Raw genomic sequence first — 72089 nt, 5'->3', positions numbered from 1 at the left:
ACAGCTGTTTTGGATATCAGACCAAGCAGCTGATGGACAAACAATTGTCAGCACAAAGGTCCAAGCAGCAACAGGACTTTGAAGTTCTATGACACTGTCATTACATACATTGACAAGTGGTTTGATTTCTCACCAGAAAATGTAATGGTGAAATTGAAACCGATCGGCCTCCTATGAGGAGCTTTCCTTCACTGACCTGGAGCAGGTGGTGGTTGCCCTCAAAATACACAGTCAGTATGGACCAACTCTATGAAGAGTTTTGTGCTAGCTGGGAGGAAATACAGAAAGCCAGACAGGGTACCACAAAATCCACCAGTGAGAAGTGGGTGGCAGTTTTACAAAACCTAAGGAAAGCCAACTTGATGCTCAGGATTGTCTCATTTGTTATCAGTGTGCCAGGCTCAAATGCCTTTGTAGAGGATTTTCTCTCTGATGACCATTAAATGGTCTGACTCAAGAAACAGATGTAGCACAGAGCTGATCAAAAATGAACTTCAAATATCTGTGAACCGTGACTTGTCATGTAAGGACTTATCTCTGGCTATGCAAAAGGACTGCTTGAATCCGTCAAGTGCAGCAAAAAAAATATCCATGGAAAAAGTAGACTTGGTGAGTGATTCATGCCCCTTTTCCACTTGAAACGTTTTTTTGTTGTTGCTGTAAAGGTCAATTGTGATCTTTGATCATTTATTTTGAGGTATATTCACATAAGGATACAGTTTTAGTAAAGCTATAGCCTAAATGGAATGTAAAAATCTTTTGCCTTTCCAATTGAATATGAAGACAATTCATTCACACAACAGCATAACCACACCGCCGTGGCACTGTGCACTGGTACGCCACCTTTTGTCCCTTATTTGGTAGTGAGAAAGTTGGCAACCCTATGGGCCAGCTGTGTGTGTGGTAGCATGGGCTATTTTAAATGGGCACGGCAATGAATACATTACTCTACATGGTGCAGCCGTTGCTCCTTATGTCCAGAATTTGTACTACTTAGAAATTCTTTATGAAATTTCATCCTACTTCAGGTTATTCAACAATAACCCCAGGCACACTGAATTACTTTGTGTAAAATTCTACTTTGAATTTGAGTCCGTTTTACTTATTTTTTTATTTGTACAGCATGTCTATTTCGTTTAGAGTACCTTATTTTAGTGTGTGTGTTACATTGGATCAGCACCACAAACCTGCTCCTGGAGAAAATAAACTGGGTTGAGTCAGCAGATGTCATGGCATGAGGAGCTTGTCGGCATTCCTTAAACATCACACATGGAAATGAGGGTTGAAAAGAGATGACCTACTTGAAATTTGACACAAATGCTACACTGGTGTTAGTGAAAACAGCACAGCTTCTCAGATACCTATTTGTACATACCATGAGCAGATATACCATAGACAATAGTTATACATCAGGAGTTGGGAAGTCAAGTAAAATGCAGACGATAAGCATCTGGTTGGCAGGGCTGAAATAAAGAGTAGCTTGTCCTCAGTGTTTCAGGATAAACCTTATTTAGCTGTGAGCCATGAGAAGTGATGAAATCCCCACCACAGGAAGTAGTACGTCTTTGTGGTGACTAGATGTTAATCTAACCTAGCCCAGATGCAGGGACAGTGCTCATTAATCAACATTATGACTAGAAGCCCCCCTATTGAGCTGACAAACCAACTTCTTGTAATAACTGTGAAACAACGTACAGTGGAAAATGAGGCACTACTGAGGGAAGAACAAAGAAACAATGTTTTAATACAAGCTGTTGAATCAGGTTAAAAAGCAAAGAGATCTGGATATATCACACATGACATTTAAATAAGGAAAACTAAAATATCTAATTGAAGACCATGTGTATATATATATATATATATATATATATATATATATATATATACTGTATATAAACATTCTTCCTGTAGTCTCACATGACTAAATCACAGTAACTGTCTTAATGCCTGTCAAACCCATTTAGAATGCTGTATAGCCTGCCTGTAAGTAACTAGATCAACAGTATTCAGAACAGATTAAATACAGGATTGTAGGCACTATCAGCTCTGAAATATAACACATTCCATTGGCGGTCATTGGTCAATAACTCATTGACCATGATAAATACTTTATATTTTATACTGCAATATTACATACACAACATATTGTGCATTTTAAGATAATATAAAATACATTGAATGATTCTTAATAATAAGCATTTCTATTAAGTGCACATGCTAACATGGCCCTCTGATAAGCTAGGTGACATTTTGTTCATATTGCTTAAACTTGAAATCCTCTACAAACCTTAAGGGTCAGGGGCTAGCTAGGGTGTAATGCCAAGTGATAGGAGTTGGAGGATTTGCAAGGGCGTGCCAGGCAGGAGAGGTGTTACTGTATTTATGTTGTAGCATTACACTACGAATTAGGCTGAGTGTCAGAGGAAACTGCCTAAGGAATATAGTGAAAAGGAATTCTGTCTATCTACACTGCACAAGGGAGTGGATGGAGATGTGAATTTCTGTGTGCGTGCGCTTCTGAGCCAAGACACTCATTAGCTTCCACAGCAAGATATCAATATGTGCTCATAAGGGAAAATGACAGCCACCTCATATTCCAAGCACATTAAAATGATTTTAAATACCTAAAAACATTAAATTGACAGTTATGATGTGTGTGTGAGCGTGGTGTAGTTGTAATAAGAGCTTCCACAAAAGAGTTAACTTATTCTTTGTGTAGGAGGTCCCTTTAGTGCTGTTCCCATAGACTTCCAGTCATTGTGATAACACTAGTTAGATTAGGCTTGCAAAAGTCCCCCATCACCTGCACCTACATGCTTGGTGACCCTCTGCTTTACAGCAGAAAGAGACTGCTATGGCACCTGGCATCAGCAGCACCATATTGTGTAGAGGACTGAGGGTCTTCCAAATACTGAAAGTGTTATTTTGTAGATGTATATACATATTTTTTCATGTTTTTCTGCATTTTTTGGGGGGGGTGTGTTAGAATACCATTTTGGTATAGTTATTCCATTCAAAATGTATAACTTCACCAATTTGGCCACTTGAGTACATTTGGGCTACTTGTGTGGGACACCTGGGTGACTTCATGATAAATGTCATGTAGCACACTCATTTTGGAAGTTATCATTCTGAAGCTTTGCACAAGTACTGTTGCCCTCTTATATTTTTCACTGAAATTGTCCCCATCATCCTATCTGAATGTTTGTTTTGTCTTGTTCATTTTAAAGATGATGATACAACAATAAAAATAAAAAAGTATGGTTTTTTCATTGTATTATCTAAACCAGATATACTGTGTTATATTCTCCTACATTCAATTGACATTTACACAAACTTCAGAGTGTATTCTTTCAAATGAAACCAAGAATATGCATATCCTTGGTTCTGATTTGGGTATGTCTTCAGGCGGAAATTGAAACAAGTAGGGGGTTAGCTGTGAGAGGTTTAAACCACTGTGCCACTTGTGAGGCCCCATCCACAACGTTTTAATGCTGATCAATTGCCTTGCACAAAGTATCAAAATAAAGAAAGGTTATTTCATGTTCATTGTGCCGTGTGCTTTTGGTTCGCCTAAATAAAAGGCTCCGTTTGCTACCAAATATCTGCTCTCCTGCGCCTGACTCCCTTACAGCCATTTACACATACCTGACAGAATACCACACCCATTATGGAGTCAGCAGGAGCAGGTTCTTATGATAGTGGAGTTGAGGAGCGTGTCCAGGAGCACACAGCGTTGAGAGGTCACACTGCTGGTCGGTGCCGTGTTGGTTCCTCTAGGATTCGAGGCAGCAGGCAGGGCACTCTGGCATCACCCCAGGTGTGAAGGCACCATTCTAACCCAGAGCCCTCTGTTGCACATGTTTTTGTTTGTTACTTTTCCTGAGTTTTCCCCACATTCCCAGCATAAGGCGCTCGTCGATTCAGGCGTGGCTGGGAGTTTCATTGACAGATCATTTGCCCATAGTTTAGGGATCCCCATCGTTCCCGTGGATGTGCCCTTCCCCGTTCACGCCTTAGATAGTCAACCATTTGAGTCAGGGTTGCATAGGGAGATCACTGCTCCTTTGGGCGTTCACGAGGAGAGAATTAGTCTGTTCCTCATTGACTCTCCTGCATTTCCTGTGGTGCTAAGCCTTCCCTGGTTAGCTCGTCATGACCCCACCATTTCATGACAACAGAGGGCTCTCATGGGGTGGTCGTGAGAATGCTCAGGTAGGCGTTTAGGGGTTTCCGTTGATGCTGCTACGGTGGAAAGTCCAGACCAGGTGTCCACCATTCGCATTTCCCCCGAATAGGCTCTCGCCTTCTCCAAAAAGAAGGTGAATCAATTACCACCCCGTCGACGGGGGATTGTGTGATAAATCTCCTGGTAGACGCTGCACTTCCCATGAGTCACGTGTATCCCCTGTCACAGGTGGAGACGGCGGCTATGGAAACATATGTCTCCGAATCCCTGCGTCACGGGTACAATCGGTCCTCCACTTCACCCGCCTCCTCGAGTTTCTTTTTTGTGAAGGAGGGAGGTCTGCACCCGTGTATTGACTACCGAGGCCTAAATCAAACCACGGTGAGATACAGTTACCCGCTACCTCTTATCGCCACTGCGATTGAGTCAATGCACTTCTTCACCAAACTAGATCTCAGGAGCGCTTACAACCTGGTGCGTATCAGGGAGGGAGACGAGTGGAAGACGGCGTTCGGTACGACCTCAGGGCATTATGAGTACCTCGTCATGCCGTACGGGTTGAATGCTCCATCAGTCTTGCAAACCTTTGTAGACGAGATTTTCAGGGACCTGCACAGGCAGGGTGTAGTGGTGTATGTTGATGACATTCTGATATACTCCGCTACATGCGCATGAGCATGTGTCCCTGGTGCGCAGGGTGCTTGGTCGACTGTTGGAGCATGACCTGTACATCAAGGCTGAGAAATGCCTGTTCTTCCGAATGTGCGTCTCCTTCCTAGGGTACCGCATTTCCACCTCGGGGGTGGAGATGGAGAGTGACCGCATTTCAGCCGTGCGTAATTGGCCGACTCCCACCACGGTAAAGGAGGTGTAGCGGTTCTAGGGTTTGCCAATTACTACTGGGGTTTTGGTCAGGTATCGGCTCCCATTACCTCACTGCTGAAGGGAGGACCGTTACGTTTGCAGTGGTCGGCCGAGGCGGACAGGGCTTTTCGGTCACCTGAGAGCTCTGTTTACCTCCGCTCTTGGGCTGGCCCATCCGGATCCCTCTTTGGCCATGAGGTCGTACAGTGAACTACCGTCGCCGATAGAGATGGTCGCTTTACGTGTTATTTCTTACATTGGTACCCCAGGTCATCTTAGGTTTCATTACATACAGTCGAGAAGAACTACTGAATATAAGAGCAGCGTCAACTCACCGTCAGTATGACCAAGAATAGGACTTTCGCGAAGCGGATCCTGTGTTCTGCCTTTCACCCAGGACAACGGAATGGATCCCAGCCGGCGACCTAAAAAAACGACTTTGTAAAAGAGGGAAACGAAGCAGTCTTCTGGTCAGACTCCGGAGACGGGCACATCGCGCACCACTCCCTAGCATACTTCTCGCCAATGTCCAGTCTCTTGACAACAAGGTTGATGAAATCCGAGCAAGGGTAGCATTCCAGAGGGACATCAGAGACTGTAACGTTCTTTGCTTCACCGAAACATGGCTCACTCGAGAGACGCTATCGGAGTCGGTGCAGCCAGCTGGTTTCTCCACGCATCGCGCCCACAGAAACAAACATCTTTCTGGTAAGAAGAGGGGCGGGGGAGTATGGTTTATGGTTAACGAGACATGGTGTGGTCACAACAACATACAGGAACAAAAGTCCTTCTGTTCACCTGATTTAGAATTCCTCACAATCAAATGTCGACCGCATTATCTACAAAGGGAATTCTCTTCGATTATAATCACAGCCGTATATATTCCCCACTAAGCAGACACATCGATGGCTCTGAACAAACTTTATTTGACTCTTTGCAAACTGGAATCCACATATCCTGAGGCTGCATTCATTGTAGCTGGGGATTTTAACAGGGCTAATCTGAAAACAAGACTCCCTAAATTGTATCAGCATATCGATTGCGCAACCAGAGCTGGTAAAACCTTGGATCATTGCTATTCTAACTTCTGCAACGCATATAAGGCCCTCCCCCGCCCTCCTTTCGGAAAAGCTGACCACGACTCCATTTTGTTGCTCCCTGCCTACAGACAGAAGCTGAAACAAGAAGCTCCCGCACTGAGGTCTGTTCAACGCTGGTCCGACCAATCTGATTCCACGCTCCAAGACTGCTTCCATCACGTGGACTGGGATATGTTTCGTATTGCGTCAAACAACAACATTGACGAACACACTGATTCGGTGAGCGAACGTGCGTTGAAATGTCGTTCCCATAGCAAAGATTAAAACATTCCCAAACCAGAAACCATGGATTGATGGCAGCATTCGCGTGAAACTGAAAGCGCGAACCACTGCTTTTAATCAGGGCAAGGTGACCGGAAACATGACCGAACACAAACAGTGTAGCTATTCCCTCCGCAAGGCAATCAAACAAGCTAAGCGTCAGTCTAGAGACAAAGTAGAATCGCAATTCAACGGCTCAGACACAAGAGGTATGTGGCAGGGTCTACAGTCAATCACGGATTACAAAAAGAAAACCAGCCCAGTCACGGACCAGGATGTCTTGCTCCCAGGCAGACTAAATAACTGTTTTGCCCGCTTTGAGGACAATACAGTGCCACTGACACGGCCCGCAACCAAAACATGCAGACTCTCCTTCACTGCAGCCGAGGTGAGGAAAACATTTAAACGTGTTAACCCTCGCAAGGTTGCAGGCCCAGACGGCATCCCCAGCCGCGCCCTCAGAGCATGCGCAGACCAGCTGGCTGGTGTGTTTACGGACATATTCAATCAATCCTTATCCCAGTCTGCTGTTCCCACATGCTTCAAGAGGGCCACCATTGTTCCTGTTCCCAAGAAAGCTAAGGTGACTGAGCTAAACGACTACCGTCCCGTAGCACTCACTTCCGTCATCATGAAGTGCTTTGAGAGACTAGTCAAGGACCATATCACCTCCACCGTACCTGACACTCTAGACCCACTCCAATTTGCTTACCACCCAAATGTGTCCACAGACAATGCAATCTCAACCACACTGCACACTGCCCTAACCCATCTGGACAAGAGGAATACCTATGTGAGAATGCTGTTCATCGACTACAGCTCGGAATTTAACACCAAAGTGCCCTCCAAACTCGTCATCAAGCTCGAGACCCTGGGTCTCGACCCCGCCCTGTGTAACTGGGTACTGGACTTCCTGACGGGCCGCCCCCAGGTGGTGAGGGTAGGTAACAACATCTCCACCCCGCTGATCCTCAACACTGGGGCACCACAAGGGTGCGTTCTGAGCCCTCTCTTGTACTCCCTGTTCACCCACGACTGCGTGGCCAAGCACACCTCCAACTCAATCATCAAGTTTGCGGACGACACAACTGTGGTAGGCTTGATTACCAACAACGACGAGACGGCCTACAGGGAGGAGGTGAGGGCCCTCGGAGTGTGGTGTCAGGAAAATAACCTCACACTCAACGTCAACAAAACTAAGGAGATGATTGTGGACTTCAGGAACCAGCAGAGGGAACACCCCCCTATCCACATCGATGGGACAGTAGTGGAGAGGGTAATAAGTTTTAAGTTCCTCGGCGTACACATCACAGACAAACTGAATTGGTCCACCCACACAGACAGCATTGTGAAGAAGGCGCAGCAGCGCCTCTTCAACCTCAGGAGGCTGAAGAAATTTGGCTTGTCACCAAAAGCACTCACAAACTTCTACAGATGTACAATCGAGAGCATCCTGTCGGGCTGTATCACCGCCTGGTACGGCAATTGCTCCGCCCACAACCGTAAGGCTCTCCAGAGGGTAGTGAGGTCTGCACAAACCATCACCGGGGGCAAAATACCTGCCCTCCAGGATACCTACACCACCCGATGTCACAGGAAGGCCATAAAGATCATCAAGGAAAACAACCACCCGAGCCACTGCCTGTTCACCCCGCTATCATCCAGAAGGCGAGGTCAGTACAGGTGCATCAAAGCTGGGGCTGAGAGACTGAAACACAGCTTCTATCTCAAGGCCATCGGACTGTTAAACAGCCACCACTAACATTGAGTGGCTGCTGCCAACACACTGACTCATCTCCAGCCACTTTAATAATGGGAATTTATGTAAAATATATCACTAGCCACTTTAAACTATGCCACTTTGTTTACATACATACATCTCATATGTATATACTGTACTCGATACCATCTACTGCATCTTGCCTATGCCGCTCTGTACCATCACTCATTCATATATCTTTATGTACATATTCTTTATCCCTTTACACTTGTGTGTATAAGGTAGTAGTTTTGGAATTGTTAGTTAGATTACTCGTTGGTTATTACTGCATTGTCGGAACTAGAAGCACAAGCATTTCGCTACACTCGCATTAACATCTGCTAACCATGTGTATGTGACAAATAAATTTGATTTGATTTTGATTTGGCGTTCATAATGTAGGTGGATGCGTCCGAGGCTGGGATAGGAGCCGTTCTCTCTCAGCGCTCGCGTACGCCACCGAAGCTCCGCCCCTGTGCCATTTTCTCGAGGAAGCTCTAGCCGTCTGCGCGAACCTATGACGTGGGGGACCAGGAGCTGCCTGTCGTCAAGGCTCTGAAGGCGTGGAGACATTGGCTTGAGGGTTAAACACCCTTTTCTCATCCGGACTGACCACCGCAATCTGGAGTACATCCGGGCGGCGTGGAGACTGAACCCTCGCCAGGCAATTTGGGCCATGTTTTTCACCCGTTTTGTTTTCACACTTTCTTACAGACCAGGTTCCCAGAACATGAAGGCATGTCTGTACATTCCGTCTGCTGTCCGTGATCGGCTGATCTATTGGGCCCACACGTCCCCTTCTTCTGGTCATCCAGGCATCGATTGGACAGTGCGCTGTCTGAGTGGGAAGTACTGGTGGCCAACTTTAGCCATGGACGTGAGGGTTTATGTTTCCTCTTGCTCGGTGTGCGCTCAGTGTAAGGCTCCTAGGCACATGCCCAGAGGTAAGCTACACCCTTACCTGTTCCACAACGGCCATAGTCGCACTTGTCGATCAATTTCCTGACCGGTCTCCTCCATCACAGGAAAACATCATGATCCTGGTTGTTGTGGATCGTTTCTCTAAATCCTGTCGTCTCCTTCCTCTGCCCGGTCTCCCTACGGCCATACAGACTGTGGAGGCCTTGTTTATGCACGTCTTCCGGCACTGCGGGGTGCCTGAGGATATCGTGTTTGATCGGGGTCCCTAGTTCACTTCGAGGGTCTGGAGGGTGTTCATGGAACGTCTGGTGGTCCCAATCAGCCTTACCTCTGGTTTTCACCCCGAGAGTAACCGGCACGTGGAGAGAGTTAACCAGGATGTGGGTAGGTTTCTGAGGTCTTATTGCCAGGACCAGCCGGGGGAGTGAGCAGCGTTTGTGCCCTGGGTAGAGATGGCCCAGAACTCGCTCCGCCACTCCTCCACTAACCTCTCCCCCTTCCAGTGTTTACTGGGGTATCAGCGGGTTCTGGCTCCTTGGCATCAGTCAGACCTAGGCTCCTGCGGAGGAGACATGGGACGCCGCTCATGTTCACCTTAAGCGCGCCGTGCTGTGCCAGAAAGCCAGTGCATACAGTCACCGCAGTGAGGCCGGGTCTGGCTCTCGACCCGAAACCTGCCCCTCTGCCTGCCCTGTCGGAAGCTGGGTCCACGGTTTGTGGGGCATTTAAAGTCCTGAGGAGACTGAACGAGGTGAGATATAGGTTACAGATTACCCCCAATTACCGTATTAACCCCTTGTTCCATGTGTCTCTCCTCATGCCGGAGTTGGCTGGCCCGCTCCAGGAGTCTGAGGTGCGGGAGGTTCCTCCTCCCCTCTGGACATTGAGGGTGCCCCGGCGTACTCTGTTCGATCCATACTGGATTCGAGGCGTCAGGCAAGGGGCCTTCAGTACCTCGAGGACTGGGAGGGGTACGGTCCGGAGGAGAGATGCTGGGTTCCGGTGGAGGACCTGTTGGACCCTTCAATGCTGCGGGAGTTCCACTGTCTCCATCCGGATCGCCCTGCACCTCTCCCTCTGGGTCATCCTCGAGGCTGGTGTCGGCGCACTGCTGGAGCCACGCGTCAAGGGTGGAGTACTGTCACGACTTCCATTGAAGTCAGTTCCTCTCCTTGTTCGAGCAGGGCGGTCGGCGTCACCGGTCTTCTAGCCATCGTCGATCCACTTTTCATTTTCCATTTGTTTTGTCTTGTTTTCCTACACACATGGTTCTCATTTTCCTCATTAAGTGTTGTGTTTTTAACCCTCTGTTCCCCCCATGTCTTTGTGTGGAATTGTTTGTTGTAAGTGCTTGTGCACATGTTTACTGATGCGCGCCGGGTTTTGTAGATTATTTCTTTATGCCGTTGGTTTTGAAATTAAACTGCTCCGGCTAATACCTAGTTCTGCTCACCTGCGTCTGCCTTCACTGCCACCAGCCGATATGACGGCTTGCTAGACAAAGGAAAGGGGTTGTGACTGAGAAAAAGTGGGAAAGACAAAATGGATTCACTACACACAGTTGATAATTGTATAATGCTTTGCACATCCTTAATCCTTTGCACATGAATGGCCGCTCTTTCGAGAATAATTGCAATGTATACATAAGTGCCCGCATGTCGTTGTTGTCTTCTCTGTTGGAATCGCCTGTCCGTCTGCTGGAGATTCAGTTCATCAGAGAGTCTCTGGTTAACTTCCCCAGAAGTCACAATGTCCTTTGTGGTTGTAGCTTTCTCCGCACCTCTGGATAGTGTCGGTTGTAATGGATGCGTCAGGCCTGAAGATGGTCGTTGCATAGAATAGATGTTTCCGCGGTTGTTGGTATTCTAGTACTAGATTACGTCATTTCTAGCAGACTAGTAATTATACGTCTCAGATTTGATCTTATTCTGTAGTGATCGACAGTCTCAGAGTTGAACCATTTCCAGCCGTGTAGCCAAAACTACAGCTGTATGGTCTCCGTGGCCTATAGAATTGTAGCCATTCCAACGTGGGGACTCTGTACCGGCGTTCTCTGACTTAATGTATATTTTGTAGGAAGTGAGTTTTATACTCTGTGGACGAAAGGGTGGTTCTATGATGCCTAATGTGATGTCTGGGCTCACGGGGGTGTGGCCACTGACTATGTCATCTTTATATGAAAATTCATACTCTCATTTAGAATGTTAACATCACATTACATCTTTAATCACACTCATTTCACAATATTTAGACATCAACCTGACAGCTGGGAAATGTACACTTTAAGAGATGCAGTTGTGTTTTTCCTGTCCTTCATGAGATCACCAAATGAAACACATTCATCATGACTGTCTATTAAGTGTCCACGGACCATTCCCACATTCTCAAAAGTAGATACATTGTTTAATTATTCAAATGTTTGATGTCCAAGGGTCTCTGTGTTCCACAGTTTACATTCTAATCTCGAACACAACAGAGAATAGGGACAGTGTATTTTATGACCGACCATAAAACGTTTGACTTCCCGCTCTCCTCCTCTATGAGAGAGAGAGCATGGTGTAGTGCGGACCCCCCTGTAATCTGAGAGTTATGACACCACCTGACACCACTGACTGACCACTATACCAGCTGCACTGCGATGGCAATAACAATCTGAAGTAATTTAGACCTTCCATTGTCCATTTCTATCTGTTACCATAACAGTAATTAAGACATTGAAATTGTATTCCCCAATAAAATAAACTAAGTAACAATATCAAATAGTTGTTAATGTTGTGTCTGTCAATATTCTGTTTTTCAGTTTTTAACTTATAACTGCTGTGTTTACCACAAGTAAGAGCACATAATTTTTGGGGGATTGTTTTATTATATCACTGTGTTGGTGTCTCAGTGGTAAAACAGTACTGCTTGTCATTTAGTGCTCCAGGTCTAAACCTCTTTCATCTGGTTGTTAATGTCATTGGGTATTGATTAACAGAAACGGTATCAATAATTAACTGAAGACAATAAAAATCCCCACATCCTCTGTCACGATGCGAACCCTTCAGCCTCATTTACATTCCTTAAAGGATGCTGGGCTGGAAAAGATCCAATGATTTCACTGTGGTTTTCTGTGGAAAAACAGCACTTGATAAAGTAGCAGCAGCTTTTTCCACCTTGTTTAAACCTCAGCGTATATCAGTTTATTGTACGATTAATGCTAGTTTCTGCTGGTTGAAACCAGTGGTTGAATGTCTCTGGTGATTATGTGTTTTGCAAGGTGCTATTTACCTTTGACTCTCCCTTTTCTTTCACTCCTATCTTTTGAACCTGCTCTGGCACAATTTAGTGCTAATACAATGTGGGTCTGTATTGATCTTTGTTTTTACCGCTCTCTTCTCTTCCCCTGTGTCAAAAGGCCTGTGTATTCATAGATGTTTTGTTTCTTACAAATGGAGATCAATGGAGTATTCCTTTTCCCTCCCACTCATTCTTCATTCCCCTGTTCCATGCTCCTCTGCCCTCCCCTTAATTTCCCCCCTCCATCTCTTCTTTTTTCCTAGCCCCCTCTACTTCAACCTCCCTGAGTTCCTGCACTTTTCTCCCTCCCTCCCTCCCTCCCTCCCTCCCTCCCTCCCTCCCCACCCACCCATCCCTCCTACTCGGTTCTACCCTGTCTTCCTCTACCTGGTGTGGTAGGAGGTGACTCTGGGGTCTGGTTAATGATCCAACACTGGAGCTACTGAGCAGACAGACAGATAAGGAGAGACAGGGGGAGGGGAAGAAGGGGAGAGAGAGAGAAGTAAGAGCAAGAGGCATGGGGGGAGCCAGGTGAGATCAGAGAGAGGAGAGTGAGGGAGATAAAAGATAAAGGATTAGGTGATAGTAGTCAGCGTGTTAGTGCCTGTACAGGTGAGTGGACACTGACTAGGATTTCCCTTCAAGCTACAGGTGGAGAAAGCCTGATACAGGACCAACACAACACTTATCCTTAGCTGGATTTACAGAGTGCTGGAGGAAGGTCTTGAACCTCATGTGAAGATCCATGTGGTCACCCTAGCAGCTACACAGACTCTCCGTCCTACCCCTCCTCTCTTCACAGACTGCAGGTGAGTCTAACTTTAGTCTTTTCCCCTGTAGCATCAATGTATTTGTGCCAAAATGAGACCTGTTGGAGCAACATCAGAACCCAGTTGCAACTAAATGCATCTAGTTTTAATGAGCTCAGGGTGTGACTGTAGTGACTGGCTTGGGGGCCAGTATACTTTTTAAACATGACTGACATACACTTCACACCAATGAATTCATATTTTCCATTTAGAATTAAATAGTTTTGTCTATAACTACAGAGTGGAAAATGTAGTCTCTTTATCTACTTTATTATGGTTAGTTGTTTGCTGGGTGACTTTACAATCACTGTAATACCATGTCTAATCTCTGCCCTGTCCAATGTTCAGGGTGAAGTAAAGGTAATTGGGGTCACGTGAAGAGTGGGGCGCTAGGCAGTGCGAGATGGCATCGGAGGAGATGGCTGCCGTTTCACGGGCTCTGAACCAATTGTGCTATTGTGTGTGCTTTGTCGCATTATTTGTAACTTATTTTGTACATAATGTTTCTGCTACCGTCTCCTTTGACCGAAAAGAGCTCCTGGATATCAGTACAGCGATTACTCACCTCGTACTGGACAAAGATTTTTTTCTTTAACGAGTCGGACGGAAAGGATTTACTCAGACACCCGACAAGGCCCAAATCACCTTAATTCGCAAGAGACCGATATATTGGGGATGTAAGTCGGGGTGCCTTGTAAGGATCCGACAGCGAGTGAGTAATCCGCCTCCACCATCAGTCCTATTTGCCAATGTGCAACCATTGTATAATAAGTGGATGAGCTCCGATCAAGACTATCCTACCAACGGGACATTAAAAAAACTGTAATATCTTATGTTTCACTGAGTCGTGGCTGAACAATGACATGGATAACATACAGCTGGCTGGGTTTTCGGTGCATCAGGCAAGATAGAACAGCTGCCTCTAGGAAGACAAGGGGTGGAGGTCTGTCTATTTGTCAATAACAGCTGGTGCACGAAATCTAATATTAATTAAGGAAGTCTCAAGGTTTTGTTCGCCTGACGTAGAGAATCTTTTAATCCGTTTTAACTCAAGTCTACCAGCATATTACGTGCGCAACCAGAGGAAAAATAACTCTAGACCACAATAACTTCACACAAGATCTCCCTCGCCCTCCATGTGGCAAATCTGACAATAACTTTATCCTCCTGATTCCTGCTTACAATCAAAAACTAAATCAAATTGTATTTGTCACACGCGCTGTATACAACAGGTGCAGACCTTACAGTGAAATGCTTACTTACAAGCCCTTAACCAACAATGCAGCTAAGAAAATATCAAAAAAATGAAGAGATAAGAATAATACATTATTAAAGAGATGCACTAAATAACAACAGCAGTGCTATATACAGGGGGTACTGGTACAGAGTCAATGTGCGGGGGCACCGGTGTTGAGGTAATATGTACATGTAGGGAGAGTTATTAAAGTGACTATCCATAGATAACAGCAGAGAGTAGCACCAGTGTTCCAGAGGGGGCGGGGGGCTGTCTCATCGTTGTCAGTGATCAGGCCTACCACTGTTGTGTCATCAGCAAACATAATGATGGTGTTGGAGTTCTGCCTTGCCATGCAGTCATAAGTGAACAGGGAGTACATGAGGGGACTGAGCATGCACCCCTGAGGGGCTCCCGTGTTGAGGGTCAGCGTGGCAGATGTGTTGTTACCTACTCTTACCACCTGGGGGCGGCCCGTCAGGAAGTCCAGGATCCAGTTGCAGAGGGAGGTGTTTCGTCCCAGGGTCCTTTGCTTAGTGATGAGCTGTATGGGCACTATGGTGTTGAAAGATGAGCTATAGTCAATGAATAGCATTCTCACATAAGTGTTCCTTTCGTCCAGGTGTGAAAAGGCAGTGTAGAGTGCAATAGAGATTGCATAATCAGTGGATCTGTTGGTGCAGTATGCAAATTGGAGTGGGTCTAGGGTTTCTTTGATAATGGTGTTTGATGTGAACCATGTAGAGGAAAAATAAATGCACACCTATTTACGCGAGGTGCTTGCTAGCGGAGCGGAAAACTTGAAAAAAAAGGAGAGTCGTTTGATCTGTTGGGACGGTATGTGGGTCTAGGGTGTCCAGGAGGATGCTGTTGATGTGAGCCATGACAAGCCTTTCAAAGCATTTCATTGCTACAGACATGAGTGCTATGGGTCGGTAGTCATTTAAGCATGTTACCTTAGTGTTCTTGAGCACAGGGACTATGGTGGTCTGCTTGAAACATGTTGGTATTACAGACTCAGACAGGGAGAGGTTGGAAATGTCAGTAAAGACACTTGCCAGTTGGTCAGTACATGCTTGGAGTGCACGTCCTGGTAGTCCGTCTGGCTGCAGAGAGCGAGATCACACAGTCGTCCTAAACAGCTGATGCTCTCATGCATGTTTCAGTGTTACTTGCCTCGAAGCAAGCATAGAAGTAATTTAGCTCATCTGGTAGGCTTGTGTCACTGGGCAGCTTACGGCTGTGCTTCCCTTAGTAGTCTGTTATAGTTTGCAACCCCTGCCATATCCGACTAGCATCGGAGCCGATGTAGTAAGATTCGATCTTAGTCCTGTATTGGCACTTTACCTGTGCATCCCGCATAGCGGGATTTCTTATAAGCTTCCGGGTCAGATTCCCGCTCCTTGAAAACCGCAGCTCTACCCTTTAGCTCAGTGTGAATGTTGCCAATAATCCATGGGTTCTGGTTGGGGTATGTACGTACAGTCACTGTGGGGACGACATCCTCAATGCACTTGTTGATAAAGCCAGTGACAGATGTTGTGTACTCGTCAATGCCATCAGAAGATTCCCGGAACATTTTCCGGTCTGTGCTAGCAAAATAGACCTGTAGCTTAGCATCTGTGTCAACTGACCACTTCCGTATTGAGCAAGTCACTGGTTACTTCCAGCTTGATGGTGGCGCTGGAGGGGAAGGCTGCCGTCTTTTCGGCTCTTAACCAACCATGCTGCGGGACTCTGCATGCTTATAAGAAATCCCACTATGCCCTTCACTATGCCCTCCGACTGCCCTTAAACAGGCAAAGCGCCAATACAGGACTAAGATTGAATCGTACAACACTGGCTCTGACGCTCATTGGATGTGGTAGGGCTTGCAAACTATTATGGACTACAACGGGTAGCACAGCTGTAAGCTGCCCAGTGACACGAGCCTACCAGGCAAGCACAATTACTTCTATGCTCGCTTCGAGTCAAGCAACACTGAAGCCTGCATGAGAACATCAGCTGTTTAGGATGACTGTGTGATCTCGCTCTCCATAGCCGATGGGAGTAAGAGCTTTAAACAGGTCAACATACACAAGGCCGCAGGGCCAGACGGATTAATGGGACATGTACTCTGAGCATGCGCTGACCAACTGGCAACTGTCTTCGCTGACATTTTCAACCTCTCCCTGAACGAGTCTGTAAAACCAACATGTTTCAAGCAGACCACCATAGTCCCTCTGCTCAAGAACACTAAGGTAACCTGCCTTAATGACTACCAACCCGTAGCACTCACGTCTATAGCAATGAAATGCTTTGAAAGGCTGGTCATGGCTCAGCGTTCAGCACCATAGTGCCCTCAAAGCTCATCACTAAGCTAAGGACCCTGGGACTAAACACCACCCTCTGATACTGGATCAGGGTGGTGTGCTTAGACCCCCTATACTCTCTGTTCACCCATGAATGCATGGCCAAGCACGACTTCAACACCATCGTTATTAAGTTTGACAACAATGAGACAGCCTATAGAGAGGAGGTCAGAGACCTGGCCGTGTGGTGCCAGGACAACAACCTCTCCTTCAACGTGATCAAGACCAACAAGATGATTGTGGACTACAGGAAAAGGATGCCCGAGCAGGCCCCCATTCTCACGGCGGGGCTGTAGTGGAGCAGGTTGAGCGCTTCAAGTTCCTTGGTGTCCACATCACCAAAAAACTATCATGGTCCAAACATACCAAGACAGTCGTGAAGAGGGCATGACAACGCCTAATACCCATCAGGAGACTGAAAAGATTTAGCAAGGGTCCTCAGATCCTCAATAGGTTCTACAGCTGCACCATTGACAGGTTACAACTGCTCGGCCTCCGACCGCAAAGCACTACAGAGGGTAGTCCATACAACCCAGTACATTACTGGGGCCAAGCTTCCTGCCATCCAAGACCTCTACACCAGGCGGTGTCAGAGGAAAGCCCGTAAAATTGTCAGAGACTCCAGTTACCCAAGTCATAGACTGTTTTCTGCGCTACCACACATTAAGTGGTACCGGAGCGCCAAGTCTTGGACCAAAAGGCTCCTCAACAGCTGCTACTCCCAAACTATAAGACTCCTGAACAGCTAATCAAATGGCTCCCCGGACTATTTTACGCTGCTGCTCGTCACTGTTTATTATCTATGCATAGTCACTTTACCTCTACCTACATGTACATATTACCTCAATTACCTCGACTAAACTGTGCCCCCGCTCATTGACTCTGTACTGGTACCCCCTGTATATAGCCTCGCTGCTGTTATTTTATTGTTTCTCTTTAATTAGTTGTTATTTTTTTATTTTCATCTTTATATTTAACTTTAAGTAAATACTTTCTTCACAATTATTTTTCTAAAACTGTATTGTTGGTTAAGGGCTTGTAAGTAAGTATTTCACTATAAGGTCTAGACCAGCGGAGATGGGTGAATTGAAACATTGAGGAGGATGGGAGATAACAAAGTGTGTTTCAAAAATCGTCAAAGACCAAGTATTTTAACCTAAAGCATTTAATAAAGACATTTATAGTACAATATTATGGGGAATAGGAATGAAAGGGCTACTTACACAGTGTTGGACAGAGATCACAGCAGGGATTTAATGTGGGTATGATGCATGAGTTGAGGTGTTCAGAGGCTTGACCAGTACAGGACAGGATTTGACTGGGAAAACAAAAAACAATAACACACTACAGAGTTAGACAAAAGAGCTAAGAATGAGTTAGTCCAAGCAAGGAGTAAAATCATTGATGTTTAATAATGTGATTGTTTTTGTGGATGTGATTGACTCTACATACAATAATGAGCTAAAATTGATAAGACTACTCAAAATGCTTGGAGAGGAAACATTCACTGTGCCAGTGGATGAGCTGGCACGTGAGACATGGCTTAAATTTAGGTAATGAGAGAGTTGACAATGGTAGTGGAGTGGAGTGGAGTTATCATCGCCTCTTAATCAAGGAACAGGAAGGTGACTTGGCTGTTAATGAAATAGCAGATACATTCCATTATAGCTATGCCATCATAGGTTTGGACAACAAATTTCTCTATGAAGTCAAACACAGCCTGAGCATCTCACCCACTTCAAAGTAGGCCAAGAAACGTTCCTGAATAAAGCCCTGATTAGCCACATACCTGACGATAACAGACAACTGCAAGCAGACTGGTGGCACCATAGGTCCCAGAGTGGTGGGGCAATTTTTACCCCCTAGGTCCTGGAGTTGTTCCTTATAAGTTAACCTAACTAGGAAAACTTTGAACCCTGACAGTGATTAATCAGTTGTAAAAATGTTTCATGTGGGCTGTGATGGGACCAGTTTTTCCAAATCAGGTCACATGGTTTTAAAAAACTCCTGACCCTGGGGGGATGAAACCCCTGTCAAACTGCAGCTTCCTTATATTTGTTCATATAAATTATATTTAGACCGGATTAGGAGGGGGATTTCCTCTACCCAGACACATAGACAACAGAACTCACAGGGCTGAGCTTGCTTAATGCATGTTTGCATCATGCAGGCCTATGCAACTGTTGGCCTTATAAAACATTTACTCACATCTGTCATCACGATTATGTTGACTGATTAATTTTGGATTGAAAACCTATAGGCAGCCTAGCCAGCCCAATTTTGAATATAAACTACATTTGATCACATTCACATTTTCCCCTGACACAGAAATGGACTATAAATACTTAACGTTACCAATTAGTTTACCCTGACCTGATGGAACATTATGTAGCTGCTCTTATTAGTAGCCTACAGTTGATCAGACTGAAAAATAGTCTAAATGTCATCCCGTACAGCATGTCAGATTTCTGATGTTTAGGTGTAGAGTTTTTGCTTGGGTCTGTCCGGAGTGATTATGTGTTATCTTAGCTAAATAAATACTGGAGGAAAGTGGAAAGCCTACTTAAGCAAACGTGAAAAAATGCGCTGCGTCAACCTCTCTCTTTAATCCACATTTTCATGCATGATGCGATGGACGCTATCAAATCATTCGGAAAAGACAGTCACAAGTTCAATATGTGGGCATTCATACGCTCCCTGCTTTTGTTTTGCCATTTAGCTGAACAAACGATGTTCTTCAGGTCACTGTACACACACCTTTCGACCAAGGCTCAGATTTTCCAAAAAGCAGACAAGGCCAGCAATACAGGTGGCTTGATGAAAGGCTCCCTGTTAACCAGCTTTACTATTGATACCAGTTGATATTGAACACCCTCATCTTTTCATCCTTCTTCATGAAACTGATCTCAGGCAGAGGTCGACCCTCCAGTGTTGCCAACTCATTTTCAGGGTAAGTTGTCATTGCATGATATTGTAAATCTGTGTCATTACGTAGAATACACAATAATGTTACTCAAATTGACTGGCCATCTCAGCAAAAAATATGATTTGACATTTGTTCAGGTACAGACTCCCACTGTTTTCTGTACTTCTGGCTGTACAATTTTGATTGAGACATATTGATTGATGTTGTAAGTTCTGTTCAAGATCAAACATTCGCGACCAACTATATTTATTGGGTTTGGCTCGTCGAACCAACAATGATTTGCAATTTGCAGAAATTGCTTGCTGCCTGCCGCTGCCTATGCACGAGCTGAGCGCCTGCTGCTGATGTCACTCACAATGCACTTTTGCAGCCAGGCACGTGTGTTGTGACTGAGTGCGTGACAGATAGAATATTTTTTGTATAATTTAGAGGGAAAATACGTGCATTTTATCGTTTGAGTCACGTTTCAAAAGTTACTAAAAGTTCAAAACACATTTTTAAAAGTACTTAAATTTGTTGCTAGGTGCTGTTAGAAAAAGAAGTTGCCAGGGTAGTCTGAAAAGTTGCTAAATCTAGCAACAAAATTGCTAAGTTGGCATCACTGCGACCCTCACTTTTAATTCGGCCCTTTTCTGTGTAACCCAGAGAATGAAAGTGGTTCTTCAAGCTGTCCTCTGGCTACACCATGATGCTACCCCACACAGTGCTGTTGAAGTTACTGTAGACTTTCAATGCAAAACTGTGTATTTTACTCAATTATTTGGTGACATATAAATATATTTAGTATAGTTGTATCTAAAAATTATAACTTTTTTAATCTTTCTAATGTTTATATTTTTATGAAATTTCACTGAGGAGAATGGTCCTCCCCTTCTTCCTCTGGATTCTCCACTGGTCTACATCTGTTGTATTCGGCGCATGTGACAGATACAACTAGATTTGATTTGATGGGGATGTGTGTGCTAGGCTAACCCTGTGATTTGTTGGATGCTAAATGTATGCTCTGTCAACAGAGACCAAAGCAGTTTTTTTATTGACTACTAAATTAGCCCTCGCAATCAGTGCAATTGTGAACTGATCAGTGTATTTGGGTAGGATTTTTTGTTCACAGCTGTGTGTGTGTCCCTGCTAGCGTGTGCATGCATACTCATACACATGAATGGCCCAGGGAGATGTACTGTATATGCACAAACACATTCAAGAAAACAAAAAATTAGTGCTCCCATGAGAGGGTGGGTTTGTGTTTAAGACATGCTCCAGACAATTATTCCTGCACACACCAAAAGGTAGCTTTGATTTCGGAAACAATTGTCTGATTTATGAGACTGCCAACAGGTACACAAATATTAGAGTCACAAGTGTTTAAGTGAATATAAACACAACATGACCATATAATTAGGACAGGACTTTACCTTAGTGATAACAGTTTCTATATGCGTTGTCTTCCCAGGGTGTGATGGTATTTACAGTACCTACTGTTGGTAGCCCATCAGTTGTGTGCATTATTCATGATGACAGTGTAGAGACCTCTCGCTGAATGCTAGCTGTGTTCCAGTTTAATGACAGATGAGGCAGTGGTGTGTGTGCGCGCGAGTGCGTGCGCATGTGTGGGTGGGTGCATGTTTTATGCAACTTGTATGAGTACATGTGTGCATAAGCACTTACATTTTGTGTGTAAGCCTATATGTTCATTTGTTTTCCCATCCTGTGACTCCTCACACATCCTCTACCCCTCCCCTCAGCCATGGAGTGCCAGGTGGAGGAGCTGAGGCAGCAGCTGGAGAAACAGACCCTAGTCAACCAGGAGCTGCAGAACCACAACAAGGACCTGGGTACAACCACAATCACGACCCTGACCATGATTATGATCACAACCAAGACTACAGCCATAAAATAAACCATGATCTAAACCACAACTATCACAACCAATGGTCTCCTTTCACCTCTAGAAAGAAGACTGCAGGAGACGGAGAAGTTGCTGCAGGAGCTTCAGAGTCATTACCATGACCTGGGTAAAGGGCTAAATGTGACTATGGCAACCACCTGTGTGACGAACGGCAGCCATTTGTGTCAGATCACTAACCAAAGTGCAGCATGTATTTTAACCCCATGTCCTGTGTGTGGTGTGTATCTATTCCAGACTTCCCTGATCAGAGGATCAGTAATGAAGGGGGACTTGTGGTCAGGAAGAGCAGAGTGGCTGTCATGGCCCCTGAGCCAATCCCAGAGGATCAGCAGGAGATCATAAAGACTAAAGTTAAGAAGACCGTCAGGTGATTGGCTAGCGCTATGCATGCAGCATCATGATATGTACAGTATCATGTGTTATGTGACGTCAGTAGAGTATGCTGGTGTGAATATATACAGAATGTATCTTTCCACAGTGAGACGAGTCTGATCATCAAGGCCATCCAGAAGAATGACTTCCTGAGTCGCCTTGACGATGAGCAGATCACCATGATGGTGGAGCTCCTGGTGGCGATCGACTTCAAACCAGGAAATGATGTAATCAAGGAGGGCACTGAGGGAGACAGCATGTACATCGTAGCAGGTATGTGTGAATTTCTCAACCATATACGGAGAAACACAATTAACATTTCACAAATAAGGGTTGCAATGTCTGCTTACTTTTTACAATAAAATGATAACCCTCACCTTTCAATGTCCCCCCTCTATCGCTCCCTTTAGCGGGTGAGCTCCTTGTCAGTCAAGCAGATTGTAACCTTCGAACCCTGACCTGTGGGGATGTTTTTGGAGAGTTGGCTATTCTGTATAACTGCAAACGCACAGCCACAGTCAAAGGTGAGATGCTATTATAAAATGTGGATATTGAGAAGTACACAATATGGTAACTAACTGTGTACCTTCCTACATTCTGTATTATGCATATAATGTATCGAATATTGCTTGTTGTTATGAATGAATTGTCCCCCTCACTCCCATCGTCGTAGCCAAGACAGTGGTGCGTCTGTGGTTTATGGAGAGACAGATGTATAGAACCATCATGACCAACAAGTCCAAGAAGAAACGTGAACAGCTAATGGGCTTCCTAAAAACGTGAGTTTACACACTTAACCTTACAACTTGCACTCTCTTGGTCACACGCACATGCACCCACCCGCACACTCTGCTAATTCTGCTCTGATATGCTTACGTATCAGGTCTCGGACTCTGAAGGCCCTAAATGACAGTCAGCTCTCTAAGATAATTGACTCCATGGAGGAGGTTTGTACTCAGCCATTTGACACACCTCCCCATACTAGATACATTTTCCAGAGCATTAACATCCAAATCCATATGAAATCTGTTCCTTCTTGTAGGTGAAGTACCAGAACAATGATGTCATTGTGCGTGAGGGGGCGGAGGGCAACACGTTCTACATCATTCTCAAAGGAGAGGTACGGGGGACATGTTTGGCGGTTACAGTGATCCAAAACTAGGAAAGTTATGACACACAAATGGGCTGCTACACAGTCACTATGGGAGCTCTTTCTAGAGCACCCAGTTAAATTGTGCTGAAGAATTTATTTTAAATCTCTTAATAGTTAAACTAGTGGGAAAAATCAGAATTTTCTTCATTTACTGTCATCCTAAATTAAGATATTATATTAATTTATATTTATATTACATTACAAAAGCTGACCCCATCGAATTGGTGGGGGAATTACACATCCTTTTTACCTCAGATTGGGGATGTGAAAAAAGTACAGTTTTATTTTATTTCACTTTATTTAACCAGGTAGGCTAGTTGAGAACAAGTTCTCATTTGCAACTGCGACCTGGCCAAGATTAAGCAAAGCAGTTCGACACATACTGTACAACAACCAGAGTTACACATGGAATAAACAAATGTACAATCAATAATACAGTAGGAAAGTCTATATACAGGGAGTGCAAATGAGGCAGGCTAAGGGAAGTAAGGCAATAAATAGGCCATGGTGGCGAAGTAACTACAATATAGAAATTAAACTCTAGAATGGTAGAATGTGCAGAAGATGAATGTGCAAGTAGAGATACTGGGATGCAAAGGAGCTAAATAAATACAGTATGGACATGAGGTAGTTGGATGGGCTATTTACAGATAGGCTATGTAGTAAACATAATAACAAAAGATAAATTGTTTCAAACATCTTCAATTTTGTGCTGTTGATTTTGCCATAAGCGCTGGGGTCGCAGGGACTGACATGCTGACCATAATGCTTGCATTGCGTTGCCAGGCACTAAAATAGAGTGTCTGCATTACCAGGCGCTAAAATAGAAGTTGCTTCTATTTGTGGCTCAGACGTGCTGCAATTCCTGCCTCTCCCATCTCCTCATTGATTATTCTCAGGTGGGTGATTGAAAGACGAACTGAGGTCAGTCATCGTCATGGTAACTATGAAAGTTAAATGCCATTCGCCATATAAAGTCCAAAGAAGAAAATGTCTGGAAGCAGGAGAGATGACTAGAAACGATTCGGTTGACTGTTTTATGTGTGGATTAATTGTCGGAGTAGATGACCTTGTGCATTTCAGGTAAAATAACAATTCAATGTTCATATCTCAAAACAAATTAGCTAGCAAGAGCAAGCTAGCTAAATATGACACATTAGCTAGCAACTGCAAGCTAGCTAGCTAAATTGCCATAAATGTTTAATGCTTTTCAACCTTTTTTGCATTTTTCCTATTTTGTTGCCTTACAACCTGGAATTAAAATATATTTTGGGGGGGTTTGTATCCTTTGATTTACAAAACATGCCTACCACTTTGAAGATGCAAAATATGTTTTATTGTGAAACAAACATGAAATAAGACAAAAAAAACACAAAACTTGAGCGTGCATAACACTCCTAAAGCCAATACTTTATATAGCCATATTTTGCAGCAACTACAGCTGCAAGTATCTTGGGGTATGTCTCTATAAGCTTGGCACATCTAGCCACTGGGATTTTTGCCCATTTTTCAAGGCAAAACTGCTCTCACTCCTTCAAGTTGGATGGGTTCCGCTGGTGTACAGCAATCTTTAAGTCAAACCACAGATTCTCAATTGGATTGATGTCTGGGCTTTGACTAGGCCATTCCAAGACATTTAAACCATTCAAGTGTTGCTTTTAGCAGTATGCTGCTGGAAGGTGAACCTCCGTCCCAGTCTCAAATCTCTGGAAGATTGAAACAGGTTTCCCTTGAATTTCCTTGTATTTAACGCCATCCGTCATTGCTTAAATTCTGACCAGTTTCCCAGTCCCTGCCGATGAAAAACATCCCCACAGTGAAGCATGGTGGTGGCAGCATCATGCTGTGGTGGTGTTATCGGGGTGATGCGAGGTGTTAGGGTTTGCGCCAGATAGAGGGTTTTCCTAGATGGCCAAAAAGTTAAATTTTAGTCTCATCTGACCAGAGTACTTTCTTCCATATGTTTGGAGAGTCTCCCACATGCCTTTTGGCGAACAACAAACGGGTTTGCTTATTTATTTCTTTAAGCAATGGCTTTTTTTACGGCCACTTCCGTTAAGTCCAGCTCTGTGAGTGTACGGCTTAAAGTGGTCCTATGGACAGATACTCCGATCTCCGCTGTGGAGCTTACAGCTCCTTCAGGGTTACCTTTGGTCTCTTTGTTGCCTCTCAGATTAATGCCCTCCTTGCCTGGTCTGTGAGTTTTGGTGGGTGGCCCTCTATTGGCAGGTTTGTTGTGGTGCCATATTCTTTACAATTTTTAATCATGGATTTAATGGTGCTCCGCGGATGTTCAAAGTTTCAGATTTTTTTTTATAGCCCAAACCTGATCTGTACTTCTCCACAACTTTGTTCCTGACCTGTTTGGAGAGCTCCTTGGTCTTCATGGTGCCGCTTGCTTGATGGTGCCGCTTGCTTTGTGGTGTTGCAGACTCGGGGGCCTTTCAGAACAGGTGTGTGTATATTTTTGTTTTAGAATTTTTTGAAACATGTTTTTTTTCCATTTCACTTCACCAATTTGGACTTTTGTCAATTACATGAAATTCAAATTACAGGTTGTAATGCATTAAAATAGGAAAAACTCCAAGGGGATGAATACTTTTGCAAGGCATTATAGATATTCCATGAAAAATCTGCCGTTTCCAGCTACAATTTACAAAATTAAGAATGTCTACACTGTATTTTTGATCAATTTGATGTTATTTTAATAAATACAAAATTCGCTTTTCTTTCAAAAACAAGGATATTTCTAAGTGACCCCAAACCTTTGAACGATAGTGTTTATCTGACTAAACTATGAAAAACAAGAATTGTAGTTTGAATTCCGTAAAGTGAGTGTGGAAGAGGTGCATTTTTTTGCAAGCATAAAATGCTGACACTACACATCAAAGTATATCTGGCCAAATTATGAAAGGCTAACATTGAATTTGTTTGTTTGTTGTTGTCTATCAACAATGACAAGCCACAACGTTCTGACAACTTAGATGGAAATTTACAGAGGATAATAGAGGATGATATTGCCACATCTTCAATTTAAGTCTACTAGAAAGTGTGTACACTCAGGCCTGTAGGGAAGCAAAAGCCACTCCGCTACCTCTCCCTAGGAATAGTAAAGCCCCCTTTACTGGCTCAAATAGCCGACCAATCAGCCTGTTAACAATCCTTAGTAAAGTTTTTTTTTAAATTGTGTCTGACCAGATACAATGCTATTTTACAGTAAAAAAATTGACAACAGACTTATGATGCTTATAGGGAAGGACATTCAACAAACACAGCACTTACACAAATGACTGATGGTTGACTCAGAGATATTGATGATAAAATTCATGTGGGGGCTGTTTCGTTAGACTTCAATGTGGCTTTTGACATTATCGATCATAGTCTGCTGCTGGAAAAATGTATGTTATGGCTTACACAATACAAATGTATTAATCAATACAAATGTATTATAATTATCCACTTAAATGTTTTCCTCAACAACAACAAAAATTGATGCGAACTGGGCTCGAACCTGAGATTAAAAAACACTATAAATTATAAGTCAATCGCTTTAGCAGTATGTTGCACCTAGAAGTGATAATGATAGCTATAGCCTACATAACTGTTGTTTGAAAAATCCATAAGGCTCTTTGTTTTTTCAAACAATGTACAACAAACTTTCTTGTAAGGATCTCATTTATATTTTTTCAAAAAGAGCACACGGGGGTTTTTGAAACAGATACACAAACATGTGGATTTTGTCATATATGCAAACATTTTTAAATGTTGCCTAATGTGAGTAGTAGCTATTTGTATAGTCAAGGATTCACCAGTGCAATATTTCACGTCACATTTTGTTACAGAACAAGTAAACCTTGAGTTTGTAAATTTAAAATATCTCTCTGGTGGCTAAGGTTGACCTATTTCTTGAAAATCTAAGATCTTTGATGGGCTGGAAGCAGAAGTTGTGCCAGGATGTAATCACTGCCACCTGGTGAGGTTAGCATAGCGCTAACTTGTACCGTATCATGTTATCTGATGGGAACAGCTTCAATTTAGCGTTTGGTCACATGCAAGTACATCAACTATATTAATTGGGGGTACACATTTCCAGCGTGAGAAGCTGTTTAACTTTAACTGTGTGCTTACACCCTTTGTTTGATGATCATAGTGAACAACGACTTACTACACTAGTGGAGGATTGGAGTCTACACTACTCCTACCTGTGCTTACCAACCCATGTGTTTACTAATGACAAAAATGTGTGTGTGTGTGTGTATGTGTGCGTGCTAATAATGCCTGTCTATGTATGTGTGTGGATGTGTGTACGTGCATGTGGGCACGTCTGTGTGTCTGCCCTCAGGTCAAGGTGACTAAGAAGTTGAATGGGCAGGAGAAACAGATTCGCAAGATGGGCAAAGGGGAGCATTTCGGGGAATTGGCCCTGATACGGTAACCATGGATACATTAGTAGCTAAGGCTATAAATAGACTTCATGTTGTTCATTAAAATGACCCCGGTGTGCAGTAGCTATTAGTTAATGTGGCTTCTCATAAGTGTGGATTTGTATGTAACCCGCAGTGAAATCCTGAGGACTGCAACATGTACTGCTGTTGGCCCTGTGACCTGCTTCTCCATCGATAAGGAGTGAGTCTGAACAAGTAACATTACATTTCTTAATCGATTGGTTGAATGACTAATGGTCTGTTACGTTACACTTCCAGGGTGTTTGAGGAGACGATCCCCATTGAACACCTGGAGCTCCATGATGAGTGAGTACAAAGACACACTTGCCCCTTTTAGCAGTGCCCTTCTCCTCCTAGTTCTATGTTCACCACTTTAGTCTAGTCAAGCTGTGTAACTGTTGTCTGTGTCCCAGCATCAGCTCTAAGGTTTTGGAGGAGCCAGATGCTCCAGAGAAGACCAGTCCTAGTTCCTATCTGAGACTGAAGGACCTGATCCCCGTACTGTACCAGGAGGGGCGTTACCAGGGAGAACCTGTCACTCTCGGAGTGGGAGGGTTTGGTCGCGTTGAACTGGTATGTGTGTGAGTTTGGTGTAGTTGTGTTTGGCAAGTTAGAGGCTGAAACCAACTGATTAAGTGTTTAATATTTATTAGGATCCCCAATTTGCTGCTACCGATGCAGTGGCTACTCTTCCTGGGGTCCAAACAGGAAACAACACAACATTAAATACATAATATATATAAATACATAGCACTACATTTACATTTCAATGTAGCCATTCATCAGACACTCCCATCCAGAGCGACCCACATCTAGTTAATTAATCTTAAGATAGTCTATACATAATACAATACAACATGCATACAAATGTCTGTGTCTCTTCACAGTCCTGTTCTTCTATCTGGTTTTATTGCTAGCATGAGTTACCTGGGGTGGCAGAGTTACATTTAGTCATGGCTCTATTTAATAGTGTGTGTTTCCCAGTCTCTATTCTCGACCTGGGGACTGTGAATAGACCTCTGGTTGCATGTCTTGTGTGATATTGATGAGTGTCCGAGCTGTGTGCCAACTCCTTGAACAGATAGTTCAGTATTTTCAACACATGTATAAGCGGTCATACAGTACAATACGTTTTGTAGGTGATTCTTATGTTGATGATGTAAAGAATATTTGGTGGTCTGCACCCATTAAGAAAATGACTGTAAAAACGGGTAAATCCACATGGATTGATGAGGGGGGAAAATGTTTTATGGTTGAGGGGGATGAGGCAAAAGGTATGGCAATTATATCTGGCAGCACAACCGATTAGCAAACGTACTGCAAATTGAGAAATCATGTGAATAAAAATAAGAAGAAACTATAATATTAAAGCAAAGATAAATTATATAAAGAATGATAGTAAAAAGCTTTGGAGCACCTTAAATAAAATGTTGGTCAAAATGGCAAACTCAGTTCCATCATTCATGGAATCAGATGGCTTGTTCATCACAAAACCCACTACCTAAGAATAGTAAAGCCCCCTTTACTGGACTGCAGGACCTGTCTGGTTGACTGAGATATCAAGAAATCCGAGCAACGCCTGATCACGGACAGACCTCTTCCCATTTTAGTGACATTGAGTTTATATGTTTTGACCATGATAGCTTGCTATCTAGGGTGACACCCAGCAGATTAGTTTCTTCAACTTGCTCAATAGCCACATTATTCAATAATAGATTGAGATGAGATGTAGGGTTATTTCTCCAAAATATTATGCTTTTAGGTTTGGAGATATTCAAAGTTCCTTCAGAAAGTTTTCACACCTTTTTTTCAAAATTTTGTAGCCTGAACTTAAAATGGATAAAATTGCGATTTTTGTCACTGGCCTACACACAATATCCCATAATGTCCAAGTGGAATTATGTTTTCTTAATTTTTACTAAGTAATAAAACATGAAAAGCTGAAATGTCTTGAGTCAATAAGTATTCATCCTCTTTCTTATGGCAAGCCTAACTAAGTTAATTACACTTGAATCGTGTATAAATTGTTCCGTATACGTCAGGAAGCAGGTGCAGAAAGTGAGTTCACTAATGATAAATGCAGATAAACAAAACATGACAAGCGTAGAGACCGTGAATCAAAACAAACCAATACTGCCTGAAGACTGAAGCTACTGAGGGCTAAATAAAGGAGAGGTAAATCAAGGTGAGGATGAAGTCCAGGTGTGTGTAATGATGGGGAGCAGGTGTGCGTAGTAATGGTTGCCAGGGCTGGTGGTTAGTAGATTGACGATGACGTGCGCTGGAGAAGGGGAGTGGGAGTAGGCGTGACATCAATACCCCCAGTCAATACAAAGATACAGGAGTCCTTGCTAACTCAATTGCTAGAGAAGAAGGAAAACGCTCAGGGATTTCACCATGAGGCCAGTGCTGACTTTAAAACAGTTACAGAGTTGAATGGCTATTACTCCACAATATTAACCTAATTGACAGAGTGAAAAGAAGAAAGCCTGTACAGAATAAAAATGTTCAAAGAAATGCATCCTGTTTGCAACAAGGCACTAAAGCAAAAGAAAATGTGGCAAAGCAATTCACTTTTTCTACCGAATACAAAGTCTTACATTTAGGGCAAATCCAATACAACACATTACTGAGTACCACTCTCCATTTTACAAGCATAGTGATGGCTGCATCATGTTATGGGTATGCTAGTTATCGTTAAGGACTCAGGAGTTTTTGACAATAAAAAAATAAACAGAATGGAGCTAAGCACAGGCAAAATCCACCAGACACTGGGAGATTAATTAAACTTTCAGCAAGACAATAACCTAAAACACAAGGCTAAATCCATACTGGAATTGCTCAGTTACAGTTCTGACTTAAATCTGCTTGAAATGTATGGCAAGATTTGGAAATGGTTGTCTAGCAATGATCAGCAACCAATTTGACAAAGCTTGAATAATTTGGAAAATAATAATGGGCAAAGATTGTACAATACAGGTGTGCAAATCTCTTTGACCCAGAAAGACACACAGCTGCTGTTGCTACCAAATGTGATTCTAACATGTACTCACTCAGGGTTGTGAATACTTACAGTACCAGTCAAAAGTTTGGACACACCTACTCATTCCAGGGTTTTTCTTTATTTTTACTATTCTCTACATTGTAGCATAACTCTTAAAGAGGCTGCGAATTTTTGCAGCTTTTTGTTAAAAATCGCGCAAAATTTCAACGTCCTGCTACTCATGCCAGGAATATAGTATATGCATATTAGTATGTGTGGATAGAAAACACTCTGAAGTTTATAAAACTGGTTAAATTATGTCTGTGACTATAACAGAACGTGTTTAGCAGGCAAAATCCCAAGGAAAACTGTTCACAAAAAAAAAACCAAAATATCCCTCCGCCAGTATTGTCTATGGCAAGGGAAAATAGATAGGGCCCAGTTTACAATGCCTACAGCTTTGCGATGTCGCCAGTACTGTCAATTGATTTTAAATTAATCCTTGGTGAAATGAGGAATAGGCACTTCCTGTCTTCGGGTACACCGGAGGAAGTTATGAAAGAGAGAATGTGGACCATGATTTCAAAACGTGCTGCTATTGAATACAGATCGCCCCGTGATAAATTTGATCGATTATTAACGTTTACTAATACCTAAAGTTGGATTACAAAAGTAGTTTGAAGTGTTTTGTCAAAGTTTATAGGCAACTTTTTTAATTTAAAAAAATGACGTTGCGTTTTGGAACGGTGCTTTTTCATGGATCAGACGGGCTTCATAAATGGACATTTTGGGTGTACATGGACGGATTTAATAAGAAAAAAGACCCAATTGTGATGTTTATGGGACATATAGAGTGCCAACAAAGAAGCTCGTCTAAGGTAATGAATATTTTATTTCTGCGTTTTGTGTAGCGCCGGCTACGCTAATTATTTTGTTTACGTCCCCTTTGGGTATTTCGGGGGTTGCATGCTATCAGATAATAGCTTCTCATGCTTTCGCCGAAAAGCATTTTAAAAATCTGACATGTTGGCTAGATTCACAACGAGTGTAGCTTTAATTGAGTATCCTGCATGTGTGTTTTAATGAAAGTTTGAGTTGTATCGAGTACCGCTGATGTTGATCCCTGTACAGGGACAGCAGCCGTAAAAGGATTTATAATTATATAATAGTGAAGACATCAAAACTATGAAATAGCACATATGGAATAATGTAGTAACCAAAAACATGTTAAACAAATTCTTTAACCAGATTCTTCAAAGTAGCCACCCTTTGCCTTGATGACAGCTTTGCACACTCTGGCATTCTCTGAACCAGCTTCATGAGGAATGCTTTTCCAAAAGTCTTGAAGGAGTTCCCACATATACTGAGCACTTGTTGGCTGAGTTTTCTTCACTCTGCGGTCCAAATCATCGCAAACCATCTCAATTGGGTTGAGGTTAGGGCTGTTGCGGTGACCATATTACCGCCACACCGACGGTCACGAGTCATGAAGGCAGTCAAATTCCACATGACGGTTTAGTCATGGTAATTAGGCTTCTCCAGCAGTGATTCTTCTGCCGGTCATTAGTAGCGTACCAAACCTACTAACTGCCTGGTATTCAGCCCTCTATTGTCCCTCTAATTACTCTGACATCAATGCAAATGCATTCGAAAATCCAATCACTCCATGAGAGCCCATGTTGCACAATATTTCTATAGGCTATGCAGAGTGATGTCCGCTAATAAAAATAGGAGGATCCCATCAGCTCTCTATAGGCTATGCCTACCATATTTATTTCTCAACTTTCCTCATTTTAAGCACATAGCCTACCTAGCTGTCATGAAAATAAACCACAGGGAAAAGCGTCCTCCTGTCGCTATTTAATTTCATAGATGACATGAATTCTTTCCCGCTGACCCTGTTTCGATACAGGTGCATGATAATGGTCCATTCTAAATCAAAACAAATGTCACCATATTATTAAGTATATGTAAAGACAAGATTAAGTCAAGAATAGTCTGATGGGTGACAATATTAACCTATCACTTGTGAATTATATATTATCACTTTAGAATGATGCCCAGCATAAGAAACAATGCCTTTTCAATCATAGTCACACACCTCATGTAGCCTAGCCCATAGGCCTATATGTTTTAATAAGGTTTTTATCACAACAAAGTGTCCAAATAACTTAAAATTAAGCACATTAATCTGCTTTACAAGGGGTGTAGAGTCTAACTGGCATGTATTCGTAGCGTGTGAGTTTCAAGTATGGAGAAGATAAATGTTTTAATTTTATTTCTCGCACTGAATAGTATAGGTTTGCACTATTGGGGATTGTAGATTGACATAGGATAGTGCTTTTTCTGTTCGTTAGGCATACTCTTCTTGTTGGCTGACAAAGTAAATGTGAAAGTTTCTTCCAATATCTTCAATATGCACCTCGGAAATGGATAAGTACGCATGCAGGTGCATCCCCGATGTGTCTGTCTTAACTTGTAGCCTGTGAGAAAGACCCGTGACAGAGAGCCATGTGAGTGAGAGACGCTTCATATTGCGACGCACACTCAGGGAGAAGGGCACCACGCAGCACTCCGGGCTGTAAAAGGCATGGATTTTTTTAGGGTGCATTACTGCCACAAAGGGTATGCCGCTGTGAAATTTGAGGCATTATCTATTGCTATCTAGAGACTATTGGAGTGTGTAAAGCCTGCGCAAATAAAACAAACCCGAGCTCATGCCTTTTCAAGCGACTTTTTTCAAATCATCATTAGTCTGATGCAGGACAAAGTATTTGTCACACCCTTGATCTGTTTCACTTGTATTCGTACTTGTCTCCATCCCCCACCAGGTGTCTCCAATCTCCCCTCATTGTCCCCTGTGTATTTATACCTGCATTTTCTGTTTGTCTGTTGCCAGTTCATCTTGTCCCATCAAGTCCCACCAGCATGTTCCTGTGTTTCTTGTGCTCTAGTTTTAGTTTTTCCTAGTCTTCCCAGGTCTGACCTTTCTGCCTATCCTGACCCTGATTCTGCCTGCCGTCCTGTACCTGCCTGAATCTGATTTGGATTACGACTCTTTGCCTGCCTTGACTTACCTTTTGCCTGTCCCTTGTACTATAATAAACTCTGAGACTCGTCCTATCCGCCTCCTGTGTCTGCAGCTGTGTCTTTGCCTGAGCTGTGATAGTACGAACTGGCCATGACTGACCCAGCAGACTCGGACCAGCTCTGCAATGCTGTCTCCTCCCAAGGAGCCACCATTGGAAGACATGAGGAGTTACTGCAAAGCCTTATGGAGGGCAGAATGACATGACCATGCATGCAATACATTCCTGGAGCAATTCCGTGGATTCCTTACTAGGCAGCAAGCCACAACCGTAATCCCCCAGACTCTCAGCAACCCTGCCACCAGCAACGCTTCTTCCAAGCCTACCTTGGTGTCCCGAGAACCTCACTTACCACCTCTGGATTGCTACGCTGAAGATACTGGATCCTGCCAGGCTTTTCTCTTCCAGTGTCCCTCATCTTCGAGCTGCAGCCTTTTTCGTTCCCCTCGAACCGCTCAGAAATAGCGTACCTCATAACGTTGATGTCCGGGATGGCACTCGCCTGGGCTACGGCAGTTTGGGAGCAACAGTCCACTGTTTGCCTCAGTCTGGAGGAGTTTGTGGCGGAGGTACGAAAAGTGTTAGATTCTCCATTGTCCAGGAGAGAGGCTGCTCGTACACTGCTCCAACTACATCAAGACTCACACATAGTATGGCAGACTACGCGGTGGATGATCGCACGTTGGCGGCTGGAAGACAGGCTTTAACATGGCTGGCGGGCACTATGAGTACTTGGTTATGCCTTTCAGGACTGACCAACACTCCCGCTATGTTCCAGGCCCTGGTCAACGATATGCTTCGGGACATGCTGAAGCGTTTTTTGTTTGTCTACCTCGACGATATCCTTGTCTTTTCCCATTAAGCTCAAAAGCACGTCCGACAGATCCTTCAGCGACTCCTGGAGAAGCAGCTCTTCATTAAAGCGGAGAAGGGTGAATTCCATCGCTTCATCAACTCCTTCCTAGGATACGTCATCACTGTAGGACATACAGTGCCTTGCGAAAGTATTCGGCCCCCTTGAACTTTGCGACCTTTTGCCACATTTCAGGCTTCAAACATAAAGATATAAAACTGTATTTTTTTGTGAAGAATCAACAAGTGGGACACAATCATGAAGTGGAACGACATTTATTGGATATTTCAAACTTTTTTAACAAATCAAAAACTGAAAAATTGGGCGTGCAAAATTATTCAGCCCCCTTAAGTTAATACTTTGTAGCGCCACCTTTTGCTGCGATTACAGCTGTAAGTCGCTTGGGGTATGTCTCTATCAGTTTTGCACATCGAGAGACTGAAATGTTTTCCCATTCCTCCTTGCAAAACAGCTCGAGCTCAGTGAGGTTGGAGGGAGAGCATTTGTGAACAGCAGTTTTCAGTTCTTTCCACAGATTCTCGATTGGATTCAGGTCTGGACTTTGACTTGGCCATTCTAACACCTGGATATGTTTATTTTTGAACCATTCCATTGTAGATTTTGCTTTATGTTTTGGATCATTGTCTTGTTGGAAGACAAATCTCCGTCCCAGTCTCAGGTCTTTTGCAGACTCCATCAGGTTTTCTTCCAGAATGGTCCTGTATTTGGCTCCATCCATCTTCCCATCAATTTTAACCATCTTCCCTGTCCCTGCTGAAGAAAAGCAGGCCCAAACCATGATGCTGCCACCACCATGTTTGACAGTGGGGATGGTGTGTTCAGCTGTGTTGCTTTTACGCCAAACATAACGCTTTGCATTGTTGCCAAAAAGTTCAATTTTGGTTTCATCTGACCAGAGCACCTTCTTCCACATGTTTGGTGTGTCTCCCAGGTGGCTTGTGGCAAACTTTAAACAACACTTTTTATGGATATCTTTAAGAAATGGCTTTCTTCTTGCCACTCTTCCATAAAGGCCAGATTTGTGCAATATACGACTGATTGTTGTCCTATGGACAGAGTCTCCCACCTCAGCTGTAGATCTCTGCAGTTCATCCAGAGTGATCATGGGCCTCTTGGCTGCATCTCTGATCAGTCTTCTCCTTGTATGAGCTGAAAGTTTAGAGGGACGGCCAGGTCTTGGTAGATTTGCAGTGGTCTGATACTCCTTCCATTTCAATATTATCGCTTCCACAGTGCTCCTTGGGATGTTTAAAGCTTGGGAAATCTTTTTGTATCCAAATCCGGTTTTAAACTTCTTCACAACAGTATCTCGGACCTGCCTGGTGTGTTCCTTGTTCTTCATGATGCTCTCTGCGCTTTTAACGGACCTCTGAGACTATCACAGTGCAGGTGCATTTATACGGAGACTTGATTACACACAGGTGGATTGTATCTATCATCATTAGTCATTTAGGTCAACATTGGATCATTCAAAGATCCTCACTGAACTTCTGGAGAGAGTTTGCTGCACTGAAAGTAAAGGGGCTGAATAATTTTGCACGCCCAATTTTTCAGTTTTTGATTTGTTAAAAAAGTTTGAAATATCCAATAAATGTCGTTCCACTTCCTGATTGTGTCCCACTTGTTCTTGATTCTTCACAAAAAAATACAGTTTTATATCTTTATGTTTGAAGCCTGAAATGTGGCAAAAGGTCGCAAAGTTCAAGGGGGCCGAATACTTTCGCAAGGCACTCTATACAGATGGATCCAGACAAGGTGATAGCTGTGGTCGATTTAGACTCAACCCACATCCAGAATGCAACTGAAACGTTTCCTTGGATTTGCTCACTTCTACTGCTACTTCATCTGGGGTTACAGCACCCTAGCTTTCCCCCTCTTAGCACTCACTTCTCCCAAGTCTCCGTCCATGTGGTCTCAAGCAGCTGACCAGGCGTTCTCTGACCTCAAACATCAATTCACTGCAGCCCCCATCTTAATTCATCCAGACCCCTCCCGTCAGTTTGTGGTGGAGGTCGAAGCCTGGGATGTTGAAGTGGGGGCTGTCCTGTGCCAGTGTTCTATCCAGGATCAAAAGCTGCACCCCAGCACTTTTCTCTCAAATAGTCTTACCCCTGCTGAAAGGAACTATGATGTGGGGAATAGAGAACTGCTCGCTGTCAAGGTGACGTTGGAGGAGTGGAGGCACTGGTTGGAGGGGGAGGAACACCCATTCTTACTGTGGACTGACCATAACAACCTGGAATATCTCCGCACCGCCATTCTACTTAACCCTAGGCAGGCTCGTTGGGCCCTGTTATTTACCCGTTTATATTTCACTTTCTTCTACCACCCGGGGTCCAAGAATGTGAAACCTGACGCACTTTCACGTTTGTTTAGCCCTGCTACTACTCCGTCTGACTCCGAGACCATCCTCCTTACCTCCTGTCTAGCGGCTGCACTCGTCTGTGGTATAGAGAGCCTGGTCCATACTGTGCAGCCGGACGCCCGTAACACACTTCCCGGCTCGGCCACTGGTCTCTTGCTCTTCGAATGATCCCCTGCTCTTCCCTGAGCAAGAAGAAGTTAGCATACCCTCTACCGAGATGTTCGTCCACCGCTGTCGCCGTACCTGGAAGAGAGCCCGGGCCGCTCTTCTGAAAACCACATTCAGGTATCAGCCACAGGCTGATCGCCACCGGATCCCTGCTCCCCGCTATTGGCACGAGCAGAGTGTATGGCTTTCCACTCGGGACCTGCCCCTCCGGGTGGAGTCCTGTAAACTTCCCCCCGTTTCATCGGTCCTTTCCCCATCTCAAAAATCCTTAGCCCCTCTGCTGTTCGTCTTCTGTTGCCCCACACCGTCTGTATACATCCCACTTTTCATGTGTCTAGGATTAACTTGTTATTAGCAGATGGGACGGTAACTTCTTTATATCCATAAAAACTCATTTTAGCTGACAAGCTTTAGTCAATAATCCACCCAGTTTCCCTCCTTCAAAATGCATACAAAATGAATCCCAAACGTTACTAATAAACTTTTCCAAACAAGTCAAACAACGTTTATAATCAAACCTTAGGTACCCTAAAACTAAAATAAACGAAAACATTTAAGAAGGAGAATCATTATTGTCTTTACCGGCGAAGAATTCCAACGAACGGGCTCTCTTCCACGTGCTTGAAAACACTACAGCCGAAATGGGAGCCACCTAGAAAAACTACAATGTATGGCTCATTTTTCCAAAAATAAGCCCGAAACTCTTTCTAAAGACTTCTAGTGGAAGCCCTAAGAACTGCAATATGGGAGGTCTTGGCCTTATAATAAAAGTGATAGCCATTAAAAATAGTGGTAGACTGGGGATGGTTTGTCCTCGGGGTTTCGCCTGCCATATCAGTTCTGTCATACTCACAGACGTAATTTGGACAGTTGTAGAAACATTATAATGTTTTCTATCCAGATCTACCAATTATATGCATATCCCAGCTTCTGGGCCTGAGTAACAGGCAGTTTACTTTGGGAACCCTTTTCCCCCGAACGTCAAAATACTGCCCCCTACCCAAGAGAGGTTAAACATCTGTCTCACAGCCCTTTGTCTCCTGTTTCCAGGCCCACCACTCTCCCTCCTCTCTAGTATTTGTTTTAACTAGTCTTCCCAGTTCTGACCTTTCTGCCTGTCCTGACCCTGATCCTGCCTGCTGTCCTGTACCTGCCTGACTGATTTGTTTTTTTGATTCTTTGCCTGCCTTGACTTACCTTTTGCCTGCCCCTTGTACTATAATAAACTAAAGAAAAACTAACAGATCTGTGAGAGCCGGAATTCTTACTGGTTGGTAGGTGATCAAATACTTATGTCATGCAATAAAATGCTAATTAATTTCTTAAAAATCATACTGATTTTCTGGATTTTTGTTTTAGATTCCGTCTCTCACAGTTGAAGTGTACCTATGATAAAAATTACAGACCTCTACATGCTTTCTAAGTAGGAAAACCTGCAAAATCGGCAGTGTATCAAATACTTGTTCTCCCCACGGTATGTATTCTTCAGCTTTGTTCAATTGTATTCTAACAATAAAATAATATACAATAATGCCATGGAATTATAAGCAAATCTTGTCTGCTAAATGAACTAGTGTCATTTGGCATAGCCACATCAGCACTTAACAAAGACAACTCAGAGTATGCTATTAATTTCTTCTGAAATGTATTTTAGACCGCTTCTTCAGACCTGTCTAAAATAAATAGTGGATTTATTGTGAAGGTGTAGACTACAGTGGCTTGCGAAAGTATCCCCCCCTTTGCATTTTTCCTATTTTGTTGCCTTACAACCTGGAATTGAATTTTTTTTGGGGGGGGTTGTATAATTTGATTTACACAACAAAACATAATTTGATTTACCTAGGCCATTGCAAGACATTTAAATGTTTCCCCTTAAACCACTCGGGTGTTGCTTTAGCAGTATGCTTAGGGTCATTGTCCTGCTCGAAGTTGAACCTCCGTCCCAGTCTCAATTCTCTGGAAGATTGAAACAGATTTCCCTTCAAGAATTTCCCTGTTTTTAGCGCAGTCCATCATTCCTTCAATTCTGATCAGTGCCCAAGTCCCTGCCGATTAAAAACATTCTCACAGTGAAGCATAGTGATGGCAGCATGATGCTGTGGGGATGTTTTGGGGATGGTATTCTCGGGGTGACGCGAGGTGTTGGGTTTGCACCATACATGGCGTTTTCCTTGATGGTCAAAAAGCACAATTTTAGTCTCATCTGACCAGAGTACCTTCTTCCATTAATTTGGGGAGTCTGCCATATGCCTTTTGGTGAACACCAAACATGTTTGCTTATTTTTTTTCTTTAAGAATTTTTTTATGGCCACTCTTCCATAAAGCCCAGTTCTGTGGAGTGTATGGCTTAAAGTAGTCCCATGGACAGATACTCCAATCTCCGCTGTGGAGTTTTGCAGCTCCTTCAGGGTTATCTCTGGTCTCTTTGTTGCCTCAGATTAATGCCCTCCTTGCCTGGTCTGTGAGTTTTGGTGGGCGGCCCTCTCTTGGCAGGTTTGTTGTGTTGTATTTTTTGCTTCCTTGTATTTTGTATGTAACTAGGCCTATGTTTTTTTTTTTTTTTAAACTTTTCTTAGGTCGTTGCAGAAAATTGTGAATTAATTGCCCCCCATCTATCTTCAGAGTTCGTACTGTTAGGTGACCTAAACTGGGATATGCTTAACACCCCGACCATCCTACAATCTAAGATAGATGCCCTCAATCTCACAAATTATCAAGGAATCTACCAGGTACAACCCCAAATCCGGAAACACGGGCACGCTCATAGATATCATCCTGACCAACCTGCCCTCTAAATACACCTCTGCTGTCTTCAACCAGGATCTCAGTGATCACTGCCTCATTGACTGCGTCCATAATGGGTCCGCGGTCAAACAACTAACCCTCATCACTGTCAAACACTCCCTAAAACACTTCAGCGAGCAGGACTTTATAATCTACCTGGCCACTGTATCCTGGAAGGATACTGACCTCATTCCGTCAGTAGTGGATGCCTGGTTAGTCTTTAAAAGTGCTTTCCTCACCATCTCAAATAAGCATGCCACATTCAAAAAATGTAGAACTAAGAACAGATATAGCCAAGATATAGCAGATATAGTCCTTGACTGCTCTTGACCAGCACAAAACATCCTGTGGCCTATTGCATTAGCAACGAATAGCCCCTGCGATATGCAACCTTTCAGGGAAGTTAGGAACCAATAGACACAGTAAGTTAGAAAAGCAGAGGCTAGCTCTTTCAAACAGAAATTTGTGTCCTGTGGCACAAATTCAAAATGTTTTGGGACACTGTAAAGTCCATGGGGAATAAGAGTACCTCCTCACAGCTGCCGACTGCACTGAGGCTAGGAAACACTGTCACCACCGATAAATCCACGATAGACGATAATTTCAACAGGCATTTTTCTATGACTGGCCATGCTTTCCACCTGGCTACCCTTATCCCGGCCAACAACTCTGCACCCCCCGCAGCACCGCTTCTCCTTCACCCAAATCCAGATAGCTGATGTTCTGAAAGAGTTGCAAAATCTGGACCCCCACAAATCAGCTGGGCTAGACAATCTGGACCATCTCTTTCTAAACTTATCTGCCACAATTGTTGCAACCCCTATTAGTAGCCTGTTCAACCTCTTTCGTGTCGTCTGAGATCCCTAAAGATTGGAAAGCTGCCACGGCCATCCCCTTCTTCAAAGAGGGAGACACACTAGACCCAAACTGTTATAGAACTATATCCACCTGCCCTGCCTTTTGAGCACTAAGTTAACAAACAGATCACAGACCATTTCTGCTTTGGTTTCTGAGCTGGTCATGGGTGCACCTAAGCCACGCTCAAGGTCCTAAACGATATCATAACAATGGACAATAAAAGACAGTACTGTGCAGCCGTCTTCATCGACCTGGCCAAGGCTTTCAACTCTGTCAATCCCCGCATTCTTATCGTAGACTCAACACCCTTGGTTTCTCAAATAACTGCCTCACCTGGTTCACCAACTGCATCTCAGATAGGGTTCAGTGAGTCAATGGGGGTGCCACAGGGTTCAATTCTCGGGCCAACTCTTTTCTCTGTATATATCAATGATGTCGCTCTTGCGGCTGGTGATTCTCTGAAACCATTCTGTACACTTCCGGCCCTTCTTTGGACTGTGTTAACACTGGAGTGATAGATGTGCAGGTAGAGATACTGGGGTGCAAAAGAGCAAAAATAAATAACAATATGGGGATGTGGTAGTTCGGTGGGCAATTTACAGATGGGCTCTGTACAGGTGCAGTGATCAGTAAGCTGCTCTGACAGCTGATGCTTAAAGTTAGTGAGGGAGATATAAATCTCCAGCTTCAGTAACTTTTGCAATTCGTTCCAGTCATTGGCAGCAGAAAACTGGAAGGAAAGGCAGCCAAAGCAGGAGTCAGCTTTGGGGATGACCAGTGAAATATACCTGTTGGAGTGCACGCTACGGCTGGGTGTTGCTATGGTGACCAGTGAGCTGAGATAAGGCGGGGCTTTACCTAGCAAAGTGTAACAGTGTCTAGGTTTGTTGTCTGAGTCAGGCGCAGGACACAGGTTTGAGGAAAAACACAAAAGTCTTTACTTAAAATATTAATACAAAAACGGAATATCTCCAACAAGGAAACATCACGTCATGACAAAACCCTCCAACACACGGTAACACAAAACATTCATGGACAAAACAGGAAGGTAGACGAGAGGTTAAATAAGGAACATAATAAGGGAATAGAAATCAGGTGTGCGTAATCAAGACAAAAGGAAACATGGATCGGTGATGACTAGAAAGCCGGTGACGTTGACCGCCGAACGCCGCCCGAACAAGGAGAGGAGCCGACCTCAGCCGAAGTCGTGACACAAAGACTTATAGATGACCTGGAGTCAGTGGGTTTGGCGACGAATATGAAGTGAGGGCCAGTCAACAAGAGCATAAAGGTCGCAGTGGTGGGTAGTATATGGGGCTTTGGTGACAAAACGGATGGTACTGTGATAGACTGCATGCAATTTACTGAGTAGAGTGTTGGAGGCTATTTTGTAAATGACATTGCCGAAATCGAGGATCGGTAGGATGGTCAGTTTTACGAGGGTATTTTGGCAGCATGAGTGAAGGATGCTTTGTTGCGAAATAGGAATCTGATTCTAGATTTAAATTTTGGATTGGAGATGCTTAATGTGAGTCTGGAAGGAGCGTTTACAGTCTAACCAGACACCTAGGTATTTGTAGTTGTCCACATATTCTAAGTCAGAACCGTCCAGAGTAGTGATCCTAGTCGGGCTGGCGGGTGCGGGCAGCGATCGGTTGCAGAGCATGCATTTAGTTTTACTAGCATTTAAGAGCAGTTGGAGGCCACGGAAGAAGTGTTGTATGGCATTGAAGCTCGTCTGGAGGTTTGTTAATGCTAAATTGTAATTATTTCACCACTATGGCCTATTTATTGCCTTATCTCCCTAATCTTACTACATTTGCACACATCGTATATAGATTATTCTATTGTGTTATTGACTGTACGTTTGTTTATCCCATGTGTAACTCTGTTTTGTTGTTTTTGTCGCGCTGCTTTGCTTTATCTTGGCCTGGTCGCAGTTGTAAATGAGAACCTGTTCCCTACTGACACCTGGTTAAAAAAGGTGAAATAAAAATATTTTAAAAAATAGAATGTATTCTCAGTCAACTTACATGATTAAATAAAAATTAAATATACTATATATTGGAATCGCCGATGTTGATTTTGGGAGGCCGCCAATACAGAAAAGGGAACAACCACTTTTTCTGTTAGTTAACTTCAATGAATCACGATCCACCATAGCATGTCAACAATGACAACGGTTGGCTACTGTTTAAGTGATAGTTTGACGGTCAAATCTGTGTATTGGTGTGTGGCCAGCAACTTTTATAGAGAGACCGCAACTAATTATTCATGCCATTTGAGAAAGAAATGTATAGCGTTCTAAGTCCTGCGACCCCAGCGCTTATGACAAAATTAACAGTACAAAACCGAAGGTATTGATCTGTTTTAAGCAATTGATCTTGTCATCATGTTTACTATAAACTTTTCACATTCTCAATCTCAGTTAAAAAGGATGTGTAATTCCCCCCAATTCGATGGGGTCAGCTTTTACAATGTAGTAGCACATACTGTCCACATCATGGAAAGTAGCATAATATAAATTAATTAGACATAGAAAATGTATATAATATCTTAATTTAGGATGACCGTAAATGTAGTAAACTCAGATTTCTCCAATAATAACATATATTTCTTACTAGTTTAACCATTAAGAAATGTAAAATAAATTCTTAAGCACAATTTAACTGGGTGCTCTAGAAAGAGCTCCCATTGTGACTTTGTAGCAGCCATTTGTTTGTCGCAACTTTCCTAGTTTTGGATCACTGTAACCACCAAACATGTCCCCTGTACCTCTCCTTTGAGAATGAAAAAAAATATGTTTCAAGGGATATGTATACTTTCAGAAGGCACTGTAGCACCAGGTTATTGCTATTGCTAGTTACTCATTCTAATACCGACTGAACCTCCATGTTAACCCTCCTGCTGTGTTCCGGTCGTACCGATTTACAAGTTTTTTCTCTGAAATATGTATTTCATTTAATCTGATTGTCATAAGGTTCCATGACTTTGTCCATACAGGGCATTTGAACATACAAAATACATTTTGATGATTTTCATTACATTTTGGGTGTTTTATTTAACTTTTGTACACCTGTGGTGTTCCTGGTCAAAAATGACTGGTCATTAGAAATTAATGGGTGAGGCGACAATTAGCGTTTAAAATTGAGTTCAGGCACATTCATCAGATGGACACACTTCCTCCCCCAGACCCCCACATGCATGTGTGTTTGAGCACACACACACACACACACACACACACACACCTACCTCACTCCCCTTCTTGGCTTCCATAGCAACCTTTCCCCAATAGAATCTTTCCCCCACCGGAACCACACCTGTTGGCATACTTACAAACAATCACATCATTGTTTCAATAATACATGGAACTTTTCTCGCAGTTCTGGTATGTAAAAGCTTTTTTGAGGCCTTGCTCACAATTCATCCTCTGGCAGCACAATAACCAAACGATATACTGTATGTGAGGCTCTTGATCATGACACTGGTGAGGAGGAGAGAGGCCAGGAAACTGACAGTGAAGATTCATTAGAGTAGGAAGTGTCAGAAGTTGAAGACAACACAGAATATGATCTAGACAAAGAGACAACCGATGTGGAACAATCCATTGATGAGGAAGAGGGCCCTGCTGAGTTTGTTGCTACATTCCGGTCAAAGAATGGGAATTTGTCCTGGTCTTCATCCCCACCTGAGAGGAGAGGTCGGCTGTCGGCTGAAAATGCTATAAGGATGACCCCAGAGCCAAGGAGATATGCCATATCCTGGGTTGATGACATACAGTTGAAGTTGGAAGTTTGGAAGAACTGTTTGGCCATAATGACCATTGTTATATTTGGAGGAAAAAGGGGGAGGCTTGCAAGCCATAAAACTCCATCCCAACAGTGAAGAACGGGGGTGGCAGCGTCATGTTGTTGGGGGTGCTTTGCTGCAGGAGGGACTGGTGCACTTCACAAGATAGATGGCATCATGAGGAAGAAAAATTGTGGATATTGTTACGTTCGTCGATGGAAGAATCGGACCAAGGTGCAGCGAGGTAGGCGTACATTTTAAATTATTAAAGAACACTGAAAAAACACCAAAACTAAACTTAACGTCTAGTAGGGATAAACAGCACAGTATCAAAAACAGGATGCCACAAACTACAGGTGGAAAAAGGCTGCCTAAGTATGATCCCCAATCAGAACCATACCCGGCCAACAAAGAAATAGAAAACATTGATTGCTCACCCTAGTCACACCCTGACCTAACCAAATAGAGAATTAACTTCTTGATGCACCCATCCCGTTAGCGGGATCATTTGTCAACATCCGCTGAATTGCAGAGCGCCAAATTCAAATTAAATTACTAAAAATATTTAATTTCATGAAATCATAAGTGCAATATAGCAAAACACAGCTTAGCTTGTTGTTAACCACCTGGCGTGTCAGATTTTAAAAAAAAATTCGTCGAAAGTCTACCGAGCGTTTATGTAAGGACATCTCTCTCAGCAGACAAAACATTACAAACAGCTAGCAGCCAAGTAGATTGGTCACAAAAGTCAGAAAAGCAATAAAATTAATTGCTTACTTTTTATGATCTTCGGATGTTTGCACTCACGAGACTCCCAGTTACACACTAAATGTTCCTTTTGTTTGATAAAGATCATTTTTATATCCAAAAACCTCAATTTGGTTGGCGCGTTATGTTCAGAAATCAACAGGCTCGAGCGATCACGACCGGTGCAGACGAAAATTCCAAATTGTATCCCGTAAAGTTCGTAGAAACATGTCAAATGTTTTTTATAATCAACCCTCAGGTTGTTTTAACAATAAATAATTGATAATATTTCAACTGGACTGTGCCTTCTTCAATAGGAGAGAGAGAGAAAATGTCTGCTCCAAGCTGTTGCGCATGCAAAACACTGCTGGCATCCAGCCATCCAATGAAGCGATGTGATCTTTCTCGCTCATTTTTCAAAATAAAAGCCTGAAAATATGTCTAAAGACTTTTCACACCATGTGTAAGCCATAGGAAAATGAATCTGGTTGATATCCCTTTAAATGGAGGGAAGGCATGCAATGGAACAGGGAGCTTTCAAAATAAGAGGCACTTCCTAGTTGGATTTTCCTCAGGTTTTTGCCTGCAATTCCAGTTATGTTATACTCACAGACAATATTTTGAGAGTTTTGGAAACTTTAGAGTGTTTTCTATCCTAATCTGACAATTACAGTGGGGCAAAAAAGTATTTAGTCAGCCACCAATTGTGCAAGTTCTCCCGCTTAAAAAGATGAGAGAGGCCTGTAATTTTCATCATAGGTACACTTCAACTATGACAGACAAAATGAGGGATAAAAATCCAGAAAATCAAATTGTAGGATTTTTAATGAATTTATTTGCAAATTATGGTGGAAAATAAGTATTTGGACAATAACAAAAGTTTATCTCAATACTTGCACTGAAGTCTAATAAAACAGATCACACAATCTTCGTATTATCAACTGATGAAAGCTTACTGTTCCCTTTAACGTGCTAGAAAGCTAAATTCAATGTTAAATGGCTCTTTTTAGATCAAAAGTTTAACTGTTGTTTGTTGTTGTTTTCCACAGGTGACCACTCTGCATCATGGAAAGTACTTTGCCATGAAGCGGGTCAGTAAGAAACACATTGTTGCCAAGCGACAGGAGGAGCATGTCCTGTTTGAGAAGAGGATCCTCAAAGCCATCAAGAGTGACTTCATTGTCAGGTGATTGTGGGGTGCTAGGTGACCGCTGACCTCTAACCTTTAATTGACATCCAAGCATCATTATTTAAGCTCACACTTAAATCCTCTTTCTTCCCTTGTCAATCGATGGCTTTCATTTGTCACTTAAAGTACCATGAAATATAAAGAAAAATCAGCAGACACTGCTGTAGCCCTCAAAGTTCCAGGAGGACAGAGGATACTGTACCAACTTTAACCCTGTTTTCTCTCTCTTGATGTTCAGGCTCCATTCTGCCTTCAAAGACACTCGCTACATCTACATGATTATGGAGTTCTGTGTAGGAGGGGAAATCTGGACCAAGCTGAAAGAAGTGTGAGGAAACAGTGCTGACTAAGGGCGTTTTCACACACAGTTTTGAGCTATAGAATCAGAGTTTGACTATTTTGTTACATTGTATTTTTTTTTCCATTTGATTCCATTGGTTTCACATTGCCAAATGTCAAATGAACAAAAATGTCTAAACAAAACCACATGTCCATGCAAGTAATTTGCTATTTAACAAACATTCTCACATTTCTCCATTTATGATTATAATGAAGCGTCACTTGTGTGTCCCAATCTTCATATTACTTTCGCTTTGGTTTTCCAACAAGTTGCGGGAGCATCAGATACACTCATAAATGCGTTGCTACTCACAGAATGTTTCAGAGATCTGAAGTTATGATGCTGTGTGCATTTCATAAGATGCTGGGAGTTCAACAACCAATAATAATGTGCGACTCTGGTTCTTTTCCTGTGTTTGGTCTGAACCACACCACGGTACGAATTAAATCGGACCAAGACCACCGTTTTTGAATGAACCATGATGCACTGTTTAGTGCGCTCCCAAGTGCCGAACTAAGGGGGTAAATGCACCAGTTTGGAAAAAAGCAACCTAACCATTTTGGAGTGAAATCCCCCTAAGTCTTCTCATTCAGATAAACACAACTGAGGTTGTGGATTCTTCAAGACATTTAATTAAGATCAAAATTGTATTGTCTGCATTGTCTCTGTTTTTTACAGTGGGCGATTTGATGAGCCCATTGCTGTATTCTGCGCTGCCTGTGTAGTGGAGGCCTACGCCTACCTCCATAAAAAGGGCATCATGTACAGAGACCTCAAGCCTGAGAATCTGATGCTGGATGCCAAGGGCTACGTTAAACTGGTAGGTGCTACATTACGCTTTCCCTCTTTCACTGCTTCAACCTCGTGTACGTTTTATCTCGTCACATGTTTCTGTGTATGTGCCTTCTAATCTCGGCATCCAGAAGTAAATCTTGCTTGCATGTGAACTGTCCAGCTATGAACGTTAATGTATATCACAAGAGACTATGTACTTGCGACGCCAAATAGTTAATGCATTCATAACTCTTGTTTGGATATGTGTGGGGGTTTGAATGTGTGTGTTTTTACACCTAGGTGGACTTTGGCTTTGCTAAGGAGTTAGTGCACGGTAATAAGACCTACTCATTCTGTGGTACTCCGGAATACATGGCCCCAGAAATCATCCAGAACCAGGGACATGACTTTGCTGCTGACTTCTGGTCCCTGGGCATCCTAGTCTATGAGCTGCTGGTGGGGAGGTACTGTACACATCCACACAGAAAGATTTAAAGCAGCTAGATATTTCAGTTAACAATTCTTAATTTTTGTAAAGTATTATCTAAAATACTGTTTTACCCTCAGACTGTTTTACCTTTCAGCCCTCCATTCTCCAGTTCCGAGCCCGCGAAGATCTACCCTAAAATTTTGGACGGGGTGCTCAAGTTCCCACCTTACATGGGCGAGGGGGCCAAGTCCCTCATCAGTAAACTGTGCAGGTGAGAGATGGGCCACCCTATGTTCTGGGGTGTTAGGTGCTGTTCTAACTATGTCTCAGTTAAGTGTAAGTGTTTTGATTGGTTATTGATGTTGTGTTATGGCCCATAGGCCTCGACCGGGTCAGAGGCTGGGAAACACCAAAAATGGGATTAAAGATGTACGCCACCACAGGTAACAATGATGACCCAACCGTCCAGTGTGTATGACCCATTATTTGGTCTCTCTCTCTCTGAGGACTCTCACCCGCTCCCCATTTCCTGTGTTCCACTCTAGGTGGTTCAGCAGTATGAACTGGCACAAGCTGCGTGTGGGCCAGGTGGAGGCTCCTACAATCAGACTCATACGCAAGGTCAGTCTAGCCACAGCAGGTAACTTTAAAAGGTGTCCTTCATAGGATTTATAAATGGGTATGAATACTTTATCATTTTTAGGGACATTAGTTTGTACACTCTATGGTCTATAACGGCTATTGCCAAACTGGGGTATGTGTACCCCCAGGTATAAGCACAATCCGCCGCGGTATGCCAAATAAAAATGTGGTTGATATTTTCAAAAAGTCAATTCAGATTTGTTTCTCGCCTGAGTAGCCTCGTTTCACTGCCAAAAAAAATTACAATTAAACCACCTAGGTCAAATATGTAGCCTAGTCAAGTAATTAACATCCAATCACATTGCGGCAGGGTAGCCTAGTGGTTAGATCGTTGGACTAGTAACCGAAAGGTTGCAAGTTCAAATCCCCAAGCTGACAAGGTAAAAATCTGTTGTTCAGCCCCTGTTAACCCAAGGCTGTCATTGAAAATAAGAATTGCTTGCCTAGTTAAATAAAGGTTAAAACATTAACTGTTACTCTCTCGTGGGAATTCCAATAACGGTCTGTATGTAGCCAAACGTAGATGCTGCTCATTCTGGGTAAATGGTCCAAAAAAGTAAGGCCTGCCTATATAGAGAAAGATACCAACTCTACTGGTAGTACTAGTACTACACCATCATCAATGGAGGCTCCGTGCCATGGATCCTCACTGGAGGCTCCAGGCCATGGATCATCACTGGAGGCTTTGTACTATGCATGGATCATTACTGGAGGCTTCGGGCCATGGATCATCACTGGAGGCTTCGTGCCATGGATCATCACTGGAGTGAGGAGACATATAGGCTGCCACAGGGCTTACCAGGCTGGGGAGACATACTGGAGGCAGGATATCCTGGGCCGTAGAGACGCACTGGCGGCCAGATGTGCTGTGCCGCACCATCCGTCCAGGCTGGATGCCCACTCTAGCCTTGCCGATGCGGCGAGCTGGAATGTAGCGTAGTACCACACTCCCTACGGTAAGCACGAGGAGTTAGCTCAGGTCTCCAACCTGACTTAGCCAATCTCCTTGTGTGCCTCCCCAATTTTTTTGGGGGGGGCTGCCTCTCGTGCCTGCTCCGCTGTGCCAACTCCTCGTATTGTCGCCGCTCTGCTTTCGCCGCCTTGGACACCGATACTCTCCAGCCTATGCCCAGGGTCCCTTACCTTCCAAGATCTCCTCCCATGTCCATTCCTACAGGAAATGCTGCTCCTCGTAGCCACGCCGCATGGTGGGTAGTTCTGTCACGAACGTCGTCAGGGAAATGACCGGACCAAGGTGCAGTGCTGTGAGCGTACATTTATTTTGATTTTGAATGTCGCCAACAAAAACAAGAAAGAACAAAAACTAACGTGAAGCTTACTAGGACTATACAGGCCACTAACAAAGTCAACTACCCACTATTAAGGTGGAAAACAGGCTGCCTAAGTATGATTCCCAATCAGAGACAACGATAGACAGCTGTCCCTTATTGAGAACCATACCCGGCCAAAACATAGAAACAGAAAACATAGAAATAAAGAAACTAGAATTCCCACCCTAGTCACACCCTGGCCTAACCAAAATAGAGAATAAAAGCCTCTCTATGGCCAGGGCGTGACAAGTAAGACTTATATAAAAGCAACAGATACCATTAATATGAAGGGGCTAGAAGAATCTTCAATTTTTATTTATATACATATATTTAAATTTAACCTTTATTTTACTAGGCAAGTCAGTTAAGAACACATTCTTATGGCCTACAACGGCCAACATTGGGACTATTGTGCACCTCCCTATGGGACTCCCAATAACGACCGGTTGTGATATTGGCTGGATTCGAACCAGGAGTTTTTGCCCCTATAACACAGCCATCCACCACCGCAAGAAAGGTTTTGATGCAGCGACATATGAACACCACAGCGGACTCTTACCCCTACGGTTTCCCAAAAGCCGCGAGTCAACCCAAATTTATTTTCAACAGCTGTTGTCTTTTTAGTGAAAACATTTTTCCAGCAATAGGTTTTCACACTTTATAAAGATCAAGTGACATTCATGTTACAGATTGAGTGGTAAGGGACAGTCAGAAATGTACTGGTGGGTGTGGGGACCACTAATACAAATAACTGTAGCGACCCTGTGTTTATAAATGTGGATATTGACTTTGCCACAGCATGCTTTTGTGGCACAGTTGATGCCATGCAGGGCTACGGGCCAGAAAGTTGAGGGTTCACCGACCACCACGGACGGGCTCACTCTCCTGCCTGTTTCATTACACTACGATCAGAGCTGGCAGCAGACAATGATTCTGATGCCATGTTTATAAATATATAAAATATATGCAATGAATTTTTCACCAACAGATTTCTGTGCCAATGCACAAACATCAAACTAAGCATACCGTCTTCGAGCACTTTAATATTGGTTTGTGTTTTCAACACCACAAATTCGAGCAAGGGTTGCCTTCCATAGAGATATCAGAGATTGTAACATTCTCTGCTTCACGGAAAAATGGCTCTCTCTGGATATGTTGTCGGAATCGGCTCCACCACCGTGCTTTTCCATCGAGCTGTACGTTGACTCGGTGAGTGCTTTTATAAGGAAGTGCATTGGAGATGTACCCACTGTGACTATTAAAACCTACCCTAACCAGAAACCGTGGATGGATGGCAGCATTCGCGCAAAACTGAAAGCGCGATCCACCTCTTTTAACCATGGAAAGAGGTCTGGAAATATGACTAAATATAAACAGTATAGTTATTCCCTCCACAAGGCAATCAAACAAGCGAAATGCCAGTACAGGAACAAGGTGGATTCGCAAATCAACTGCTTGGACACGAGACGCATGTGGCAGGGTCTACAGGAAATCAAGGACAACAAAAAGAAAACCAGCCATGTCACGGACACCAACGTCACACTTCCAGACAAACTAAACACCTTCTTTGCCCACTGAGGATAATACAGTGCCACCATGGCGGACCGCTAACAAGGACTGTGCCCCCACCTCTCCTTCTCCGTGGCTGATGTGAGTAAAACATTTTAAATCAATCATGGACTTCAGAAAACAGCAGAGGGAGCACTCTTCCTATCCACATCGACGGGACAGCAGTGGAGAAGGTGGAAAAGTTTAAGTTCCTAAGTGTACACATTACAGACAAACTGAAATGGTTCACCCACACAGACAGTGTGGTAAATAAGGTGCACCTGCACCTCTTCAACCTCAGGAGGCTGAAGAGATTTGGCTTGTTCCCCAATACCCTGCCAACTTTTAGACATGCACAATCGAGAGCATCCTGTCAGGCTGGTACGGCAACTGCACCGCCCTCAACCGCAAGGCTCTCCAGAGGGTGGTGCTGTCTGCACAACGTATCACCCGGGGCAAACTACCTGCCCTCCATGACACCTACAGCACCCGATGTCACAGGAAGGCCAAAAAGATCATCAAGGACATCAACCACCCAAGCTACTGCTTGTTCACACCGCTACCATCCAGAAGGCTAGGTCAGCACAGGTGCATCAAAGCTGGGACCGAGAGACTGAAAAACAGCTTCTATCTCAAGGCCATCAGACTGCTAAGCAGCATTCACAAACTCAGAGAGGCTGCTGCCTATATTGTGACCCAAACAATGCAACTTTAATAAATGGATCGCTAGTCACTTCATACAATGCCACTCTAAACAATGCCACTTTAATAATGTTTACATATCTTACATTACTCATATCACATGCATATACTGTATTTTATACCATCTATTGCACCTTGCCTATGCCGCTCGGCCATCGCTTATCCATATATGTTCATATTCTCATTCACCCATTTAGATGTGTGTATTAGGTTGTTGTTGGGAATAGTTAGATTACTTCTTAGATATTTCTGCACTGTCGGAACTAGAAGCACAAGCATTTCGCTTCACTCACATTAAATTAACATCTCCCAACCATGTGTATGTGACAAGTAAAATCTGATTTGATTTGAAATAGACTATGTAAATCTCGACAAACAGAAAATACTTCCCTCCCTACCTTGTAGGCCTACCTAGTATCCAAGACTTGGCTTGACAATCTCTGAATGTCATTAAACTTTTTGTTATTTTGTAACAGATGTTTCTTTCCATTCATGAAATGGCTGTTACACAGTTTGGATTGATAGATTTTATTTGTCCTAAAAAATTAATATACACACATTCTGCAATGTAGATGTAGGAGAACAGTGGCTAGAAAACATTTCCTAGAAAGGCAGCAACCTAGGAAGAAACCTAGAGAGAAACAGGTCAGGGTTTCATAGCCAATGGCAGAAGTGCAGAAACTGGATCAGCAGCACAACCAGATGGACCAGTTAGACTGGGGATGGGGACAGCCAGGAGTCATCAAGCCATGGTGCTAGGGCATTTGCAACCAAGAGTAGAATTTTGTACTAATTTGAAAACAAAATGCAATTATTCATAGCATTTTGGTGTGGAAGGCTAGTCTAGGCAGGATAATTGTACAAGATCAATAGGGGAGCTTTTTGAGCTGCATGTATCATGTCTTCACTGTTCTTTTATGCATATAATGATGCACCTGGCCTCTCAGGTGGATATCAGCTATTCCTATTTGTTCTTGTGGATTCATAATGATAATTGATGCAGCTTTGAATGCTTTTATGCGTGGTATGGTCGCTACTTAGCCTACCGCAGATCTGGACAAATGATCCACCTACCACTATTGTCACTATGTATCACGTTTCAGGAGAAGACACAGATGCAGACAGTGTCGAAGTAACACACGTTTATTAATAGAACAGGGGGCTGGCAAAATGACAGGTCAAGGGCAGGAATAGATCAGTAATTCAGATCAGAGTCCAAAAGGTACAGAATGGCAGGCAGGCTCAGGGTCAGGGCAGGCAGAATGGTTAAAACCGTGAAAACTAGAAAAAGACAGGAGCAAGGGGAAAACTGCTGGTAGGCTTGACGAACAAAACTAGCTGGCAACAGACAGAGAGCACCGGTATAAATACACTGGGGATAATGGGGAAGATAGGTGACACCTGGAGGGGTTGGAGACAAGCACAAAGACAGTTGAAACAGATCAGGGTGTGACACTGCGAATGGTGGATAGAGGGCAGGATAGACAGTTAGACTGGTTGACAATATTATGGTATAGTAAAAGTTAGCGTGTGGAAAAGCATAGTGCACATTAATATATGGGAGGTGCATGCAAGCAGATGAGGAAATTTGACTAGGATGGAAGAAAGTATATAAGAAATCCACAAAAGAGCTAATGTAAACCAGGGAAAAGAGACACACTCCCCTGTGCCCAATAAAAAAAACACACAACCCTCCCCAAAGCATAAAAATATGTTCGATTACCCTCCCCTATTTTGGACCTCAGTAAATGTGTTTTGCCCTTAAGTAGCTGCCATATCCAGTGTGACCGTCATTCCCAGGCAGCCAATGATATGAGCTCCCCTTCCCCCCCCTCTTTTCCTCCAGGGTCCGTGCTACATCAACTTTGATCGCTTCCCCTTCGACCAGGCTCTGGCTGATGAGGAGTTCTCCGGCTGGGACAAAAACCTCTGACTTGAACCAGAACCTGAAGCAGTCCAAGTGAGTCAGAGTTCAGAGGTCACGGGTTCACTGATAGATCTATCCAGATCAGACTACTTCTTGGTGACATTGGTTTACCCCTTACCTTTAAGACTCTGAACGCAATGTAGCGGTAGGGACTCGTGTGCTCATTGAAAGCTGTATGTGTGTGTTGTGCCCCAAAGAAAGATGAATTAATTTAAAAAAAGTTTGGATGTAATGTCTCATGCTGGACAAAGATATGGTTTTACCGTTGACCCTCATTGTACTTTGTAATTTAGGATGGCATTATTGTTAGTATCTGTTGCTTGTAACATATACTGACGGTATAGAATACTCAATGTATGTGTTTCACATTAAAATAAATGTATACGTCACCAATGTCCCTTAAATGTATACATAGAGGAGAAAAGGTGCTTCAGTACATGTCAACACTGCTGGGTGGAGGCTGAACAGGAATGCAGAGTCTGTTCTAAATGGAATCCTATACTGTGGTTTGGTACAGAGCACAGGTTTGGTATGACGTCAAGTGCTATGTAGTATTTGAACATCATTACACACTTCCTCAGTGTCTGTTAGCTTGACTTAAGCTATTTTACTTGACTGTGGTGAATCAATCAAGTCATCAGACCTCTAAGGACAAACAACTCTTATCAGAAGGGAATAAAACAACAAATCAATATGCCTAATCTGTGATGGTGGTCTGAAGTACATCTGATTTATGTTGGATTAAAAACGAACTGGATGATTGATCAACATGTTTGGTACAAGGGGAGTACAAATTGCCATTGACAATACTACTATTATGATTAATAATCTTTTGTATATGCTGCCAAGGACAGATTCCAGTGTTTGTTACTGCTGTTTTTCATTTTGTGTATATCTTCCAGGCCATCTTTGTATACTGAACAAAATATAAATGAAACAGTGTTGGTTTCATGTTTCATGAACTGAAATAAAAGATCCCAGACATTTTCAATACACACATTTGTTTACATCCCTACTAGTGAGTATTTCTTCTTTGCCAAGAAAATCCATCCACCTGACAAGTGATGCACATCAAGAAGCTAATAAAACAGCATGATAATTACAAAGGTGCACCTTGTGCTGGGAACAATAAAAGGCCATTCTAAAATGTGCAGTTTTGTCACAGAACACAATGCCAAAGATGTCTCAAGTTGAGGGAGAGTGCAATTGGCATGCTGACTGCAGGAATTCTACCAGAGCTGTTGCCAGAGAACTGAATATTAATTTGTCTACCATAAACTGCCTCCAATGTTGTTTTAGGGAATTTGGCAGTATGTCCAACTGGCCTCACAACCGCAGACCACGTGTATTGGGTCGTGTGGGCGAGCGGTTTGCTGATGACAATTTGAATGCACACAGATACCTTGATGAGATCCTGAGGCCCATTGTCTAGCCATTCATCCGCCTCAATCACCTCATGTTTCAGCATGATAATACACAGCCCCATGTCGCAAGGATCTTTACACAATTCCTGAAAGCTGAAAGTGTCCCAGTTCTTCCATGGCCTGCATACTCACAAGACATGTCACCCATTGAGCATGTTTGGGATGCTCTGGATCGACGTGTATGGCAGCGTGTTCCAGTTCCCACCAATATCCAGCAACTTCGCATAGCCGTTGAAGAAGAGTGGGACAACATTCCACAGGCCACAATCAATAGCCTGATCAATTCTATGCAAAGGAGATGTGTCACACTGCATGAGGGAAATGTTGGTCACACCAGATACTGACGTGTTTTCTGATCCACGTCCCTACCTTTTTTTTATGTATCTGTGACCAACAGATGCATATCTGTATTCAGTCACGTGAAATCCATAGATTAGGGCCTAATTTATTTATTTCAATTGACTGATTTCCTTATATGAACTGTAACTCAGTAAAACCTTTGAAATTGTTGCATGTTGCATTTATATTTTTATTTAGTATAAATAACAATTTTCTCTTAAGACTCACCTGGTTAAATCAAATCAAATTAAAGTTCATTTGTCATGTGTGCTGAATACAACAGACCTTACAGTGAAATGCTTACTTACAGGCTCTAACCAATAGTGCAAAAAAGGTGTTAGGTGAACAATGGGTAAGTAAAGAAATAAAACAACAGTAAAAAGACAGCCTATATACAGTAGCGAGGCTACGTACAGATTAGTCAGGTTAGTCAGGCTGATTGAGGTAGTATGTACATGTAGATATGGTTAAAGTGACTATGCATATAGAAATAAAGGTTAAATAAATAAATACAGTGCGTTCAGAATGTATTCATACCACTTGACTTAATTCCACATTTTGTTGTTTTACAGCCTGCATTCAAAATTGATTAAATAGATTTCTCTCTCACCCGTCTACACACAATACCCTATAATGACAAAGTGAAACACGTTTGCACATTTTTGGAAAATGAAATACAGAAATATCTAATTTACATAATTATTTACACGCCTTTGTCAATACTTTTAGAAGCACCTTTGGCGCTGATTACAGCTTTGAGTCATTTTATGTATGTCTATATGAGCTTTCCACATCTGTGTTTGGGGATTTTCTCCAATTACTCCTTGCAGATTTTTTATTTTGTGGAAAGACTTGAAGATTGGTGTGAACCACCACTCTCGATCTACCTTAACGTTAAATCGGGAGCGGTGGTGAACAGCAATGTTCAAGTCTTTCCACAGATTTTCAAAAGGATTCAAATCTGTGCTTTTGCTGGGCGACTCACATTTTTGTTCTCAAGACATTCCAGGGCTGCGTTTCAAACTTATAAAAAAACACACCCTCCTCCTCTTACCCTCATCATATGCCCTAGGGGGAATCCCCGCTGCCATCTTTGTCGTTGGTCCAAATTATTAGCAAAGCAAGGTAAGTTGGCAATGTAAGTCTCTCAGACCCCATTTTTGATTGAGTTTGCGAGGGTACAATTATGTTCACTCCGGAGCCTGAAATACCCCATAATTCAATTCACGATGATTGTAAAACCGCTAAGAAAACTCCAAAAATTAAAAACAACATTAATATTGAGAAGAAAGCAAGTTATACAAGTGTAAGTAAAAACGAATGTAGATAAGTTAGAAATTGTGCTACTAATGCACATGACGTCTCAAAAACGTATCATAAAAGTGATTATGATTTTGTTTGGTTAGCTTTTGGAAACATTAGCTTGTGCACATAGCTTTCCCTGACATCACACTTATACATTGTCATTTTCAATTTACTTGATATAGTAGGATGTAAGGCACACACAACAGTTCCATGATGACTGAAAACACAACCGTGGGATTAGTGACACATTTCCGGGCAAGAGCGGTCAAGTTAAAATGTATTCATTCTTCCCTTGCCCTGCAAGTGTCAACTTGTCAAACATCATGATACGTCATCAGAAATGTCCACTTAATTTGAGAGCTGAGGGGAGAGGGTGTGGCATGTGTTTGGAATGTAGCCCAGTTTGGGCTTTGGCTATATGCTTGAGGTCATTGTCCTGTTGGAACATAAATCTTCACCCGAGTCTAAGGTCAAAGCAGGTTCTCATCAAGGAGTTGCATTTATTTGACTCCATTCATTGTTCCCTCTATCCTTAACAGTCTCCCAGCGAAGAGCATCCCCATAGCATGAAACTGCCACCACCATGCACCACGGTAAGGATGGTGTTAGATGGGTGATGAGCTGTGCCTGGTTTTCTCCAGACATAGTGCTTTGCATTCAGGCCAAATTTTTGTCTCATCAGACCACATAATATTTTGCCCTATGATCTCAGAGTCTTTCACATGCCTTTTTTGCAAACTCCAGCCATTCTGTCATTAGCCTGTTTGTCAGCAGAGGCTTCCGAGAGGCCACTCTCCCATAAAGCCCAGATCCGTGAAGCACTATAGAGACTGTTGTCCGTCTGGCAGTTTGTCTCATCTCAGCCAATAAACTCTGTACTTCTGTCAGACTGGTCATTGGGTTCTTGGTCCCCTCCCTGATCCAAGGTCCATCTTGCCTGGTTGCTCAGTTTGTTCAGACAGCCAGCTCTAGACAGAGTCTGGGTTGTTCCATATTTTTTCCATTTCCCAATGATGGAGACCACTGTGCTCGTGGAAACTTTGAACACTCAAAAAAAATATATATGCTATTCCACAGATATATGACTCATCACAATTATAACTCAAAGATTTTTTGAGGAGCAAATGTTTATTGTTGGTGAATTATTGTAACTCCCCCCCCCCCAAAAAAAAAAAATATATATACACACAGAATATATTTTATGGTCTTTATTTTAAATTAGCATGGTATGAGTATACAAATTATTTTGGAGTGATGAATCACACTTCACCATCTGGCAGTCCAATAGACGAATCTGGGTTTGGCAGATGCCAGGAGAACACTACCTGCTCCAATGCATAGTGCCAACTGTAACGTTTGGTGGAGGAGGAATAATGGTCTGAGGCTGTTTTTAATGGTTCGGGCTAGGCCCCTTAGTTTCAGTGAAGGGAGATCTTAACACCACGGCATACTTGACATTCTAGACAGTTCTATGCTTCCACCTTTGTGGCAACAGTTTGGGGAAGGCCCGTTCCTGTTTCAGCATGATAATGCCCCTCTGCATAAAGCGAGGTCCATACAGGAATGGTTTGTCAAGATAGATGTGGAAGAACTTGACTGTCCTGCACAGAGCCCTGACCTCAACCCCATCAATCACCTTTGGGATGAATTGGAATGCCGACTGCGAGCGAGGCCTAATCGCCCAACATCAGTGCCCGACCTCACTAATGCTGTTGTGACTGAATGGAAGTAAGTCCCCTCAACAATGTTCCAACATTGAGTGGAAAGCCTTCCCAGAAGACTGGAGGTTGTTATAGCAGCAAACTGAATGGAAGTAAGTCCCCTCAGCAATGTTCCAACATTGAGCGGAAAGCCTTCCCATAAGACTGGAGGTTGTCATAGCAGCAAAGGGGGGACCAAATCCATATTTGGCCCATCATTTTGGAATGAGATGTTTGACAAGTAGGTATCCACATACATTAGTATCATGTAGTATATATTCACATCACAAAATAACCGATTAAAACACACGGTCTAAGGAAGTCTTTAGATTGTGCGTGTCCGAAGTAGAGTATATTGTGATAAATTGTAAGCCACGCTACTTGCCTAGAGAGTTTTCAGCTATACTTTTCATGGCTTTTTATTTACAAACACAGACAGATGCTGTCACGAAGACCGCACTCTGTCAGCTGTATAAGGAAATAAGCAAACAGGAAACCACTCACCCAGAGGCGGTGCTCCTAGTGGCCAGAGACATTAATGCAGGGAAACTTAAATCAGTTCTACCAAATTTCATGTTGCACATGTTAAATGCACATGTTAAATGTGCAACCAGAGGGTAAAAAATTAGAGATCACCAGTACTCCACACAGAAAGATCTGTACAAAGCTCTCCCTCGCCCTCCATTTGGTAAATCCGACCACAAATCTATCCTCCTGATTCCTGCTTACAAGCCAAAATTAAAGCAGGAAGCACCAGTGACTCAGTCTATAAAAAAAGTGGTCAGATTAAGCAGATGCTAAACTACAGGACTGTTTTGCTGTCACAGACTGGAACATGTTCCTGGATTCTTCTGATGGCATTGAGGAGTACACCACATCAGTCACAGGCTTTATCAATAAGTGCATCGAGGATGTCGTTCCCACAGTGACTGTACGTACATTCCCCAACCAGAAGCCATGAATTACAGGCAACATTTGCACTGAGCTAAAGGGTAGAGCTGCCGCTTTCAAGGTGGGGGACCCAGGAGCTTACAAGAAATCCTGCTATGCCCTACGACGAACCATCAAACAAGCAAAGCGTCAATACAGGGCTAAGATTTGAATCGTACTACACCGGTTCCGACGCTCATCTGATGTGGCAGGGCTTGCAAACTATTAAAGAGTACAAACGGAAGCACAGCCACGAGCCTACCAGACGAGCTAAATCACTTCTATGCTCGCTTCGAGGCAAGCAACACTGAGGCATGCATGAGAGCATCAGCTGTTCCGGACGACTGTCTGATCACGCTCTCCGTAGCCGACGTGAATAAGACCTTTAAACAGGTCAACATACACAAGGCTGCGTGGCCAGACGGATTACCAGGACGTGTGCTCCGGGCATGTGATGACCAACTGGCAGGTGTCTTCACTGATATTTTCAACATGTCCCTAATTGAGTCTGTAAAACCAACATGTTTCAAGCAGTCCACCATAGTCCCTGTGCCCAAGAACACAAAGGCAACCTGCCTAAATGACTACAGACTCTTAGTACTCACGTCCGTAGCCATGAAGTGCTTTGAAAGGTTAGTAATGGCTCACATCAACACCATTATCCCAGAAACCCTAGACCCACTCCAATTTGCATACCGCCCAAACAGATCCACAGATAATGCAATCTCTATTGCACCTCACACAGCCCTTTCCCACCTGGACAAAAGGAACACTTATGTGAGAATGCTATTCATTGACTACAGCTCAGCGTTCAACACCATAGTACCCTCAAAGCTCATCACTAAGCTAAGGATCCTGGGACTAAACACCTCCCTCTGCAACTGGGTCCTGGACTTCCTGACGGGCCGCCCCCCAGGTGGTGAGGGTAGGTAGCAACACATCTGCCACGCTGATCCTCAACACTGGAGCTCCACAGGGGTGCTCATTCCCTTCCTGTACTCCCTGTTCACCCACGACTGCATGGCCAAGTTTGCAGATGACACAACAGTGGTAGGCCTGATCACTGACAACAACGAGACCTCCCTATAGGGAGGAGGTCAATGACATGGAAGGGTGGTGCCAGAATAACAACCTATCCCTCAAAGTAACCAAGACTACGGAGATGATTGTGGACTACAGGAAAAGGAGGACCGAGCACGCCCCCATTCTCATCGATGGGGCTGTAGTGGAGCAGGTTGAGAGCTTCAAGTTCCTTGGTGTCCACATCAACAACAATCTAGAATGGTCCAAACACACCAAGACAGTCGTCAAGAGGGCACAACAAAGCCTATTCCCCCTCAGGAAACTAAAAAGATTTGGCATGGGTCCTGAGATCCTCAAAAGGTTCTACAGCTGCAACATGGTAGGGCAATTGCTCGGCCTCCGACCGCAAGGCACTACAGAGGGTAGTGCATACGGCCCAGTATATCATTGGGGCAAAGCTGCCTGCCATCAGAGGAAGGCCCTAGCAATTGTCAAAGACCACAGCCACCCCAGTCATAGAATGTTCTCTCTACTACCACATGCCAAGTGGTACCAGAGTGTCACGCCCTGAGCTTAGTTATCTTAGTTTTCTTTATTATTTTGGTAAGGTCAAGATTTGACGAGGGTGGTTTGTTTAGTTTTTGTATTGTCTAGGGGTTTTTGTAAGTCTTGTGGTTTATATGTCTATGGTTGCCTAGATTGGTTCTCAATCAGAGGCAGCTGTTTATCGTTGTCTCTGATTGGGGACCATATTTAGGTAGCCATATTCCCTGGGTAGCTTGTGGGTTCTTAGTCTATGTTTAGTTGCCTGTCTGCACTAGCCATAATAGCTTCACGGTTCGTTTTGTTGTTTTGTTCAGTGTATGTTCTTCCATTAAAATAAGTATGTGCGCTTAGCACGCTGCACCTTGGTCTCCTCCATATAATGACTGTGACACAGAGTGCCAAGTCTAGGACCAAATGGCTTTAAACAGTTTTTACTGAAGCCGACTATTTGCATTGTGTGCCCCTCCAACCCCCCCCCCCCCCTCCCCCACTCTTTTTACTCTGCTGCTAATTTCTGTTTATCATATATGCATTGTCACTTTAACCATATCTACATGTACATACTACCTCAATCAGCCTGACTATCCGGTGTCTGTATGTAACTTCGCAACCTTTATAGCCTCGCTACTGTATATAGCCTGTCTTTTTACTGTTGTTTTATTTCTTTAATTACCTATTGTTCACCTAACACCTTTTTTACACTATTAGTTAGAGCCTGTAAGTAAGCATTTCACTGTAAGGTCTGTTGTATTCGACACACGTGACAAATACAATTTGATTTGATTTGTTTTACAATGAATGTCTACAGTCAACAGCACTCTTTGTGGTGCACCATGGTGTAGCCCGAGGAAAGCTATTTTCTGTCCTCTTCTGTGTACATTGACTTTTATTCAAAACCTAGGAGGCTCATGGTCCTCACTAGGGCTGGGTAGATAACAAGGTCTACGACATTAGGAGAAGGGTTGCTTTCCAGAGGGATTGTAAAATACACTGTTTCACAGAAACATGGCTCTCTCTGGATATGCTGTTGGAGTCGGTACAGCCACCTGGATTCTTTGTAAATTGTGCCGACAGGTATTAACATCTCTCTGGGAAGAAGAGGGGTGAGGGTGTATGTTTCAAGACTCATGGTGTAATTGTAACACCATACAACAACTCCTGTAACAACATGACAGAATTCTCCTGTCATTGTCACAGCCGTATATATCCCCCTCAAGCCAATACCATGACGGACCTCAAGGAACTTCACTGGACTTCATGCAAACTGGAAACCATATGTCCTGAGTAGAGGTCGACCGATTTATCGGAAAGGCCAATTAATTAGGGCCGATTTCAAGTTTTCATAACAATCGGAAATCGATATTTTTGGGCGCCGATTTGCCGATTAAAAAAAATATATCTATTTTTTTTATACCTTTATTTAACTAGGCAAGTCAGTTAAGAACACATTCTTATTTTCAATGACGGCCTAGGAACGGTGGGTTAACTGCCTTGTTCAGGGGCAGAACGACAGATTTTCACCTTGTCAGCTCGGGGGATCCAATCTTGCAACCTTACAGTTAACTAGTCCAACGCAATAACAACCGGCCTCTCTCTCGTTGCACTCCACAAGGAGACTGCCTGTTACGCAAATGCAGTAAGCCATGGTAAGTTGCTAGCAAGCATTAAACTTATCTTATAAAAAACAATCAATCATAATCACTATTTAACTACACATGGTTGATGATATTACTCGATATTATCTAGCGTGTCCTGCATTGCATATAATCTGTCTGAGCATACAAGCATACACGTATCTAAGTATCTGACTGAGCGGTGGTAGGCAGAAGCAGGCATGTAAATATTCATTCAAACAGCACTTTTGTGGGTTTTGCCAGCAGCTCTTCCGCTGTTTATGACTTCAAGCCTATCAACTCCCGAGATGAGGCTGATGTAACCTAAGTGAAATGGCTAGCTAGTTAGCGCGGGCAAATAGCGTTTCAAACGTCACTCGCTCTGAGCTTTCTAGTAGTTGTTCCCCTTGCTCTGCATGGGTAACGCTGCTTTGATGGTGGCTGTTGTCGTTGTGTTGCTGGTTCAAGCCCAGGGAGGAGCGAGGAGAGGGACGGAAACTATACTGTTACACTGGCAATACTAAAGTGCCTATAAGAACATCCAAAAGTCCAAGGTTAATGAAATACAAATGTTATAGACGGAAATAGTCCTGTAATTCCTATAATAACTACAACCTAAAACTTCTTACCTGGGAATATTGAAGACTCATGTTAAAAGGAACCACCAGCTTTCATATGTTCTCATGTTCTGAGCAAGGAACTGAAACTTTAGCTTTCTTACATAGCACATATTACACTTTCACTTTCTTCTCCAACACATTGTTTTTGCAGTATTTAAACCAAATTGAACATGTTTCATTATTTACTTGAGGCTAAATTGATTTTATTGATGTATTATATTAAGTTAAAATGTTCATTCAGTATTGTTGTAATTGTCATTATTACAAATAAATAAAATGTAAAAAATTGGCTGATTAATCGGTATTGGCTTTTTTGGTCCTCCAATAATCGATATCGGCATCGGCATTGAAAAATTATAATCGGTCGACCTCTAGTCCTGAGGTTTCATTTATTGTAGCTGGGGATTTTAACAAACCAAATTTGAGAACAAGGCTACCTAAATTCTATCAGCATATTGACTGTAACACTCGTGATGGCAAAACTCTGGATCAAGTCCTTCCCCCGCCCTCCTTTCGGGCAAATCTGACCACGACACCATTTTGCTCCTTCCTTCCTATAGGCAGAACCTCAAACAGGTTGTAACCGTGCTAAGAACTATTCAACGCTGGTTTGGCCAATCGGAATCCACGCTTCAGGACTGTTTTGATCACACGGACAAAGACATGCTCCGGGTAGCCTCAGAGAATAAAATCTACAAATACGCTGATTCGGTGAGTGAGTTTAGAAGGAAGTGCATAGGAGATGATGTACCCACTGTGACTTTTAAAACCTACCCTGACCAGAAAACTTGGATAGATGGCGGCATTTGTTGTAAACTGAAAGTGCGAACCACTGCATTTAACCATGGAACTGGGAATATGGCTGAATACAAACAGTGTAGTTATTCCCTCCGCAAGGTAATCAAATAAGTGAAATGTCAGAATAGAGACAAAAGTGGAGTCGCAATTCAACGGCTCAGACACGAGACATATGTGGCAGGGTATACAGACAATCACAGACTAGAAAAGAAAAAACAGCCATGTCACATACACCGACGTCTTGCTTCCAGTCAAACTAAACACCTTCCTTGCCCGCTTTGAGGATAATACTGTGGGCTCTCCTGCTCCGTGGTCGGCGTGAGTAAGATATTTAAATGTGTTAACCCTCGCAAGACTACCGGCCCAGACGGCATCCCTAGCCGTGTCCTCAGAGCATGTGCATACCAGCTAGTCGGTATGTTTACGGACATTCAATATTTACCTATTCCGGTCTGCAGTCCCCACATGCTTATAGATAGCCACCATTGTTCCTGTACCCAAGAAGGCAAAGGTAATGGAACTAAATGACTATCGCCCCGTAGCACTCACTTCTGTCATCATGAAGTGCTTTGAGAGGCTAGTCACGGATCATATCACCTCCACCTTACATGTCATCCTAGACCCACTTCAATTTGCTTACCGCCGAAATATGTCCACAGACGATGCAATCGCTATCACACTGCACACTGCCCTAACCCATATGGACAAGAGGAACACCTATGTAAGAATGCTGTTTATTGACTATAGCTCAGCATTCAACACCGTAGTACCCTCAGCTTGAGGCCCTGTGTCTGAGCTCAGCCCTGTGCAATTGGGTCCTGGACTTCCTGATGGGCCGCCCCAGGTGGTGAAGGTAGGTAACAACATCTCCACTTCGCTGATCGTCAACATTGGGGCCCCGCATGGGTGTGTGCTCAGCCCCCTACTGTACCCCCTGTTCACCCATGACAGCGTGGCCATGTACGCCTTCAACTCAAGCATCAAGTTTGCAGACGATGTAACAGTAGAAGGCTTGATTACTAACAACAACGAGACAGCCTCAGGGAGGAAGTGAGGGCACTCAGTGTGGTGTCAACAAAACAAAAGGAGATTATTGTGAACTTCAGGGAACAGCTGAGGGAGCACCCCCCTATCCATATCAATGGGACAACAGTGGAGAAGGTGGAAAGTGTTAAGTTCCTCAGCGTACACATCACGGACAAACTTAAATGGTCCACCCACACAGACAGTGTGGTGAAGAAAGAGCAACAGTGCCTCTTCAACGTCAGGAGGCTGAAGAAATTTGGCTTATCATCAAAAACCCTCACAAATTTTTATAGATGCATAATTGAGAGCATCCTGTCGGGCTGTATCACAGCCGGGTACGGCAACTGCAACGCCCACAAACGCAAGGCTCTCTAGAGGGTGTTGCGGTCTGCACAACGCATCACAGGGGGCAAACTACCTGCCCTCCAGGACACCTACAGCACCCAATGTCACAGGATTGCCAAAAAGATCATCAAGAACAACAACGATCTGAGCCAATGCCTGCTCACCCTGCTATCATCCAGAAGGTGAGGTCAGTACAGGTGCATCAAAGCAAGGACCGAGAGACTGAAAAACGTCTTCTAACTCAAGGCCATCAGACTGTTAAACAGCCATCGTTAACACAGAGACTGCTGCCTGCATACAGACATGAAATCATTGGCCACTTTAATAAATGGATCACTAGTCACTTTAATAATGGCACTTTAATCATGTTTACATACAGTGGGGCAAAAAAGTATTTAGTCAGCCACCAATTGTGCAAGTTCTCCCACTTAAAAAGATGAGAGAGGCCTGTAATTTTCATCATAAGTACACTTAAACCATGACAGACAAAATGAGAAAATAAATCCAGAAAATCAAATTGTAGGATTTTTAATGAATTTATTTGCAAATGATAAGTATTTGGTCAACTACAAACAAGCAAGATTTCTGGCTCTCACAGACCTGTAACTACTTCTTTAAGAGGCTCCTCTGTCCTCCACGCGTTACCTGTATTAATGGCACCTGTTTGAACTTGTTATCAGTATAAAAGACACCTGTCCACAACCTCAAACAGTCACACTCCAAACTCCACTATGGCCAAGACCAAAGAGCTGTCAAAGGACACCAGAAACAAAATTGTAGACCTGCACCAGGCTGGGAAGACTGAATCTGCAATAGGTAAGCAGCTTGGTTTGAAGAAATCAACTGTGGGAGCAATTATTAGGAAATGGAAGACATACAAGACCACTGATAATCTCCCTCGATCTGGGGCAAGATCTCACCCTGTGGGGTCAAAATGATCACAAGAACGGTGAGCAAAAATCCCAGAACCACACGGGGGGACCTAGTGAATGACCTGCAGAGAGCTGGGACCAAAGTAACAAAGCCTACAATCAGTAACACACTACGCCGCCAGGGACTCAAATCCTGCAGTGCCAGATGTGTCCCCCTGCTTAAGCCAGTACATGTCCAGACCCGTCTGAAGTTTGCTAGAGAGCATTTGGATGATCCAGAAGAAGATTGGGAGAATGTCATATGGTCAGATGAAACCAAAATATAACTTTTTGGTAAAAACTCATCTCGTCGTGTTTGGATGACAAAGAATGCTGAGTTGCATCCAAAGAACACCATACCTACTGTGAAGCATGGGGGTGGAAACATCATGCTTTGGGGCTGTTTTTCTGCAAAGGGACCAGGACGACTGATCCGTGTAAAGGAAAGAATGAATGGGGCCATGTATCGTGAGATTTTGAGTAAAAACCTCCTTCCATCAGCAAGGGCATTGAAGATGAAACGTGGCTGGGTCTTTCAGCATGACAATGTTCCCAATCACACCGCCCGGGCAACGAAGGAGTGGCTTCGTAAGAAGCATTTCAAGGTCCTGGAGTGGCCTAGCCAGTCTCCAGATCTCAACCCCATAGAAAATATTTGGAGGGAGTTGAAAGTCCGTGTTGCCCAGCAACAGCCCCAAAACATCACTTCTCTAGAGGAGATCTGCATGGAGGAATGTGTCACGGTCGTCCTCCTCTTCACCTGAAGAGGAGAGGCGAGATGGATCGGAAGACCAAAATGCGGCGTGGTCAAGTGTCCATGGTAAATCTTTAATCAAGAAAGACTGAACACTATACAAACGAGTAACAAAAACAATAAACCAAATTCGACCGTGAAGCTACAAAATGAGACCTGTGCTGAAACAAGCCATCAACATAGACAATCACCCACAAACAAACAGTGCAACCCAGGCTACCTAAGTATGATTCTCAATCAGAGACAACTAATGACACCTGCCTCTGATTGAGAACCAAACTAGGCCGAAACATAGAAATACCCAAATCATAGAAAAACAAACAGACTGCCCACCCAACTCACCCCCTGACCATACTAAATAAATACAAAACAAAGGAAATAGGTCAGAACATGACAGTACCCCCCCTCCCCAAAGGTGCGGTCTCCGGCCGCAAAACCTTGACCTATAGGGGAGGGTCTGGGTGGGCGTCTGTCCGCGGTGGTGGCTCTGGCGCGGGACGCGGACCCCACTCCGCCATTGTCTTAGTCCGCCTCATTGTCTGCCTCCGTGGCTTCCTAACCATGGCCACTCCTCTCAAATGACAGAGGGGCGGCAGCTCTGGACAGAGGGGCGGCAGCTGCTCGGGACAGAGGGGCAGCTGCTCGGGACAGAGGGGCAGCTGCTCGGGACAGAGGGGCAGCAGCTCTGGGCAGAGGGGCAGCTCTGGGCAGAGGGGCTCCGGCAGCGGCGCCGGACCGGCGGGAGGCTCCGGGAGCGGCGCCGGATAGGCGGGAGGCTCCGGCAGCGACGCCGGACAGGCGGGAGGCTCCGGCAGCGGCGCCGGACAGGCGGGAGGCTCCGGCAGCGGCGCCGGACAGGCGGGAGGCTCCGGCAGCGGTCCCGGACAGGCGGGAGGCTCCGGGAGCGGCGCCGGAAAGGCGGGAGGCTCCGGGAGCGGCGCCGGACCGGCGGGAGGCTCCGGCAGCGGCGCCGGACAGGCGGGAGACTCCGGCAGCGGCGCCGGACAGGCGGGAGACTCCGGCAGCGGCGCCGGACAGGTGGGAGACTACGGGAGCGGCGCCGGACAGGTGGGAGACTACGGCAGCGGCGCCGGACAGGCGGGAGTCTATGGCAGCGGCGCCGGACAGGCGGGAGACTACGGGAGCGGCGCCGGACAGGTGGGAGACTACGGCAGCGGCGCCGGACAGGCGGGAGTCTACGGCAGCGGCGCCGGACAGGCGGGAGACTCCGGCAGCGGCGCCGGACAGGCGGGAGACTCCGGCAGCGGCGCCGGACAGACAGGACCACCTGCAGGGAGGAGACAGAGAGACAGCCTGGTGCGTGGGGCTGCCACAGGAACCACCAGGCTGGGGAGACCTTCAGGAGACTTGGGGTTAGGAGGAGACACCTGAAGGACCGGGCTATGGGGGAGCACTGGAGCTCTGGTGCGCAACCTTGGCACCACTTCCCCGGGCTGGATAACCACTCTAGCCCGGACCCTCCAGTGTGCAGGCACAGGTTGAACCGGGCTGTGGGTAAGCACGGGAGATCTAGTGCTTACTACACGCACCTCTCCCTTAGGCTCCACTCCCACATTTGCCCGACACGAGCGGAGCGCAGGCAGAGGACGCACTGCACCCTCCCAGCGCCCCGGAGACACAGCACGCAGAGCCGGCGCAGGATACCCTGGACCAAAACTGCGTACCGGCGACCAGACCCGCTGAGCAGGCACCATACGCCCTGGCTCGATGCCCGCGCTCGCATGACACTCTCGGGGGGCTGTCCTATAGCGCACCGGGCTATGGACACGTACTGGCGACACCGTGCGCTTAACCGCATAACACGGTGCCTGACCAGTAACGCGCTGCTTATAATAAGCACGAGGAGTGAGCGCAGGTCTGCTACCTGGCTTAGCTCCACCCCTCGTGTGCCCCCTCCCCCAAAAAAATTGGGGCTGCCTCTCGTACCTGTCGCACTGCCTTCGCCAACCTCATTCTCCTGTAACCCTCCTTGCACTGCTCCATCGAATCCCAGGCGGGCTCCGGCACTCTCCCTGGGTCGATCGCCCATCTGTCTATCTCCTCCCAAGTTGTGTAGTCCAGTGAAGCCGGCCGCTGTTGTTGTTGCTGCTGCTGCTGTCGTCGCTGTCTTTTACCACGCCGCTTGGTCCTTGGTTGGTGGGTGATTCTGTCCGCGGTCGTCCTCCTCTTCATCTGAAGAGGAGAGGCGAGATGGATCGGAAGACCAAAATGCGGCGTGGTAAGTGTCCATGGTAAATCTTTAATCAAGAAAGACTGAACACTATACAAACGAGTAACAAAAACAATAAACCAAATTCGACCGTGAAGCTACAAAATGAGACATGTGCTGAAACAAGCCATCAACATAGACAATCACCCACAAACAAACAGTGCAACCCAGGCTACCTAAGTATGATTCTCAATCAGAGACAACTAATGACACCTGCCTCTCATTGAGAACCATACTAGGCCGAAACATAGAAATACCCAAATCATAGAAAAACAAACATAGACTGCCCACCCAACTCACGCCCTGACCATACTAAATAAATACAAAACAAAGGAAATAGGTCAGAACGTGACAGAATGGGCCAAAATACCAGCAACAGTGTGTGAAAACCTTGTGAAAACGTTTGACCTCTGTCATTGAAAACAAAGGGTATATAACAAAGTATTGAGATAAACTTTTGTTATTGACCAAATACTTATTTTCCACCATAATTTGCAAATTAATTCATTAAAAATCCTACAATGTTATTTTCTGGAATTATTTTTCTCAATTATGTCTGTAAGTATAGCAGAACTCACAGGGCAGGCATTCTTCCAAACTAGTTTTGTGGTCATGAAAGTTGGGGCAACTTTGACGTGATCGCCCCCACCCTTCCCAACCAGCTATGGATCTGGGGACACTTTCTATGTCTTCCACTAGATGTCCTCATTCAGTAGAGTGTTTAATCGTTCAAATCCCGCGAGAATTGGCCTATGGGAGTGAATTGAGTGAGTGCCGCGAGAAAATACCTGTGCGTTAGGGCGCGAATTGGTCCCAGCCATTCCTTTGTTCCAGCACTCCGGAGGAGGACAAACAATGACCGGTTGAATTGAAAATTGTTTTGTATGTTTACAACATCCTAAAGCTTGATTCTGCACTTAGTTTGACCTGTTTAGTCGACATATAATATGTAATTTTGAAGTTTTGATGCGCAACTTTTCCGGACCAGAGGACATTTTGGGTGCATTTCAGCTGATATTGTTAGCAGTAGCTAATACAAAGACACAAGACTTGAAACCAAACAATGTTTTGGGTAAGTATGAACCCTTCCAGTACATTCTGAACGAAGACCATCAAAGGTAAGGGAATATTTATGCTGAAATCTGTGTTTCTGTTGACTCCAACATAGCGGAGAAATATAGCTTATATCTGAGCGCCGTCTCAGAATATTGAATAGTGAGCGATTTCTGTAACGTTAAAAATAAATGTAACAAAGCGATTGCATTAAGAAGCAGTGTATCTTTCTAACTATATGTAGAACATGTATATTTAGTCAAAGTTTATGATGTCTATTTACGTTATCTTGCGGCGCTACCGATATTTTCTGCTGACATTTTTGAGTATTTTCTGAACATGAATTCAATGTAAATGGACATTTATGGATATAAATGGCATATTATTGAAAAAATAAATGTGTACTGTGTAACATGTCCTATTACTGTCATCTGATGAAGATTTTCAAAAGGTTAGTGAATGATTTATTTTTTAATCCTGCTTTTACAATTTTATATTTACTGGGACAAAATGGCTGCCTCTTGTCTTTGTTTCGGTGGTGGTCTAATATAAATATGTGGTGTGTTTTCGTCGTAAAACATTTAAGAAATCTGACATGCTGGGTAGATGAACAAGGTGTTTATCTTTCATTTGAGGTATTGGACTTGTTAATGTGTGGAGGTTAAATATTTCTAAGAATATTTTTGCGTTCCATGCGCCACGTTCCAGCTGAACGTGGGAGGGGATGTTCCCAAAAGTGATCCCTAACTCCTCATCAGGTTAATCGTCCCACCTGGCCAATAGCCAGGGAAAATGTAGAGCGCCAAATTCAAATAAAATACTATAAAAATCTAACTTTTATTAAATCACACATGTAAGGTACCAAATTAAAGCTAAACTCGTTGTGAATCCAGCCAACATGTCAGATTTCAAAAAGGCTTTTCAGCGAAAGCATAAGATGCTATTATCTGATGATAGCACAACAGTTAACAATGAGAGAGTAGCATATTTCAACCCTGCAGGCGCGACACAAAACGCAGAAATAAAATATAAATCATCCCTTACCTTTGATGAGCTTAGTTTGTTGGCACTCATCACAAATGGTCCTTTTGTTCGATTAATTCCATCCATATATATCCAAAAATGTCAATTTATTTGGCGCGTTTGATCCAGAAAAACACTGGTTCCAACTTGACCAACGTCACTTCAAAATATCTCAAAAGTTACCTGTAAACTTTGCCAAAATTTAAAACTACCTTTGTAATAAAACTTTAGGTATTTTTAAACGTCAATAATCGATCAAATTGAAGACGGAATGATCTGTGTTCAATACGGGAAGACAACAAACTCAAGCATGCTTTCTGATCTTGCGCCTCTATCAAAT

The 72089-nt window shown here is 43.8% G+C and overlaps 1 protein-coding gene across 1 annotated transcript; it reads left to right on the top strand.

Moving 5' to 3' along the window:
* Positions 1–21437: 21437 nt before the first annotated feature.
* Positions 21438–54115, top strand: LOC139415667 (protein kinase cGMP-dependent 3). Its single transcript, XM_071163786.1, has 20 exons — positions 21438–21525; positions 21643–21705; positions 21834–21966; positions 22078–22244; positions 22382–22495; positions 22645–22750; positions 22855–22918; positions 23014–23091; positions 27467–27555; positions 27685–27750; positions 27828–27875; positions 27983–28142; positions 46276–46412; positions 46654–46743; positions 47434–47575; positions 47830–47993; positions 48114–48230; positions 48340–48402; positions 48505–48580; positions 54029–54115. Exons 1-20 carry the CDS (start codon positions 21438–21440, stop codon positions 54113–54115), a joined length of 2052 nt encoding a protein of 683 aa, XP_071019887.1.
* The last annotated feature ends 17974 nt before the right edge of the window (positions 54116–72089 follow it).

Source organism: Oncorhynchus clarkii, chromosome 8, assembly GCF_045791955.1.
Source record: "Oncorhynchus clarkii lewisi isolate Uvic-CL-2024 chromosome 8, UVic_Ocla_1.0, whole genome shotgun sequence".
NCBI classification, from domain to species: domain Eukaryota; kingdom Metazoa; phylum Chordata; class Actinopteri; order Salmoniformes; family Salmonidae; genus Oncorhynchus; species Oncorhynchus clarkii.
Note: the sequence above shows the minus strand (reverse complement) of the source record. Positions and strands in the feature narration are given on the sequence as shown.

Coding starts and splice junctions, on each gene's coding strand:
- LOC139415667 (XM_071163786.1), top strand. CDS start 21,438: ATGGAGTGCCAGGTGGAGGAGCTGAGGCAGCAGCTGGAGAAACAGACC. Junction 22,919..23,013: donor TAATTGACTCCATGGAGGAG/GTTTGTACTCAG, acceptor TCCTTCTTGTAG/GTGAAGTACCAGAACAATGA. Junction 48,231..48,339: donor CTCATCAGTAAACTGTGCAG/GTGAGAGATGGG, acceptor TATGGCCCATAG/GCCTCGACCGGGTCAGAGGC.